This window comes from Opisthocomus hoazin, chromosome 1, assembly GCF_030867145.1.
Source record: "Opisthocomus hoazin isolate bOpiHoa1 chromosome 1, bOpiHoa1.hap1, whole genome shotgun sequence".
Classification (NCBI taxonomy): Eukaryota; Metazoa; Chordata; class Aves; order Opisthocomiformes; family Opisthocomidae; genus Opisthocomus; species Opisthocomus hoazin.
Window position 1 is genome coordinate 102,958,367 of NC_134414.1, and position 68,627 is coordinate 103,026,993.

At 42.6% G+C, this 68,627-nt stretch overlaps 1 protein-coding gene across 1 annotated transcript; it reads right to left on the bottom strand.

The window, feature by feature from the left end:
• Positions 1 to 7,332: 7,332 nt before the first annotated feature.
• PDXK (pyridoxal kinase) lies at positions 7,333 to 60,449 on the bottom strand. Its single transcript, XM_075431230.1, has 11 exons — positions 60,257 to 60,449; positions 39,195 to 39,249; positions 31,738 to 31,842; positions 28,686 to 28,769; positions 26,684 to 26,730; positions 24,457 to 24,542; positions 23,598 to 23,643; positions 20,840 to 20,951; positions 19,342 to 19,478; positions 18,716 to 18,782; positions 7,333 to 17,962 (listed from the first exon to the last, which is right to left on the bottom strand). Exons 1-11 carry the CDS (start codon positions 60,347 to 60,349, stop codon positions 17,850 to 17,852), a joined length of 945 nt encoding a protein of 314 aa, XP_075287345.1. The 5' UTR covers positions 60,350 to 60,449; the 3' UTR covers positions 7,333 to 17,849.
• Positions 60,450 to 68,627: the final 8,178 nt, after the last annotated feature.

Sequence of the window (68,627 nt, forward strand, 5' to 3'; positions counted from 1 at the left end):
AGCCACAGTCATTATAACTCAGTTCTACTTATTGGCTCCCCGAGTTCTTTCTGCTATGAATAGTTCTGCCCCACATTTCTTTAAAACTGTGGGGCTTCAGTTTTCCAAGTTCTTGTTTAGCCCGTTCCTGGCTCCTGGCTCAAGCATGGGACTAAACACCTCCATCACGTCAGAGTCCACGAGAGCTCAGCAAGGGTGGAGAGCCTTTGCTCCCGTCCCAAGGTCGGTATGAAACAGCATCTGAACCACTTGCATGTGTCTGAGTGGGCAGTGGAAGAACGGCAGAGATTCCTGTTCACCAGGCATCATCTAGGCAGCATTGTTGTGGCACCTGAGCAGAACTTGCAAGCTGCAGCTGCAACGCTCCTGAGAGGCAGCACCGGAGGTGCCTTTCACCTGTGTGCATAGGCGTTGGCAAGATGATGCACACTGCGACAGTTTCTGCCTACTCCATCTTTCCTCCCTGAGGCTTAGAAATGATTTCCCCAGGCTGATCCCATGGCTCTGAGGTGGAGTAAGAGCCTTCAAGAAAAAGATCAAGAAAACCCCTAGTCATTCAATAATGAATTAAGAGCAAAATCAATTTGTAATTGTTGAGGTCATGAGTTAATGCCTTGAATTATGAATCACTCGATTTTCAGATGGAAACCACCTTACACTTCTTCTCTGTCAGCCTTTCCTTGGCCTTTCTCAAGCCCAAGCAGTCTGTGTGGCAGCTAATTAAAATGGCACTTTGGGATGCAAAATGTATAAAAGGACTTCCTAAAAGCCAGCTTCTGTCTTGCTCCCCAGTACCCTCATGCTACGCTCTGCAGCTCCTGTGGTCAGGGCAGCACACAGGACCGTACTGTGTCCTCAAAGTCAGCGCTTTAGGATAAGGTCTGTTAATTGCTGAACCACAACCTGAACTTGACTACACAGCACCCTTGAGATGCACGTTCCTGGGCAGCCACAGCAGGCACCGCCAAGTATTGAGGGTTCCCGTTGTCATGGTTTAACCCAGCAGCCAGGACCCGACAGCCACTCGCTCACCCCGCTCCTTCCCCCCAGCGGGATGGGGAGGAGAATGGACAAAAGGTAGAACTCATGGGTTGACATTGAGAGTTTAATAAAACAACAAAGAAAAATACTACTAATACTACTAATAATAATGAATATGCAAACCAAACAGTATGCAATACAATTTTTTTTCCCACCGCCTGATGACCTGTTGCATAGCCAGTCGCCAAGCAGCGATCGCTGAATCACAGAATTTGCAAATTTCATGGAACTCCCAAAAAGTCAGAGTCCTTTGGTATTTTTCCCTTCTCTGCTCTCTAGGACTGGCAGGAGACCTCCAAAAGACAGGAAGAGTTTATGAGTGTCAGATCGACACAATTACCCTGTTCTTCTAATGGTAACTCCGGAGGGTAAACTCTGGGCCCAATCAGTAACGATTCTCCTACAAGCACTAAAATGTAAGGCATTTAATTTATCACTTGCATATGTTCCCTTAAAATGTGCATTCACCATAGATTAACAAAAGTTAAACAATAAACAAATTGCAGTAAGAGTATCCAAACTGGTCTACAGCCAAACTCTTTTTCTTCTGAGACTCAAGGACCTCCAGGGCCTTAAAGAAATTTGCTGAATATGGTGTGAAGGAGAAAATGCCTACATCTGCATGAATAAACACGCACATTATTGAGGTACCTGAGCATCCCAGGATCATTAGTACAGTTATGAGAGGCAACGAGTACTCATCTTACAGAAAATCCAGTGTTACAGAGTTGTTACGGTAGAGCAAGAGATGGTTCAAATACAAACCTCCTTTAGCCACGAGTAGTGGTAGTAACAGGAAGATGAGCACAGCCGCACAGAGCAGTCCTTGCCGGTGAGCTAGTCCAGCCTGGCCCAAAACCCGTGCCAGCACAGCTGGCCTTAGTTTGCCTTTCAGGTGAGGTAGATCAATATCTGTGGAGGTGGGCATCCCAGCCCTGACAGACCCGAGGGGGACATCGCGGAGCTGACCGGCTCTGGTTCCTGCTCCATATCCCAGAGAAATCCTCCCTTGGACTTCATCAGGCCCAGGGGACACCTCAGGAGCACTTTAATGATGGCAGCAGGACTCAGCCTTGCGTGGGAGAAACCAAACCTGGGCCACAGATCTGCAATGCTCAGAGGGAGGCAGCTGGCAGCCCATTTGCTCTTTCCCTCTCTCTTCTGGCAGGGGAGCGCTGCCACTGTCTATCTGTCTGTCCTGTCTCCGGACTGCGGGGTCTGAGCCCTGCACAGATGCAGTGAGGTGCCTGTCCGGTCGGTGGCTCAGCTGAAGCCTCTCTCCACATCACTGCTGGGTTGAACTCACCTTCCCATGGCTTTTTCTCATCCGCTTCCTCTTCCAGAGCATGACTAACGCCCCCCAAACTGCTGCCCGCTGACAGACACCTCAATCAACAGGAATCAAGCAGAGGGTCCTCATCTGCCTTTTCAGCAGTCAAGCAGAAAAGCAAACTAAACCTCGAGAGCTGCCTGAGCTCCCGGTGGAGGGTGCTGTCCTGCCAGCAAGGGCAGGTGGACCTGCACTGGGTGGGTCTATGGAGACCCTAGGCCCCCCGCCAGTGCAGACAGACATGGCCCAGAGCAGGGAAGGGTGGGAGAGGGGTGCAGCTTGGGCACAGCCCCCCGACACGTCGTGCAGCATGCACAGAGCAGCCGGGAGGACAGGGCAGGCAGCCCCAGCCCAAGGGCTTGCGGTGAACCTGCACAGCCGTGCCACCAGCCCCGAAGGGCGGGGACCTGCTCGGCACCGCCTGTCCCACAGCGGGCAGCGAGCACCCACCCAGCTCCATCCTGCCTGCCTGAGGAACCATCATGGACCCTTCCCAGGCCCCCAGCGTGACTTTTTTCTCCACTGCATTTTTTCCTGGTTAACACTGTGGAGATTTTCTTTCGTATTTCCAGTGCGCCATGCCCCTGTTTCAGAAGGTTATTCCCACCCACCCCAACAACTCTGGGTTTCCAGGTAGGCACCCCTCTTGGGGTTACCCACGAACCTCCACCTCAGGCAACGAGGAGCACCCATCACCTCGAGGAGGGCCAGTGCTGAGCAACGTCATATTTGAGGGGCTCCTGGGGGAGAAGGGAGGGAGGGAGAAGTTCCTCAGGCTCTCTCTGGGGCACCAGGACCAAACCAGGGAATCCCTTCGCCTGCCGGAGGGCTTGGCAGGGGCTGGTTAACCCAGGTTTGGCAACCACCAGCAGGCTTTGCCATGGCAAAGGTTCAGTCAAACGTTTCCTACCCAGCTAATAAATCAGCAGCTGCATTATTTCTTAGCTATTACAGCATTATTATCTCGTGCCTTACTCTGCTCTGCAGGAAGCCATTGAACAGGCAATAAGACAGTCCCTGGGGAGCATGGGGTGAGGGGGTAAATCAGCTCCACCCAGGCTCTCCCACAATATTCCCCAAAAGCAGGGCCTGGGGGACAAGTCACCTCCCTCCTCCAGGGTCACCCCAAAATCACCACATCCCTGGTCCCAAGGGAAAGGCAGTAGCAAACCACTTCTTCACCTCATTTTTCTGCCTGTATGAAGCAAGGGTCTGTCAGTGTTTGTGTGAAATGCCAGGATTACTGCAGCAGGAGTCTTTATGCAGGGAGTTGACTCCCCTGGCCTGAGGCCTCCCAGTGAACTAATGAGTTGTTAAGGGCTCAGCCAGGTGTTAAGAATAGTCTTTATCCACCAGGTGAGCCTGCTTGGGCACAGCCCAAGAAATGCTAGCTGCTTTGGGGAGCTCTGGGCAGGCTCCCTGCTGCTAAGGTTGGGCTGGGGAAGGACTTGGAGGAAGCTCTGGCTCTACCCCACAAGCAGCTGGAGGGTAAGGGGCAGACGTTCTGCTGGGCATTCTCCTGGGCACCTCCCAAGCTCTCAGCTTGCTCCAGAGGAGGAAAACAAGACCCTTGGAGATGCTTTGAGGATAAGGTCCCAAGCAATTTCTGGCAGGAAATCAGGTACCAGGTTCCACAGCTATTTGGCACTGCTCTGGCTCAAGCCTGGGGCACGCGGTGTGATGTGTTGGTCCCCACCAGCATGGGGATGCTGCAGTCAGTCCCACCTTGCTCCCCTTCCACCCCCTTACCCCTGCCCTTCCGTGCCTCTGCTGTTCCTGGCAGTGTGGTGGCTCAGGGACCTGATCCAGCTTGAAAGCATTCCTGTTCTTCGGTAGCTGTGGTTTCCAGTTTCCAGCAGGGTCAGCTCCTTGAAACAGCTCACCATGGACTTGTCAGCTGAAGGCAGGGCTCTGGGGACAAGGGGCAGGTGTTGACGGGGCCACAGCAGCCCTGCACTGGATCCACCTTTGCTGCCATTAAATAGATATGTAGAACTATATCTATTTAACCAGCAGAGAGCTTGGAAAATTCACCACGCACCTGAAAACCTTCTCTCTCGCTGCCCACACAACCACAACCCCTCCGAGGGTCGTACAGCCGGTGCTGTTGAACCGGCCGCTTGCTCAGAGGCTGCATTGTGCCAGTGGGGTAAAAAAAGCTGAAGTCTTGAGAATTATTCAGTTCCGGGGAATAACACTGGTGACCTCTAAAAGTGGGCCTTAGATTGTTTTGACATGTTTGCTCTTACTGACAAGGGCACTTGTTCTCTTGTAGTGGTAATTTAGCCAAACTTTGCTTAAATATTAAACACAGAACAACCTTTACCGCCATTAGTAGTGGGTTTTTTTGACTCAGGCAGGCTTGCTGGATCAATGGCACGTCCTAAAACAAACCCAGCTATAGGAGCCCAGGCTGAAGATGCCCCAGTGGGTTGGTGCTGGATCATCACCTGGAGCACCTGGGACCCAGCCGTGAAAAGCTGGATGCTGGGTACTAGTGAAGGAGAGTGTTAAATCCCTCCCTGGCTTCCCGGCAGTTGAGGTACTGCTGAAAGCAGGAGATTTAATTGCCTTTGTCTTAGTAGGTGCAGCTAACGAGCATTATGAATAATGCCACAGCTTTCCAGCCCTCCTGAAGCCATTCACTGGACCTGACTCATAATTTAGTTCAATTTGCAAGGCTGCCAGTGCTGTGTATTACCCTTCTGTTCATTTTTACACATCTTTGCTTATTATCCAAGCTAGTCTTTGTAATAAAAGGGGGGTGAAGGGGTGCGGAGGTGGTGGCAGCTTTTATTATTTCCTTGTCATCTGATGTTCCTCTTGGTTATGTGGCCTGCAACACTCTTCTGTTCTGTTTGAAACAAATCTTTACTTACCAGAGGAAAAAGAAAAAAAAAAAATCCAGTGTGTTTCTATGGCAGGGCAAATCAGCCTGCTCTGTGGAGAGGGCTCGGCTTTGGGCAGCCGCCGTCCATGGCTGGGACAGGAATGTGAGGGCTCCAGCCCCTTGTATCTGCAGCAGGGTTCCTGAGGCACAAATAGGATGAGGAGAGCTCAAAGGCAGAATGTGGCCTTTCTGTAGTAATTAAGCTCCCTCTTCAGAAGCTGAGTTACATCCAAAAAGACTCCTCTGTCTCCTGTTGGAGTCACACCTACCTCCTATGGCTTTTCCCACTTTCATTTTGTTCCTCCTCTGGTCCTGTCACAGCTCCCGTGTCCTGCCAGCTTCACTGCCGTCCCCCCGATTCTGACCACTCAGGTGATGAGCAACGCGATGGCTAGCTCTGTGCCAAGATGGCAGCATCCACACTCGCAAAGGAGGGAGCAAGAACAGGGTTTTCCACCCAACTCTCAGCCTGCTGGGCTGCTGGCTGGTTCAGGGACAGACCTGGCTGCCCTGGTGACCTCCTGTGCACACATGAGATGCTCCTTTTTCCAGGACACTCCTTTTTCGGGGAGCTGCGTGTCTCATCTCGCCCACACAGATTCCCCAGAGGCCAGCGTGCCCCCACGGACCCCCAGACCGTGTTGCTGGCATGGGGGGCAGATGGGACCGAACCAGGGACACAGCACGTGGCAGCCCCTGCTGCTGCAGAGGGACCTGCTGGAGGCTCTGCTGGATCTCCCCCAGAGGAGGCACTGCTCTTCCAAAGTCTCTCCTTACTTTGCACATGCTCCAACTCTTCATTGCCCAGAGAGGCTGTGGAGTCTCCTTCTCTGGAGATATTCAAGACCCGCCTGGACAAGGTCCTGTGCAGCCTGCTGTAGGTGACCCTGCTTTGGCAGGGGGGCTGGACTAGGTGATCCCCAGAGGTCCCTTCCAACCCCGACCATTCTGTGATTCTCTCAAGCAAATTGCAAAGGACATGAAGAATATGGCAGGGCCACTGATCATGACAGGAGAGAGACCCAGCTGGTGCGGCGCCCCATCTTGGAGCACAACAGGGCTATAAAGAGGACAGCAGCGTCAGCACATCCCCCTAAACATCTGCCCAAATCGCCTTTTCCACCCCTTCCGCCCTGTCTCCGCTCTCTGGAGCCAACGGCTGCCAGGGAAGATTGGAGAAGGCAGCCAGGCTGGCTCAGCACATCTCTCTTCCAGAGGCTGTGGCGAGACCAGGCAGGGGCTGGAGCGCAGCCTGGCAGCGTAGAGCATCGTCACCGCGCTGTCAGGCAGCACCCGCAGGGCCGGCACCCGCTTTGGAGAGGGAGCGTTTCAGGAGGACCTGGGGAGTTAGGAAGGGTGAAGTTCTCTGGCTGAGTCTGACTGATAAAAGTATCAACAATTAATCCATAGAATGATGGATTTCTAGTGTTTTGTTCTCTCCCATGATGATAGAAGTAGTCAGGCCATCAGCAGGGAGACACCTTGATCACTCAAGGATGCACCTACGCTCGGGATTAGCATTCACAAAGTGTCTGGATTAGCCACATAAATCAAATGGAATAAATCAAGGCTCACCAGATGGGCTCAGGCAGGCGTGTTGCTGCCACCGTCCCTCTCCTCCTGGCCTGCCCTTCAGGAGACCCAACCCCGCCGCAGCCAGCAGCCCTGCAGGCACTGCCCTCAGATTTACTGCCCTTTCTTACCACATAATTTACAACTGGTTTATTCATCGCAGCAAGGTTTCTAAAGGTCCTGGCACAAGCAGGATTAAATACTTTCCTTCCGGGGCTTAGGCATTCGTCACAATAATTATATGAAATCACTCCAGAGCCACAGGAACTGGAGGGGGCTAATTAGCAGTTAATAGCAACGCGCTGCATCGAGGGGTGAGATTCCTTGTGCGGGATTCCCGGGAGGCAAGCGCAAAGCTCAGCTCCGGGTAACTCACGGGAGGCATTGGCGAGAGGGGGAAAATGCCAGCACGCGAATCCCATGGTTCTGGTAAAGCTGGGCACTCCCAGTTGACTGGGGAAAGAGAAACATCACCAAGGAAAGAAAAAAAAAGGTAACATTTAGGAAAGGAGATGTATTTTATTGAAAAAAAAAAATTACATTTCACTTCTACACCATGAAAATATTGAGTTGTGTGTTATTTTCATAGAAGAGGTTAAGACTTCCACAAGAAAACCACATTCTTTATTACAGCATTACTCCACGAGATGAGGCTCTGGTGGCATCTGCACCGGGCGTTTTCACTGAACAGCAGAGCAGGACTAAATGTGCTTTGGGCAAAAACCCTAAATATTGGCCTCTTCCAGGTGCTACTCCCCACTGAAGACATGACACTCGTTTGGTCGATAGTGAATTATTTCTCAATTAGAGACAAATCTCAGATTTTCTCCCCTCACTTAGCTCTTAGCCAAATTCACAGCTATTCCTCCCCTCCATTTTTAACAATCTGGATTGGCATTTCCCATTCAGCCAGCTAAAAGCATATTAAAACAGCGTATCGGCTGCCACCCTTACACCTTCCAGGAAGAAAACCACACTGCGAGGGATACGTTGCACTAACAATCACTAACAGCAAAGCACAAGACTGGGGACGGTGCTACGTTCTCCAGCGTCTCCTTCCACCATCGCATCTCCAGCAACAAGCCCTGCAGTTTTCTTCCCCAGCGAGGCGCGTGTCAGGCACGTGAACGCACGCGCCGTACCGAGCGCAGCCCACAGGAGAGCAGTGCCTGTCTGCAGGTGGCTTCCCAGCGCCATTCGTCACGGGTACACCGCGAGGAGCCTGCTGTGCTCCACACCAGCTGCGACAGGCTGGACCACACCGCGTGGCCACGCGTCTTCCGAAAACCCCTCATGAACTACAGACCTTTGGCGTGGTGAGGTTTAAAAAAATCTGTAGGCAAAAATAAGTATTGATGCCCCTTAAATTCCCAGGTAACGTCCCTTATTTATTTACGTATTAATTTATTTGCGTGATTCCTTCCTTACTTAACGGGGACGGGCAGGAAAAGAGCCAGACCTGGACAATTCTGACACCATGCAAATGCTGTGAAAGTGGACTTGAAACTTTCTCCACTTGGACCTTCCTACTATGTTCCCTAGTTAAATAACTGCTTTATTCTGTGCTGTTTTCTGCTCTGCTAGGCACAAGCATAACACAGCTCTTCAAGCACAGTCACACACAATCTTCTAGTACCATAATGTTTCTGCGACACGAGGGATGGGCTGGGACGAGAACTCCAAACTCGGATTACTAGATCTGCAGCTCTTCTTTCAAGCGCTTCGCTGGCAAAGACTTCTCTTCGCTACCACTAACAGCACAGCTTTGCAGTTAGGTTCTGCTTAGCCAGCATCTCACTGCCATGCAAAGAGCAACACCATTCTCTCCCATTTTGTCCGGCCGCATCTTCCCAACCCCTCCCTAGCAGCAGCACAAGAGTTTTGCTGTTCCCAGGATGAGAAAGTGAACAGAACTGAAGGAGATTAAAACTTCAGGGGTCTTGGCTGCATAAATTCCCCATTGCTTTTAGCTCCTTCACTCCACCCATTACGGGGACCGGCAAGTACCAGGGCCAGGCACAAGTGATGGGAGAGGAAGGTTAGGGCGCAGTTTTATGGTGTAGCTGAGCTGGACAAGTTAGAGCTATCACAGCAGCTGATAATTACCTGCTTTTCTTTTCCAAACAACAGCCTAGCCTGAATCATCTGAATAATTCACTTTTAGAGTCTCCATGGCCTATAGATGAAGTCTAGGGAAATGACACGGCTAAATTAGGTTCCCAAGACAGGGAGGAGAATTAATACCCTGCTGCTTACAGTGCAGCCCCGAGAGCAGCGTGCTGTTCACCACGTGCTCCACAGCCCATACAGAGCGGTGCTAAACCAGAGCTTTGGCAGAGCACTGCGAAACCAACAGCCCATCAACTTCACACGGACCTCATCTCCCGCTTGCTCAGGACTCCTCTGCGTTTCCCCCAAGGGAGGGTGCAGGCGAAACAGCCACCCCGCCACCACCTCGAGTACGTGGCACCCACAGATCCCCAGGGGAGGAACAGCCGGGCAGAGCGAAGCACGCAAAACACAGCTGTCCCCTCCCATAGCCTCCCTCCTCGACATTATTAATGTGGGTGATGTTATTCTTGCTAACTCAGCAAAGCAGAAGTAGCTCTAGTTTAGCACATCCAGAACTTGGGAACTCTTGAGAGAAAAACTTCTGATAAATTCTCCTCTACTTTTTGCAGTAGTGATTTATTCAGAAGCGTGGAGAGGATGCTTCCATGTTTCTTACAAGAGACATAATAAACGATGCTCAGTTTTTCCACATCGCCAACTGTTGCAGTAGGAGCACAATGTTCAGCAGAGGGCCATATGCCACAAACTGATTTATGATCATAGAATCATCAAGGTTGGAAAAGACGTCTTAAGACCATCAAGTCCAACCGTCAACGCATCACCACCATGCCTGCTAAGATGATGATGTGGATCCCTGCACTTTCTAGAGAGCCCCCAAGTGACAACTGAAAAAATAAACACATATAGATGGTTGTGCTTTGGCCCTGGTCTCCCAGCCATAAGAAACAAGGACTGAAGTAAGCACAGCAAGGTGAAGAAATCATGCTCTGCTTCTCAAATACACTAAGAGCTTGCCTTTTGACTGAATGGGATTTTGTTGGTACCTCAACTCTTCTGAAAGCTAACATATCTATGAATTTAAATTCAGATCACCCTTCTTCACATTATCACAACTGACAAACTACAGCGGGAAAAAAAATAAAAATCTTTACTTTCTCTCATTTAGCCTACTCATCTACCTGTTGCATGCATTCAGCACAAGCTGTGAAGTTAGCTCGGCCACGTTCATAAAATGGGAACGAGCTGTTTTTTGTTCCAGTCTCTTGGCTTGTCCGTTTGTCTGTCGCTGTTAAGTGCTTGTATGATCCCCCAGTGTTATTTAATTAAATAAACAAATCTCTTACCTATTTCTAACCTGCTCTAGATGTATTTGATATTTTATTCCAATGGAAAATCTACGTTTCAGGCTTATACCACAGCTTACCTGTTTTTACAATGGATAAGGTAGCAATATTTAGGGTTTTCTTTTTAAACAATGGTATCTACCATCCTATTGCCTCTCTCTACAATCCAGCATACAAGCCTTACTGCAGAAAGAATATAACTCATAACCGCCAACCAGAAAAATACACAAACACTACAAAAGCCTACGAATTCATTAGAAATTAAATAATTCGTTATTACACAGAACTCCACTGTTTTTCTGGCAGAAAAGTCATTGCATTACTACATATGCCTCAAGGACAATCATTAAGATGTGTAAACATATAACAGGTCCACCTAGTCAGTACAAAGCACCACACAAACTTTAAGTACATAGAAAGTTTGCTCATAAATATTTCTTTGTTTAACAATTCAGCACTAAAAAAATATTACTTAAAAAGGCATCTTTTATTAAGTTATTCAGTTTGTCCAGGGCTGGTGGGGTTGTACTATCCCTACTGTATTACAGCCACCTGACTCACTTTCCAAACCATTTTACTTTTCTGGAAGAAAAGGCTGTATGTGGCTGGGACCCAAAGCTTCAACACAATCTATAAAAATATAATTCTTTAAGACCTTCTGCTCACATCCTGAAGGCCTACACAGCCAGCCCCCAAATTCTGTTTCCCACCCCCATCACATTGCAAATAAAGCTTCAACATACACACACGCACGGACACACACAGAGAACATGTATTACACTCTTCTACACACAGATTTTTTTTCTAAATAGCAATGCAACCACGAGGGCAACAAGTAAGGAGTACACGTGATTTCAGTGGTAACACATGGCACAGCCTTCTCGTATTGCTGGTTTTCTCTGTCTGAACAATGTGCTGCCTTATTCACTGCACTGCAAATTGTGGATTTCTTACTGTTATTTGCAATGCGGAGGCACAAAGTCAGGAGTGCGTATTTATTTAGGAGCATACTTGGGAGCATCCCATTTGCTTCGAGGTCCATTGCTGCTGGAGCAGTACAGGCAGCAAACCGGTGGCTGGTGGTGCTGGGGCTGTCACCGGGCACTGGTTTCCTGGTGAAGCAGACGGGAGCTGTCCTAGGCTGCTGAAAGCCAAACCGCATTCCTCCCTTCTGGAAAACGTGAGAACTAGCTTGGGCTCTCCTGAAAAAGCGTGCTGACAGTAGCAGCTTCCTTGCATTCTGCATTCAACACCCTTCACTGGGCGCTTGGGGTACAGATTCTGATTGAACCTCATGGATTTACCTTAAATCTGCTCCTGCATGCATGTATAAACTTGCTGTTTTACTCATTTATTTAAAAGAGCTCTTTTCAGGGCTGCAATTGAGCACCTCAAAGCTTATTTTCCATGGTCGATATGTGTTTTAGAAAGCTACAAAACTGTTCAGCAACTGGCTCTCACTTACCAGAAGCTCATGAAGAACAGCTCTCTGAACAATCTCATCCCGTGATTCTAACAGGAGTTGAATGACTAGTCAATGAGCCGATAAGGCTGCAAGGGGGTGTAAAAGAAGGGGTTGCGTTTCCATTTATGAAGAAATATTTTGGTATCCAAAATTTGTAACACATCTCAGCTTCTGAAAGTACTCTTTAAATGAGCAATTACCTTTACTCAGGAGAGGTGATTTTCTTTAGCATAAATGTAAGCCAGACTTCTCCGGGGGGCATAAGGATAACGACGTAGCACCTTTGTCAATAACCAGTGCTCTCATTAAACTGGATAGCTGCTCTCTTCCTCCTGCAAAACACTGCCATAGCAGAGACCCTGCAGAGTGCTGACACAAGCACTTGTCCTGACATGCAGCAACAATTCTTTCCTACTGTACAGTCTTTTACACCCTAACCTATGCAGTAAGACAAAAATTCTGTGACGGGGAGTGCAGCTAAACGCTGCACAAGAAACAAACCTCAAAATGAGTTGTGGTTCTTATTCCAAGCCCCTCTTCTCACCTTGTAGGAAGGAATTGAGAGCACAACACAGAGAGGTCCTACACATGCAAGTAAGAGGCATATGCGTGCACTGGCGCAGAATGCCAGCAGTTGCCTTCCCACGAAACTTCTTAAAAAAAAAAAAAAATTAAGAATGTTACTCACTTCCACATACCTGCTATCTTACAATGAGATGATTACAGTGCACAAATACGTGCTCCTCCATTAACTACTCTTTCTCTATACTAGGATATAACTAAGGAAACCTTTAACTACATCCACTTTATTCAGCAAGACTATCAAACTGTTCTTGCTCTGTTTAATTCTGAAATGACTAACATATTCAAAAACAGGATCTAACAATTTGTGTGTGCACAGTATATTAAATGTAGATGCTTTTATTACAATCTTCCTTGCCACATATTTTAAAATAAAATAAATCAATACAATCACCATAACAGTCTCAGACAACAAATTAACACCACCTAATCAAGACACAATTAATATACTCAAAAAGGCAGTATGAGTAGCTGGAAATCTTGGTCCTCTGATTCTTTTGCATAACACATTGATTACAGATTTCTCCCGCTTATGATAAAAATCAGCAAACAAACATTAATGTTAATAATTCATACTGCAGATTTTTTAAATGTTTATATCAAGCGTGAACAGCACTGATTTTAGCACAATGTCTTTACGCACGTCTCCCAAAGAGGTACACAGGAATTTGAAGCATGTAGAAGCTAATCCGGGCCCAGAATAGGGTACATCATTTGTAAACAACTTTCGGTCTCTCCTGCATGATGGCTCCGCAGATGAGTACACTTGCAGTAATCAAAATGGCTGACCACATACACTGCAAAGTTCATTCCAGAAAAAAGGGATCCAACACAAATTACTTCCAGCAAGTGAAAAGAAAGCATGGTGGGGACACAAACACAAAGCATTCACCACTCCCATGTGGACACATGCTTCAGCACTAGAAGCGTTCTTTGCTGCCAAATTCACACGTACACATGGGAGTACAGGTGGCAGCAAAGCCAGCGGTCCCTAATTGGTGAATGCTGGACTGGTGGGTTACAGACACCTTTCATAGTGTTAGGATGGGCATGGAAGATTAACCATTAGTTATTGACTCCACTCTCTCAGCTAAAGTGCTTGTTCTTCTGTAATCAGTTCGGACATAAACTACTTTAGACTAACCATTTTTCTTTTTCTAAGACCTGCGAGTGGATCAGACAACCCTGGTAAACCTCCTCCAAGCCCTTAAATAAATAGTAGGCAGCTGTCTAATACCAAGACACTTTCCAGCTGCACCAGAAAGACAGTAGGAACTCAGAAACATATACAGGTATTATACGCAGGAGGAGGGAATAGAAGACTGGACAGGATTGTGCTGAGACTTGGAATTTCATTCTGCAAACATTATGAAAAAGCACTGTGTAACTGAACAAATAGAAATGCATCCAAGTATTAAGTATGTATACCTTGACATTTAAAAATACCTGTTAGCCTGTTGCGACTACAAAATGCTTGCTGCAGAATATATTTACAGATAATTTCTGATGTTTGTTCCTGGCAAGAGATGGTAAGCCAAATTCTTCACTGAAGACATAAACCTGACCTAATTTAGATCAGGTTAGTGTGAGTTTAAAACAAATATCACATGAGCAGCTCCCAGGGACTTAAGCAGAAGCTAGCAGCCCATTGCCACAGAATCTAGCTACTGCAAAATACAAACTTTTGCAAACTGAGCACATTAGTATCGTTATTTTTTTTTTTAACATTGATGTGTCACAGATTCTAAGGAAGGTGTGAATTACTGAACTTATCCATGCTTTGAAGCAGTGGGAAAAGATCACACCTGACAGGTATAAGCTGCTCCAATAAACATATGACTTTCTCTTTTATGACAAGATCTCAGTTCATCGTGGTTTACAGATGAACCTTGTTTGCAAGGTAGCTTTAAGTTTCCTAAATTCCAAGCTTCTCTATTTCAGAGGAAACCAACCCTTGCCTTTTTCTCATTTCCCTTATGAAAGTCTATTTTTTTTCAGTGACAAGAAAAAAAAATCCTGCTGTCTCACGCTTACTAAAAGGGCTTTTCTGTAGTACATGCTTACAACAGGTAGGGTTTATCTGACAGTAAATTTTGACAGTGCATGCCTATTGCTGCTTAAAAAAAAATAAAATTAAAAGGCCAGTTTTGAGCTTCTCTCTCCTCTTGATCCCCTGATGTGAAGAACTGAAGAACCTCAATTTTGCACTGCACAGTGCAGGGATGGCCACCATAGAGCTCTCAATTCTCAATGCAGCTCTCATAGAATCACAGAATCACAGAATAGTAGGGGTTGGAAGGGACCTCTGTGGGTCATCTAGTCCAACCCCCCTGCCGAAGCAGGGTCACCTACAGCAGGCTGCACAGGACCTTGTCCAGGCGGGTCTTGAATATCTCCAGAGAAGGAGACTTCACGCCAGGCCGTGCTACATGACCGGCAATGAAGCTGATGCTGGTGCAGGGGGTGCTGGTCAATGCACAGCCCTGGCTGTAGGAGACAGCGCACCAGGAGCCACTTCCAGACCCAGATAAGATTTGTGCTGGAGCCATGGTACCATAGGAATAAGATGTAATTTACTGCATGTGAACTGCTCCTGGGATTCATCTAATCCTTGGCAATCTGAGGGACACAGAGGTCTTACCGCTTGGCCATCTGAAGATTTCTGTATGTGACCCACAGGGGATGCAAAACTGGATACAGCTGGGTGAGGGTGTCAAGCATAATGCCACATGATACTGCATTGACCATGATAGGTACAGGCAGGGAAGTTCAGTATGTTGATCCCTTCTTCCCAAGAGGATGGTAGGGATCATATGCTTCCACGTGAAATAGTCTAATTTTAAAAGATAAATAAACTCATAGTTTAATCAATGCTAGAAACAGTTAAAATCCTTCTGTGTTCAACTGTTGGAATGTATCACAAGCTACAGTATTTAAATATCTTTGCTGAAAGCAACTATCTCAAAAAAGGCAATTGTATGTCCGGCGCAACTGCCCAAGCAAAAAGCAGCTTATCTAAAAAGGGGGCAAATTATTAATACTGAGCTATTTCCTAGCCTATCTGGAAGTCTGTGTCTCAGGAAGAAAACAATACTTGCATCAATTTAAAAATACAGTGCCGCAAACAAAAGAAATTCGTTGTACTTCACAGAATCACAGAAGGGTTGAGGTTAGCAGGGACCTCTAAAGATCGTCTAGTCCAACCCCACCACACAAGCAGGGTCAAGTACAGCAGGCTGCTCAGGGCCATGTTCAGTTAGGTTTTTAGCATCTCCCAGGACTAAGAATCCACAACTTCTCTGCACAACCTGTGCCAGTGTTTGATCACCCTCACAGTGAATTATACTTTTTTAATGTTTAAATGGAATTTCCTGTATTTCAATTTGAGCCCACTGCCTGTTATCTTTTTCTTGGGCACCACTGAGAAGAGCCTGGCTCCATCTTCTTCACTGCTTCCCATCAGATATTTATACACACTGTTAATATAGTTCACGTCTTTTGACACGTTGGATATCAGCCATGAGCTCGTCTCCGTTACTGACTGCTAATTTTAGCAGCTGTTCACATCACAAAAATTTTTATTGCTAGAAAGTTATTTCATGGCAGTGGTTACTAAAAATCACGGCAGTAGTGTCACGTTTTGTAGGTCATTTCTGTTTGGGCTTTTTCCCCTTGAAATTCTCAAGTCATGTGATTTTTTTTTTTTCATTTTTAATGCCAATGCATGAGAGGAAATAAAATTATTATTAGTTGCTGGGAGTGAAAGCCTGAAGTTTGCCTCTCACATTTGCTGCAAAAAATGTTCATCTCTCAAATTTCATTTGCTTCAGAAATAGTGAAAATGAGGGATTTCGGAAATGTATTAATTACTAAATCCTACTCTATGAAAAAAAAATTCTATTCAGCTAAAAATTCACATTAAGGATAAATTACTCTTCTACTAGGTGAAATCAATCAATATTTACAATGTCAGAAAATCCACAAAAATGGTGGGATAAGTGAAGGCTTCAGTGGCCAAAGCAATCTCCAAACCAGCTCTTCTGGGGACTCCCAAGCTATGTAGGTGACACTATCAGTTAGGCAGGTGTGATGAGGAGATGCAGGAATCTTATCTGGGAGACAGCCAAGAGTGATTTTCCTGACCATACTCAGGTAATCAAGAAAAACTTAGCCCTTTCCTCTAACACAAATGAGCTTCATATCACTGGAAGCAGAAATGCAATTTTAATTTCCCTATGCCTTTTATGACAAATAAAGCTTATCAACTGAATCTGGATTTAAGAACACACTAGACCTCATCTTGGGAAAAGCAAGATACATAAATTATATGGAAGTACAAGTGGTCAGTACCTGTCAGCATATCTGCCCTACTGGTATAATATGTGGCTGTGATATAAAGGACGCTGAAATTATTAAGAATCCCTTTTTGAAGCGTTATGAAGCAGAGGTTTGAAATAAAGATGCGCTAATAATGATGCATTTCTGTCATCTCTAATCAGCATAGGCTGCAGAGACTTACATTATGAACAAATTAATTTTGCATGTTTCACTGCATTTGGTAAACATATGTAACTTACTAAACCTTACTAAACTAAAAATATTACTTTTACCACATTGCTTCATTGATAAGCCTCCCAGTAGTGCTCACTATTGTTAAGTGGCAGTACCCTAAGTAGTTTGGTATCGTTTGTACATCCACCCATCAAGAACAACCTAGGGTAGCCAGCTTTCAGGGTAAGAGCTGCTTTCTCTTTTGTCCTTACAGAATGTTTGTCCTTAGTTAAAAACTAAAAAAAAAGAATCAAATCTGGCCTCAGAGGTAGAACTACAAACTTCTAATAAGTGCTACTGAATAAAGATATTATCTTATTAACGAAGATGTTTCTGGAGCAGCTTTTGGAAGAAAATCATGTGGGCACCCACAGACATTAGAAAAAAGCAGCCGGTACCTCCAAAAACTGAAACTATGCAGCTGTTCATAGACAAGAAACAGGAGCAGTTATCAGTAACACGAATGACACCTCAAGGTCACTTCAGAGCACTTAAACGCCAAACATCTTCAAAGTACTCCTACACACAACCAGAAGTTAGTGTGTAGTTTTAACCCTGCTTAGTTTCATAGCAGCTGAGATACTGAATACCAGAGTAGGTAACCAGGTATCTCCTGGAAAAGGGAGCATGGAGCCAGCTCCATTGGCACTAGATGCCATCTTGAAATATATTTTCCAGTCAGTCAAGCATTCCATTAGCAAATTCACATCAAAAGTCTTTGGCAAGGCAGGAACACTGTACTCTCTTGCTGTGGGTAGTTACACAGACTAAGTGAATTTGACAGCCATTTTGATACCTGGTAATATGCTTCAATGCACACTAACTGTTCTGTTTTTAAAACTGAGCAAGGCCAGCACATATGTTTGAGAGTGGATATCTGTCTATGCTGGGCACTATTTCATGAAAGTCAGGTTTCTGTCACAGATCTAAGGCAAATATTACAATTTACAGGAAAGAAATGAGGACATCAATACATTGTGCGTTATTGGAGACGTACAGCCTTTATAACACGGTGGCTTTCACTATGATCTCCGGGTTTTCTATGTCCTTTTTGCTTTGGACCATTCTCAGTTCCAGTTGGGCTGAGTTTGGTTTGTTTCCTTCTCCAGCTTGTGCTAAAAAGATGACATCAGAATGTCATTAGAAACAGCAGTATAAAAAGAAATAACCTACATGGTTCTGTTGACTCACTATTTTTTCAACCCTTTTCCCCTCCCCTGTCTGCCTTGCTACCCCCTGCTAAAGGCTTCCAAGGTGGAAGATCCAGGTCACCACTGTGATTTCTTATCACCCCTGTTCTGCACCTCTCTCCAGGAGAGGAATATAGCTCTGCTGTTATTAGAAGGACATGCTCCGAGAACCCACAGACCCCATCTGGATCTCCTTAGGAATTGAAAGGCATGGGAACTCCAGGAGGAGATAAACTGAAAAAAAATTGCTCCTCACATGGCCAACACAGCACACAGACAGTTTATTTTAGTTGATAAACCCCTCTCAATACGAAACACGTGGACCCAAGGGGAAAGTGAGCGAGCTACACTTAAAACAGAAGTTCTCTTGCACGTCAAACTTGGAATCTTCCTACATTCTTCTGCCACTGTTTTGCAAAGCAGTCAAGCACAGTCAGCATGACTGTGATCCCACTACAAGCTGAATAGTGACATCTTCAGTCGGGTGTTGTCAAAAATAGGCTTGGAGGACACAGCAAAGAACATGCATGGAGAAGACTACCAAGCTCTCATTCTGTAAATTCTCTGGCTGCTTTTACACTGAGGGCTGCCTTTAGTCAGGAAACCCAGAAAGTTCTTTGAATGTTTCTTCTGATGCAAATCCAAACAGAACAAGGGAATAAGGTTTGAATGAATTACCTTTTGCACTCTTAATGGTTCTTTGCAGAACATGTTGCATGGCTGACACAGTCTTTTCACATGCCACCTGCATTAACATAACATATTCAGGCTTTAGTAAAATTTCAGCTGCCTAGTTTAATATTATTATTTCAAAAACACTGCTATTAAGAGGCAAACATAACTGACAAGACACCAACAGCATGACAACTACGTAATGCAGAGCTTAGGGAAAAAAAATTTTAGACTCTCTTAATTCTCCCTAAACAGGTATTAGAAACCACACACCTGTATCAAACACTCTATGTGCTTAAGGGAAAGAAACAGAAAAATAGACCTGATTTTCAGTGCTTATTATGAAGTGAGGGTAAAAAATATAATTACAAACACACATGCAGTCTCTGTCTCTAGAGAGAACAACATCTTATTTGGCAGAATTACAAAATCCATGTAACTGTAATGTGACCGTCCAAAGTTATACAAGCTAAAATGTTTTAGCTAAAGGGAAATTCTGCTTTTTTTTTCCTCTGAGGTTAGGAAAAAAAGCCAAAACAGAAGAGAATCTTTAAATAATATCACTGATAAAAAGTAATTAAAAAAAAGAAACATAGTCTAAACTTGCAGAGAGACGAGAAACTTCTCCACACCTTCAGATTGTTTGGATGCTTATGTGTCCATGCCAAAAGCATAGCAGCGAACAAGTCTCCTGTTCCAACAAAGACAGCATCCACTTTAGGAGACTCCACTCGAATTCTTTGTGTCACCTTGGTACCATCTGCTTTAGCTACAACACAGATAGACAGGGAAGTAACAGACTCAGCAATTAACACAATAGCATTTACTATAATTTAAAAGCAATCACCAGGTTTTAATTCCTTTGTTGTTTGAACGTAAAGATGCTAAGGAGTATTGCAAACTTTGTACCAGCTTTTAAAAGGTGCAACCTTTCAAAGTTTTGCCAAATTGGGATAGCATTTACAACTTCTATACTGTACATATGGCACTTAAGATGGAGCAGGTAGCTAGCACCTTCCTTTCATGAGGGATTGAGAGCAGCATCAGTCTGTTCAGGAAGCCGCGTATTTATGGAGACTGCTGAATGAGGAGGCATCCCAAACCATAATCTAGAGTACCTCTGGGTTGTATGGAGGCACAAGAGCAGCTGTAGACATCCGCAGAGAATATCTGATCCATGTGCCATAGTGTAATCACCATTGGAATGACCAGACATTCCAGATGTGGCATGTACTGAGTGGTAAGACCCACCAAATGATACTTAGTGGAATCTGTGTTAAATATCAAGACTTTTTCAGTCTCTCAGCAGTCCAGAATGTGATGCCCACATTTAAATCCCTTAGATGAACACGAAAATGAGATCATAAACCATCCCACATAACTATACCCTTCTCAGGTAAATACATCCTGCGACAGTCCAAATACACAGCGAATCTTGGTGATGGTATAGAAGGGGATATATATGAATAAGCAGAAAGACATTTTACAGCCTATCAGGGGAGGAACAATCTGCTAACAGGACAGTGTGGCTCTTCCTAAAAGCATTCAAAACATTCAAGGTTCCTGCTTTATACCACTAGTAAATGTCAGGGCCACTACTAGGGGTTTTAATAGCCCTGATCAACCTCACCTAGAGCATCGTCCACCCGTGGACCCTCTGCCCACTTGCCCAGGAGCTGCACGGAAGTTCAGGCCTGGATACAAGCATCCTTACCTGAGCTATGTTGTAGGTGTAGCTGTGTACAGCCCTGCTGTCCTGACTTACTGATGGGATCTTCCAGATTAATCTTAACCTTTCTCCAATGACCACTGGACTGTCAATGGGACCTGCCCGCCACCACCACCCCTGTTCTGCTCACCTTATTCATATACTGTGGGCCTGTGCCCTGTTGGTGAGGGCAGTGCTCTGCCTGTGCTATGACCACGCTCAGCTCCCAGCTTGTCTTCCCTCATGGAGCAGCCCCACTCTTACCGCTCTCTGATACTACTCTAGTAGAAGTTCACTTAGGGATCCAGGCTCCTTCCACACACTACAGATGGGTCTGACGAAACTACTTGCTAAAAAAAGTAACTGAAAGCACAGCACAGGTTAAAAGAAAGCACAGTTTAACAAAGGAGTTCATGACTTACTTTTTCTGTGGCTTCCCAGAGCAATTAGGTAGTCGTTTCCTAGAGGCGCCTGTAGATCTGAGCTTGTGATCACCACAGTCTCCGGTCCCATGGCGTGGAGCATATCCATGACCTTTCCATGTGCAAAAAGGCAGGAATCAATGATGGCAATGTATGTTCATTAAACCTTGCATCATTCATACCACTGAAGATTTTTGACAAGCACCCTATTTTGGCATGTTTGTAAAGAGAAAAAACAGTTTCTACTCAAAGCATTCACTTGATATAGGGGAATTAATTTGAAATAGGGGAATCAAAACATAAATTTTTAAATATATATGGTTGCTAGAATATATCAGCATCTCTGTATTATCTTTGGATGCTCCTCTGAAAAGAATACTCTGTTTCGGCTGTGATCAGAATTTTTGTCTGCATCATGCTTTCAGAACATTTATTATCAAAAGAATAAGACAAACAGATACATGCACCTGAGCTGGCATCTTGAAACACTTGCTTGAAAGCCAATAACTATAGATCATAAAGTCTTACCTAGCTACTACTACAAGAGTTAGCAAAAATGAAGAGTTAAAGAGCTAAATCAGAGGCACAAGTGTGTCTGCCTCAATCGTCTTTCCTCATTCTGTTTCAAACCCCAAATTACACCTGTAAATTGTGTACCTTTGCAGGTGTATTGCCACTCTGTGTGTTCCTCACCTAAACTCATTAATACTCTACTTGTGACATCACAGTTGGTTGCTTCAGAAGTGATTTCAATTTCACAGAAGAAAGAATTACTTCAATAATGAGTTTAGCATAAAACACTGATAAAATATTAATTCTCCCAGAATATCTTAACTAAAAATCCTCTCAGACTAGCTATGACTCATGAGCAGCTCAATGATAAGGATTTATTTCTGCTATTTTTTTAATTCTCTATTGCTTTTCTTTCTTGTCTAAGCCTCCAAGTTTCTTCAACTGTGAGACCTCTTTGCACAGACATTGGTTGGGTTTTAAAGAAGCAGTAAATCCACCAGCATATGCTGACATAATCAACCTGCGAAGTAACATTAAACTCAATTTCTCAGTAACAATTCACCAAGAACCTAATCACCAGGATTTCTAGTTGTAGGTCTTAGCACCTTCTACATTAATATTATGTCATATTTAATATTATATTAGAACACTATACTGTCATCACTAGTCTTTCTAAAGAAACGAACGAAAGCATGTCACCATGGAAATCAATGCCAGAATTCCTACTGCCTCCAAAGGGGACAAATTCTAGCATGGATTATTACTCAGAAAGGTATACATATGACATGCAGCTGGGGAGACACAGATTAAAATATATCATCTTGCAAGCAACTGTTTTTAAAATGTTTCTGTTCCTAAGTATAATTTCATCTCTTTAGAAGAGGTTTTTTAAAAACCCTTCACAAATAAGAGCTATCATATGAATCAGACAGTCAGAAAACTAATTTTTAAAATTGTTCAGCACATGCGTCTTGTGTTTGCAGCTGCAATTTGCAAACCTACAACTAATGGCTGCTCAGGTAACAGTGTTGTTCTCAAGACTGTGGTTCCACTGGTGAGGATGAGAATAGAATAACTGAGTTGTGGTCAGCAGCTAGCGGCATGAAGCACAGTTCATCACCCTTACCCAGCACAGTGGGGTAATGTAAAACTGGGGGGCGGGACGAATTAAAAAAGCCGAGATCTTTGGAGCTGCTTCCTGCTGTGAAGAGATGGTAACCAACCCATGTTGCATGAGGTTGCTGCAGCAAAAAAAACAACAAACATTTGGGCTGACAGACCCCAGCTACTCTCCAGGGTGCCACTGCAGCTACCATTTGTTTAAAGATTTTGTGTTCCTTTGAAGTTCAAAACCAAACGGAAGAAATAACATCAGTCCATTACGAAAGCACTTGACTAGTCAACAAAACAAAGAGTTCAGCCTTTCTCAAGACACTGGTAAAATCATGTTCCTATTTTGTCCTTCATCACCAAGCCCTGCAGCTTTTTATTTTCTTCAGTTTGTATAAAAGGGTAAATGCTTACACCCCACTGCAGTATATTTGCAGACCACCTACAATCTCTGTGTGGTGATGACAGCAGCTATCAATGCTGCAGATTTGTCTGTCTTTCACCAGGAAGTACCCGAAGGCCATCACTCCCAGTCTGGTTTCTCATCTATGCCATCTATCCTTTTGCAACCCAGGTCTCATCCCCTTTGAGTCAATTTAAGGAAGAGAAAAAGCACCAGCAAACACTACCAGGAAAAGATTCAGGGAGCATTCAGTCAAACCTTGTAAGAGTTTGCTAGTAAGCTCTCCTCCTTGCAAACAGCCTGTGTGGGAGCAGGAGCAGTGGCTGTGCCAACGCTCAGCGCTGCTGTTGCACGCCTCGCATGGGGACAGCAGAGGGAGCGGCTCACGCAGGTTTCTAACGCCCAGGGCCACCAGTGCATCTCCACAGCGCTGACAGCCTGTGGTGACCTGCCGCTGTGCTGCTGCTACCCTGATCACACTGCAGGAGAATCAGCTCACAGAGATCTACTCAGCGCTGCTGTAATGCCTCCTTCTGTAGTTCTGTCGGGAAGTTTCCTCAGAAGGCTGACGCTAGAACAGAAAGTGCTCTGCGCCTGGAGTGCGCAAACTTTAATGATCAATGGCGAGAAAGGATAGAGGCCAGAGTGACTTCAGGGTTAAAGACAAATGGCACACTGCAGCACTGCACACATACAGCAAGAGACCTTATGCCATATACCTTGCCTACTTACCTCTAAGGCTTCTTTTTCTGTGTGAATCTTCCGGCCCGTCAGTAACCTGAGAATGAAACAGAAATCTTAGAAGAGCAAGAGTTCTCCAGGCAACGGTTGCCCTGCTTACTCTTTGAAAGGAGAAAAGCTTGGACTGCACCATACAGGCCTCAATGGTTTGTAGCTACATGCTCTGCTGCACCAGACCTCTGTCTTTAAAAGTTTTGTGCGCAGACACACAGTGCTTCTGACGCAGACTCACACCAGTCTTAACTTGTCTCCTGTAGATATCCCTGTATCATAAAATTCCCTCACAAGTGTCTTCTCTCCATCTCCCACGCAGCTAATGGGTCCCCTTAGGGGGACGGCCTGTGATGTATCACAACAGACAATCTCCTGACCAAACAGTCACAGCTATGTCAACAGGACAGGCAAGGGGTGTTCAAATTCTCAACTCCTGTGAGATGTTGCCATGGTGGTATTTCTGAATCTAATTTGGGGGGTCTGAGTCAAGCTATTACAGTTTTGATATTGCGACACATAATATAAATTTTCCCAGGAATGGGTAAGGATGGGGAAGGGAAGAAAGGTATTTTTTCAACCTGCCCTAGATACAGGCTTCTGGAGACGGCAAGAAGTAATCATGAAAACGAGAGACTGGAGAAAACAAGAGAAATATTTTCCTCACATAACTCCCAGATTTCAATATGGAACAGCTGGAGGTTTGCTGAAAAGCACCACTTGAAAGTAGCAGCTAAAACCCAAAACCAAACATATACATACGTATGGCACTGTATTGAAAGAAACAAAAGAATGGGTATCAGTCTCCTCTGCTTTTATCCCCAGGTTTATTTGGCTATAAAAGGAAATAAGTACTCACTCAGCTTCAAACTGGTTAGGAGTAATTATATCAGCAACAGGTACAACTTTGTCCCTGTAGACTGGGAGGAGATCCTTGGGCACATACTAGGGGAGAAGAAACAGTATCAAATGTTGTCAGTGGCATCTGAGATGTGGGACTGAAGCTCTCCTTCCCTCAGCTATCGTTCAAGCTGTCATTGAGTAACCTGACAGCTCCCAGTGTACTGTTAGGCAGCAGTAACTAAAGTGGCTGCACATCCTCCAGCTGGTGACAGTACAACCAACAGCCCTTCTTTCACTGGAGGCAACGGGAAGCACTGCTAATCGGACAGGCATAAACTGGCAGCATTAAGTGAATATTAATGGCTATTAACGTCACCAGCGTTGACGCAGCAGCATGGGGAACCCTTTCTCATGTCCTTACCTTCAAAAGAAACTACTTTGTTGTCATACGGACAGTACACAGGCCCTTTGCTGTGGCAGCGTGTGCCCATATTGATAGTGTTGCATCGTGGGGCTCAGGAATGAGTAACATCCATGCAATGCATTATTTTGCCTCCTTCTTTCAGTGAAGTATTTCTGGGGTGGTGCTGTACATCAGTATGTGTGAACGGGAATCAGATTTGTAACTTGTTTAACTTAATTTATAAAGCAGTTCTCTACATTAAAAATATTTTCCTTGCGTTGCACCCAAGTCTAATAAAACGCTAGCTAGCTGACTTTGCTACTTGCAGAATCAGCTCCTCAAGTAAAGAGGGCCAGTGTTCCTGTCTGCCTGTCTGTTCCATTTCTATCCCATCTTTATTAGCTAAATACAGCCCATCAGCAAAGGGAGAATCAGTGTCTAAGTAGGTGACATACACTAAGATGTAACAGAAGCCCACCAGCCTGTGTGCTCTTCAGACTCCAACTTGAAAAGCATCAGCTGTTTGGCACACACTGGAGCTCAGCTAGGAGTTCGGGTTAGATGAGTGTACCTTCCTGTGTCCTGCTGTAACTCAATTTAACAACACCTTTAACAAAGTTCATTGTTTACTAGTAGCTGATATTCTTCGGCAGAACCCCATTTGCTAAATCAGGATTAATGCCCGCTTTGTCCATGTTTTATTTCTCTGTTAGTCTTACAAGCTGCACATGGCATGGTGCATGTATACATGTGCCCACGTGTTACTGTCTTCCATTCCAATCGTACCAGCGACAGACACAACCCCACCACACTGCTGACCACTAGGAACACCCATCATACCGATCCTGAGCTCACTTCCACAGTCACGGGAAGTGATGGTGTCACAGGGACTCTGCATTTAGACAGAAATGCAAGACTAGGTCATGTCCAAACCATGGTGTTTTAATTAATGACTTTATTACTTTTTATGGCAGGAATGAGTTGGTAAGTTGTGTGTTAAATTTTCTCTCCTCTTCTTCCATCTACCCTGTCTTCCACCCAGAAGACACAGGTAGGCCCCTGGTTATGACTTCTTCCAAGAGCTAAGGTTTTACAAGGTGACTCTACAGCTATTAGATCTCTACCTTGTTAGAAAAAGCCAAGGGCAATAAACATTGCAATAGACATAAAATGAAAGAATAGAACACAAAAGTAATGGCAAATTTATTACTAAGTGCTATTTCACGTGATATTTTATGAACAGGTAAATTGTGAAAGAGGAATTCATAGTCCATGACTAGCTAAGGCAGAAGAGAACATAAAATGTCATTATTGCTGTTGTCTTCCCACTTCGCATTTTTACTGAAATTATTTGCTAGTTTTGATCAAAAAGGGATGTTTCTTTGTCAGTATGCAGTCTGGTATTGGCACACAGAACCTTTCTGTCACTAATCACAGCCCAACGCCTAACAGCTGTTGGATCTCACACGAAATAAATCATACTCATTTAGGTTCAAGTGGTATGTCAATTCACACAGTCACTGACAATGCCAGCCAGGCTACCAGCCAAAACAGAGCTCTTGACAGAAGATGAGGGAACTCCAGTGAGACAAGGAGGGGGAGTAGGGGGATATTTTCCTACGGACAGGGTTTGCATTCCACTTGTTGTCTCAGCAGAGAATTAGAAATAATCCCAGGGCTATGCAGTCATCGTTCTTCCCAGATACTAAACTCCTTCAAATACAAGAAATTAAAGTACAAACTTACTTGACACTGGGATCCAAAGGCACACTTACAGTAGCTTAGTTTTGGTGTTTAAAAATTAATATATTTTTATATAGCAGATATTCCCTGTACTAACCATAGAGCCTTCTCCATTCCATTTGTCACCCATCACTGGATCGCATACTGTAACAGAATAAATCTAGCTTTAGAAATGAGGGACAGTCACAGAGACCTTGGTGGGAGGGAAAAGTTTTAGGTAACAGTAGTTGCTATGTAACAGTATTGAGCACCTGATAGCTCATACAGTCATTCAGCTCTTGCAACACACTCAACCAGAAATTTATAACCAGTGGCTGCCAATTCTGAAATTGTAGGCAATGTGTCTTAAACAATTGTCAGAGGGTTGTAGCCACCTTCTCTTACCTGCTTGCATGTTGTTATGTCTGAAGGTGATGAGTATGAGAGCGTCTGACTGCTGGGAGTGAAGGGGCTTTTGTTACGGGAAATGCAGAGTCCTCCCCTTCACTCCCCAACCCAAAAGCCTGGAATAGTAGTATGATGGGGAAGAAATGTGGGAGAAGCTAATAGAATCGCTCTGTGAAGAAAGTCCTAGTTTTACTTCAGTGTAAAAAGAAACACGCCAAACATACACACCAAAATGCTGTGTGTACACATAAAAAAACCCCTATATGTATTGTAATGAAACAAGAAGAAAATCCATACCAAAGTACATAAACTCGTACTCGGCACAACAGTATTAACGCACATTTGGCACAGGCTCTGAATCATCAGCAGCATTAACAACATATTCCAAGTGCCCTCAGTTTCAAAGTGAGAATGAAAACAGCCTAACCTTGTTCTTTAACAAGGAACATTGTTCATTGTATTAAAAGAGCTTCTAGCACGATAAAAAAGAAATACAAATCCAAATGTATCAATGTCCAATCACTATTTAAGGAAGTTTCTGTGAGTAAAAAGAGGGTAATTCTGTTCACATTTTAAAAGTATTTTCCTTACATTATCATATATTTGTTAAATATAAAGCATCTTAGAAATCTAGCTGTGTTCACACCATCTGACCACTTCCTTCCTGTTCTATACAGCTAGATGTCTCTTTCTGCTCACGCTCCAACAGAGTTTTTAGCTTTCACTTACTAGTACAAGGCTCTGAAGAACCTGACAATACAACAGTGTTAATAAAGGCTAATATGCAACAAAATCCAAGCTCGTTAAGAAATATCTGCTACATTTTTCTACATGAGAACTGTGCTTTGTTAATTTTAAGCGAAATATCACACTCCACAATATTACACATTGCAAATCCTGCGAACCGTTCTAGATGTTTCCTGACCACACAGTTTACTGAATCTGAAGACGACAGGCTCAACCCATCATTCACAGCTTTTTATCCCACTAAATCCCCACTGACTTCACCCTGTCACTCTAAACCTTTTGCTTAATTCAAGCCTATGCTGATTATGTTCAGAAGTCCTGGAAACACTCAGAGAGTCAGGAAGGAAAAAGGAGAATTTCTTCTCACAGGTTGAAGCCTGACATGACACATTAATGGCAACAGTTGCTAGAGTCTGTTGCTCTCTGAGTGGTCCTAGGTAATCTTAGCAGAGGCCACCAGAGTTAACAAAGCCTTGGAGTTTAAGTTCAGTTATGACACTTATAAGGCACAGTAAGACACTTCTCAGATGTAACATCAAACCATGGTAGGGCAACATGGTAGAGTCTATCCTGCTTTTGACTGACTTGGATATCGAGAAGATGCTTCAGCTATCAGCACTTACAGCCTGTGCCTCTGAACTATGAACAGCAGCAGCTGGCTGGGATTTTACAAGCGTTTCTTTGATACAGAAGATCAGTCCTCAAGGCACATTCTCCTTGGGATAGCATAATAGGAGAAACATACTGAAAGGCATAAAATCAGAAAGATAAACACCCATATCCCTCAACACTTTAGCAACGCTGAAACGAAACTTCACTAGAGCCTCAGCGGGTCCCAGGCAGATCAGAGCACAAGATGGTTGTGACATGTTGGGCAACATCATAGCAGTGTTTTCATCCTAAAACATGAAAATGATGGGCACATACAATGATGAAGCAGAAAGGATTATAATATACATCCTTACCATATACTAGGTTAGAATTCTGTTGCTTCAACTCCTGGACAATATCCACCACCATTGCAAGAAACGATGTGTCTCTTGTATACCCTTTGGGAAAAAAAAACACTTTTGAAGTCTATTTTCATGAACGCTTTTTTTTTTTGTTTAAATTTTGGACAGGAATGCTGCATACTTCTCATTCATTGGAACAATGCATTTTTAGAACAAAGGCGTTCTAGTATTTCATTGAAGAATAATAGGTGGAAGACAAATTCAGCCAGTGCTTGCACAACTACAAACACAACCTTAAAATTCCATTTACTAAGTGCTTTACATATGCAGGGCTCATGCAACCTCAAAATGCATGAACATGTATACAAAAAGGTCAGGCTGAAAGGAAAAAACATTCCTTTTCTTCAAAACAGCAGTTCAAATCAGTACTATTTATCACGTAGTAAATAAGAAATATTTTAAATTCCATCTACTTTTCTCGTATTCTAGTTTGAAGCAGCTATTTTTATTATTGTTAATGTTGGTGCTGATACAGTCCAACACATTAATGCAATGGAGAACTAATCTTGAGTATTTTAGAGCAATGGCCAACATAACCATAAAAGTCCTATTTTTAGGCTTGACAGTGAAATAAACTGGAAATAAGTCGTCTTATATCTCAAGGCCCTAATAACAATGCCATCACCACAATATTCTTACTTAATCATTAATTTATGTTATAGATGTTTATTTATATCTTTATTTTACGTATTAACTTTATTTACAAAATTTATTAATTATTTGATTTTAATTTATTTTAGTTCATTCAATAGTATTATTTTTAGCAAGGTAGCTTCTTCAAACCTTCAGCTTGGAAATGTCCATTCTACTAAAATGTTTAAAAATACATTTTGGAGTTTTTGGAGTTTTTTACTTGCAAAATTGATCAATTCTTAGATGTTGCAGAGAAATGGAAAAAGCTTCCAAGATTTTTGGCCAAAATGCATTGTCTGATGTCTATGAAATGTTGATAATCAGTCAAAAAAGCCAAGCGAAGATTTTTGTTTAAAATGACCTGTGATGGTAGGCTGGCTGAAAAAAAAAATTACAGAGTTTGATTAACATTACTGACAGAGGTATTTCAAGAAATTTAAACTGAATTGGATTTTATCTCTTACCTTAAACGTTTTACTGTAAATTAAACAAATATATTAAGATCTACAAGGAATTAACAGTCACAAAAGTGAACGAAGTGTTATTTTGTATAATGAGCCCAAAGATAATAATTTCCATCTCAGCCAAGATATCTACAGTCATCAGACATACATTTACAGCCAAATCCCATCTGCCAACAAATTAATTTATTTTCAGTGTTTGAATAATCATATCTAGGTTGTCGGAGGTACAAAGTACAGTTGTGCATTATAGTGAATGACTGTTCCTGTTTGAAGAGAAAAATCTGTCTTTTGGCCCTGAAAGAAAAAAACTGAATTTTAAGTTCAGCCGCAGGGCAACTGAACACTAAAACACTGAGAGTGTTATTAGATCTTAAGAAATGAGTGCCATTCTTTTTGTCCATACTGAAAATGGCTAAACCGAATGGGAGTTTTAAACAAACATGAATATCACATTGACCCATCTATCCACAAATCCTATTTTTAAAAGGATATAAATAAGTATTCATTTTTTTTTCTCCAAAATGTCTTTTTGCTGAAGGTTTCTATTTTTCCTGCTACTATTTTATATCTTTTACATCCATTTTGCCAGTACAAGACAGTGACAGGAACGGAGCTGGGGTCTCGTCCAAAAGTTAAAGGTAAAATAAAAAAGGAACATTTCAGCTAAAAGAATACTCTAACATTATTTACAAATTTTGCGTACTAACATCTCCTGAAAACTCCTATAATACAGTGCGCTTTTCCTGGAAATGTCCTCTGTGTGAGTTCTTTCAAGGCAAGAAAGGGTGTTTGTCTATTTTTCAATCACAAAGAACCCATTCATGCTGAAATTAATTTCTTAACCTTAGTTCATTCTATTTTCTATTTGGTCTCCTTTACTTTGGAGATATTCCCTGAAAACGAACTGACAGTAACTCTTCAGACGTGCCACACCCTTCAAAGCCAGAATGACTGCTTTGGGGTTATAATCCGTACACTTAGAGTTTCCAGGTTTCCCTGTGTATTAAGCACTGTCCTACATACGGATGCCAGGAAATCAATCAAATCTGGCGATAGCTTTCTGTTTACCTTTAAAAAGTGACTGTTCACTGCTATAAAAAATTGATACTGTAATCTAAACCAGATGTATAGCTCTTACTGAGGTGAAACCTGATCAGTCATCTGCATTTGACAAGCAGGAACTGGACGAGAAGCAGCTTTTAATAAAAAACTGCATACAGAATCTCTCCTTTCTATAAACCATTCTACAAGAAGTTCTCTTTGCCTGTATTTATAAACATTTTGCACCTAGTGGCAAGCAAAGGAAAACACTGCACAGTCATTATGTCCTGCAGAACTGTATCCACTCGGAGAACCTATGCAGTAACAAGAGCAAAAAATCAAGCAACATGACGGAGTCAAAACCAAAATCCAACCCTGCTTACACTTTGCTCTGTATCCGAAGCACTATCCCTTAAAGATCAAGTAGAAAAAACAAGGACAGACAACTGTGTATAAAATCCTGCTATAGTACCACAGAGTGCCAGTACTGCAAATTTACGAGAAAGGGTTAAACTTATGGCTTCATAATAAATTTAAATATAATACTCTGACATTCCTCATCCTTTTTCCAGCAGAGGCACTCCCAAAACATTAATTAAGCCTGTACATGACTGGCCTGTACAAGTCTGTAAACTGTAAAAGGGGATAAATCTACCCATCCAGTTACAACCTTTAGGCTGGAGAACACTGGCTGTTTCAAATTAAACAGTATGAGCAGTTGAGACCATAAAATACAGATGAAATTGCAGGAGGAATCAAAGGAGGGAAAATGTAATTGCTTGGTTTGGAATAAGAAGGGATATGGTTTATATTTCTTTACTTTTGTTTACATCTCATGAGAACTCCAAGGAACAAGCTCTTCTTACCTGTGAGTACATAATCATACCGGTTGACCTTGTTCAGCTTAAGTCCTTCATACAGTTCATGAAGTTCATCTGAATTTAACACCTGACCCTTCCAATGGGCATAACCTGCAAAGTAAATGCAAGTTCATTTTTCAAGAGCTAGATTTTCTATTTACCATCACACAGATTATACACTTGGAGGAACCGTGTCAGGTATTAGCACCAGAAAGCATTTCCACCTCCTCTTCTGTAAAACGCTGTTGCCAAACTAAAGCTGTTGTCAGCAGAACAGTTAATGTGCTCAACTTCTTCTTAGCACCTCTGTTTCCCAGAGGAACTAGAGTGACTAAACTGGAATTTGAGACTGTCCATTTATCAGCAAATCGAGCAGAGCACACATAAGCTGCTGCAGGTTTTCCCATGGAGCCTACACAACTATTCCTTTCCCATGTAGAGGGGGACAAACGTATGTTTTAGACTTCACTGAAGGACAGTATCAGTATAATCTATTTTTATTATTGAATACTACAAAAAAAGAGAAAGAGATTGACAGCTACACAACAAGCTTAAACTGTCTTGTGGATCTGTCTGGACACAGGCATGCAGCACTGCTGCACCCATCAGACACAGCATTCTCTGGGACCTGCATGTAACGAACAGAGTGACCACAGTAGAACAGTCCTGGATGCCTTTTAAAAATACAATGTCATCTGACAGACTTTCTTCTAAAATTAGCACAGTTTCAATGCTGAGGATCCTGGAGGAGGCAAATGAGTATCAGAAAGACACTATAAACAGACAAATAATATCCTTACACTCCTATCCTTGAATGGACTCTTGAGAATTACAAGCTGATATTCTTGGCTGAGAAGTGGATGGAAGATGAATCTACTTGGGAAAAGCTGAACTGATTTCAGCCAACCATGGACCAAGGTCCACCGCAGGCAATTTCAAGGGGGGGTGAGGGGGGGAAATCTACCTGGACAGGCTCTAAACATGTATTGAGGCATGAATGCACCTTGCACCTTTGCATCAAAGCCTACCCATCTAGATGACAGCCATCATTGCCTTGTATATAAGAACAGGCCTTCCTCCAGGATATTAGATGAATGAAGCACCCACAATTTAAGTCTTCCAACCTCCATAAACTCAGAGTTTATTAAAAAGCTTATCTTTTTATTAACTGAAATTAGGATAAGTGAAGTGTTAAATGAGGTATCTTCTTCCACACCACCCGCACGTGAAGACAACGGTATTTTGTTTAAGTTCTGCTCTTGGAGTTAGAAAATTCTGTGATAAAAACTGCTGGCTTTGATTATCACTCTAAACTGTGTTATTAGAGAAACTGCCAAAAGGTGCCTAGAGCCTAGGATAAGCACATTTTTCAGTTTTCCTTCTTAAGAATGCACATACACCCACAGTCGGGTGAGCAGATGGATCATATTGTTCTCTTCAACTCACGAAGGCCTAGCCTCTAAAACACGACTCACTGCCAGCTGGTTGACTCACATCAGCCACGACAATCCCTTCCCCAGCAAACGCTTTCTCAAAAGTCTTTGTGAAGAAAGGGACAAGTGAGGGATTCCCGTATGGCAGGGTTCTAGTCGCATTGTGGAACAGTGATATCCAAAATGGCAACGCTTAACACCTCAGCACACGTCTAGCCCCAAGTATATGGGAAACCCTTGACTACAACTAACTGAAGTATTCGGCTTCTTTAACACATATGCGGATGTTTGTTCTGTCACATCTGCAGCTTCAGAGAGAATTACCTGCCCTCTCCTCCTCCCCTAATCTCTACTTCTATTAGCACTGCAAAGCCAGACTGCACAGGGACACAACACAGCCCCTTTTACTTCATTGTGCCCATCAATGGAACCAAGTGCAGTTTTCACCCAGAGTCAAGGTCAGCTGGCAAGAACAGTCATTCCTCTTACACATGGCCATAAAAACAACTACGATAGATTGTCCATACAATCTAGATACTCTTGGGAGCCATTTCTATAAACGGACCCTGCACATTCACTATTTAACTAAGAGTTCATCTTCTTATGTCAAGCCATCTTAAACAGTCAACACACAGGGTCCGTGCCACACATCCTCCACCAAGGGAGGGAAATAAATATGGAAACAAAATGTTAGGTAGCAGCCCAGCTTAGCTCAGAAACTGGTAAGTTACCCACATGGGGCAGGGACATTGTCCCAACTCTGTAGCAATGATTTCCAAGGGTATCTACAGGATCCTTTTTACCCCCTGGTAACACATGCAATACAACCTGAAGTCTAATCACACGATAGCTGGAGGAGAAAAAAGCTTTAGGGAAGCCCCAGCTATTCAGACAGAAGAAAAAGGGCGATGCCTTCACTGGATCCGCAGAGAACTGTGATCTCACTAGGAGATGAATTACGTTCGAGTAAGAAGAAACAAACAAAATCAAAACTGGCAGCAAGGTGGAAACCACCCTAAGCCCTTCCCCCAGGGCAACTTCATGTAACTTGACGAACAAGGGGCAAAACCCACGACTCTGCATTTATCCTACTCTCCTGGTGGAATAACAAGCAAAAAGCAGCTTCTGTAGTGGACAGAAGAAAAAGCCAGTTACTGATGTTCAAAAAGGGTTTCACTAACTTAAGAATGGATACCCTGTGGTCCCAGGAAAAGGGAGAGGGACTGTCTTGAAAGGGGAAAGGCATGAGGGTAAGGTCCAGCAAAAATCCAGACAGATACTGTGTGGTCAAAAAACCACTGCATAGCCCTGAACCCAAAGCTAGTTAGCAGGGAATGCCAACAGCAAGGTTAAACATGTGAGGTCCAATGGGCTTTAGGGAAAAGTATGAGAGTAGAGTTAAGGATGTTAACGAGGAATCACTGTCTTCCTTGGCTAGGCATGAGAACTCAGCTGGCAATGAGCACATTTGAAGGCACAGAGTTGCCTTGCAAGACCTAAAATAAAGTCAGCTTCCTAGAAATGTTACCCCTGTGCCTACACCACTTCATATGAATATCTGAAAAACAGCAACTGAAAACACACAATCTTCTGCTTAACTGTCCGCTTACTGTAACTCCTACTCTGCAATAGTATTTCCACTGTGGCACTCCTCATCAATACAGAAGTTCAGTCTCACAGTACCTGGCTCTTTGCACACGTCATACAAGAACCACAGCCAAGAAAACTAAGAATGAATTTCAAGTTTGCACTTTGCAAAACAACTGCATCCCATTAGGACACTACAGAGCTGATGAGGCATAGCAGCTAGATCAAATGATGACTCTCTTATCTTAGATATGAAGGTGAGATCTTGGCTTGTATCTTCCACAGAGGAAGAAAGCCGAGTCTCAGTGCTGGGCTGAGAGAGCAGAGAGAATCATGATGCAGCTCTCCAAAACTGCACTTGGCTCGGACTGACTGCATTAGTCTCCCAGATTAGTAATAATTTTAACCATACGGATGAACATTTAAACATCTTTATACCTCTTATGCATATCGGTGTTATGGCCTTTTATTGCAATTAAATGTTATATATTTGCTTTTAAGCAGACAATGGAATGTAAAACAGTTAAGATAGGATGCCTCTTTCACTTATCCCTCTAAAATGATAAACGTATTCATTAGTCACCAAGGAAATATCTTGGTTCATCTGTATGAAAAATAAAAAAAGAACACAACTAAGAGAGGCAGATAATACCACACCCAAGATGAATTTACGTACTTTTCTTTCCTGCCTTCCTCCACTGGTACATGTTTTTCTCCTTTGGAATGTATTTATAAGCCCCTTAATTACTTCCAAACACAAGGAAAAAAGAAAAGATAAAATAATCCCAGGCATACCAGAAAAAAAAAACAACCCACACCACAAACCAAAAAAACCAAACAAACCAAAAAAACCAAGCTACCACTTAAGTACAAGCAAGGCATGTAAGATTTCTGTTTTCCAACCCAGAACATTCTGTTCTGAGGTGTGAGTTCCTCCTGTGGTGCTCCCTGAAAAACTATTCCAAGCAGCTTCAGTAACCAAGTACTTCACATGGGAACAAGGAAGAAAGACCTAGTGTTTAAGGCACACGATGGGAAGGTAATCTGGTCCCAGCTGTGTCACAAAATTCACATGCAAAATCTGGCAGACAACCTGGTCCAAACACGACTTAATCTTCAGCTACCAGCAGGCCTTCAACACAACCAAATTCTCCACTGGATTTTTCACAGTTAGTCAGTGTGGGAGTGAAATGCTACCAGTGCATGCACAAGAGGAGATCTTTTCCTTTTGTCCCGCACTACACAGGTGTGAATGACTGTCTATGGGCGGCAGACTGTGAAGAATCACAACAATGAGATGTAATTATAATTTCTCATGTATTAGACCCACCAGCCAACCCAACTACCCACTACATACCCACCAAGTGGAAGTCAAAAGTGCTTTGCTTAAAAAGAAAATGCAAAGGAACAGAAAAAAAACTAGGCTATTTGTTCTGGAGCAGTTTCAAAGGTAGGATCTGGATGGCAAAATAAGCACATTATATGCTACCATTAGCTTAAAAACAAAAATGCAAAGCATTGAAGAATTAAAAATGCACCCCCAAAAAAATCAACAATACAAAAAAAAAAATCTAGATTTTTATTTTTGCACAGCAGACAATGAGATGCTTCTGCAAACAATACAGTAAAACAGAATAAAAAGCACAGAATCTTTGTAAGTTGCATGACAGCTTCTTTTATTTGTACATGAAGCATGATGCCATTCAAGGGTGAGTCATTCTAATCATAAAAGCTCCTCACCAAGCAACATGACAAACTGTGCTCCCAGGGGGACTGATTCAAAGCACATTTTCTGAATTTCAGGATTATCAGAGACTTAAGAAAGCTGAATTTTCTGAGCAGCAGTCAGCAGAAATAGGCCCATGGTATCTTACTAATTCAAAAACTGGGCAAAAGAAAAAGCAATGATTCACCAAAGAAAGTCTGTTAGTCATAAATTCTCTCTGCATTTTATCTTTTGCTGACAAGACCAGGTTTAAAGACAGGGATGGGGAAAGAAAGAACGCCATGTCCGAAACCTCACACACTTTGCTACCTGTGCCCCCTCTGGTATGCCACATTCTTTTAGAAACTGGAGTTCACAGATTTTGAAGCAAATATTTGCCCTTCAGCATTAATGCTGACCACAGAAAGGGTTCTCGTACAATCTTGTTCTTGTAGGAAAAGCAAGTTATCTTTGCCAGTTCATCCAGCACATGATTCCTGTGTACTGCGGCACTGCTCCAGAAACAAGCCACAGCCCACAGGCAGTCTCTGTTCATTAATCCTGCAGTGACACAGACAGCACGTATGTTGATTTGCAGGTACCAGTGCAAATTTGTGCGCAGGAACGCGTAAATGTTCAAGCTTGGAAAAGTCTTCGTATAAGCACATGACATGTTCCTACATGCTTCTCTCCAAGAGGAGGTGCAAAGCCACTGGGCTTAGAACCTATCCTTCAATTTAAGAAAGGGTAGAAAGGATTTAATGGAAAAAATGCTGTGTTAGAAAACCAGACCTGCCATAAAAGGGAATGTGTACCCTTCCTTTCTTTTCCATTCCTTCCCCTTTCAGTCAAATGACCAATACTTCTAAATATCATCTCCTCTAACTCATGCTTGGCAAGTGCCAAACACTTACCATATTGTGACTTCTTTTTTTCTGAAAGCTCTGCCTCACAAAGTCAGGAGATTGTGCACCAACTGTTTTTGTTTCTTTTTTAAATATAATAACGTGATTCCTAAAGACAAGGAGAAAAAATAAAAGCTCCAAAGATTTTCGACTTGTGATCGTTGAGACATTTTTGGTTTTGGGATGTCCATTCAGGCCTTCTTGATGGGAGGGAATCACTACTTTGTTGTTCCTTCTACTATCTTCACTGTCTGCCAAACCTTGAATGAAGCACTGGTAATCTTTCTCCAGCTATGATACTAACAAAAATCTCCCTTCTCTTCTGTTTTAAGAACCTCATCATCCTATTGATAATGTAATTTTCCTACTTTCAGACACATTCAGTTAATGGTCCAATAAAACCTCTATTAAGCTCTTTTAATGGCCTAGAAAGCCGATTTAATCTTGAAACTGAAAGCCAATAAATGACAGGTGCTCATCCTTTTTGAGCGCTGAGTTATTCCATGTGAAAAAACTGCTTCATTTCTAGAAGATTACAACTGTTTAACCCAGCTATCAAAAACTAAAAAACAAAAAATCCCAAACTCCAAAACTAAACATATTAAAGAAACGTAAGTCAAATCTAAGTATCTCGTAAAAACACGAGACAACCTTTGTACTGTGCCAAAGGATACAAGCGAAATAAGCAGCTTTTTGCCTGAGCCAGGAAGACTCCCACCTCTTGTTTAATTATTACCTCTTTTGTGCCTTTCCTCAACCAGCATAGATGGCTTTCTAGCTACCTTTGAAACACTCATTTCTTCTTCCCAGGGTGACACTAAATTCCTTCCATGATAGGAACATCTTATAACCTTTTGAAAGCTGCATGGAGCTCAACATAGTAAGAGAGGACAGAGGCTTCCTTGTCTGCTCTCTGTTCCAAAAAATGAGCAGTTTATTAATAGATCTGGACCTGTAAAACACTAGAAAAATCTCAAACTTTGCCTTTTTTTTTCGTTGAGAAACAATTTTTGCTCTTTTCCAACATGTTAAAGTCAGAATTTGTTCCTGTTTTTTTAAGACACCCTTAGACTTTCTTTATCTAGAGTAGATGTCTCCTCAAACAACCTGCTAGCACCATGACAGTAGATGCGTCTTGATCCAAAAATAGCAAGTCACTTGGAGAGCCTTTATGGGTGAAAGGTATTGCTAAAATAAACATACATTTCAGCTTTCTGTTGAAGAAATAAAGTCCGCTACCACTATGAGAGTTAGGAAGTCCAAAAGCATTATGCGAGTGCATCACGATCAGGCTTAGAACCCAAGTGAAAAATACAATCAAAAGTATTAACACCCCACCCTCTTCCTCCCTTCAGAATGTAATTTTAGGATACTTGCTAGCCACCTGGGTGAGCACACAGAGAGAGAAAACATCGCATCTAGCTCAGTATTCTTCTGATGTTTGGGTTGGTAACATGGTTATGAGTGTCATAAGGCCATAATGCACAGAAAACAGCACTGAAGACTCCTCCGTTCACAGGCCTGCCTGCGCAGATGGCCGTATTTGTGTTATTTCACTGTCTGAGTTAATTAGATTACTGCCTAACAAAAGAAACCTGCACTATGAAGTATCAGAGCAGGACATTACCACGTCATATCATGCCCTAATTCCAAATCCAGACTTATGTGACACTGAATCAAAACATAAAAACTACATTTCTGTCTTATATCCTGAAAATGTGAGTGAAAACATTAGACCGATCTCCTTTCCACTGTCATGCGATAAGGTGAGCCACATGTTGAGTAGAGCTGAGTGATTGTGAAGTGGTATCTGTAAGACATGTAAAATTTTACCTGTGTGGTTTGAAAACTGGACAGAGTTCACTGTATCGACTTCAAATCCCAAAACCTGTAACAGAACACAGGGGTATTTCTTTTACTAACACAGCTTTGTCCATATGTTATCAATATCACAAAACAGAAGAAAGGATTTATTTCCCAGTGCGTATTTAGAAATCTTGAGCACTGTTGTACAGCAAAAGCTGAGTCAACATACATGCAACATAAACAAACAATGCAGTACTCTACTACAGCAGTGGACATGGAACAAACGTGACATTAGCAACAGCCAAGAAAAACAGAGCTCTGGATCCTCAGGCTAGAGTTCATCTGGGGATAAGGATGGAGAGGCTGGTCCAGCAGCAACCACTGAAGCCCTGAAGAAAGCCTTGGCTACTCTTTCTTGGCAAGAAAAACAGTCTAAATTTCAAGGTACTAAACCAACGCAAAATATGGAGGGAGGATGCTGCTAGTATTCCAGAAAGGCAATCTTTCTAAAAGGAGGATAGAAGAATCTTAAAAGGGATCAATGTCATGAGCCATCCTTGGATTTCACAATTCAATACCAAGAGAATAGAAAGACATCAGAGAACTAATTTCAGGAATGATGAGGCAATCAAAGAGAGAGAGCTTTTAAAAACACAAACTAAAAAAAAAGCTAAAGCATGCTCTAGGAGCCACCTGCTACCTTGCATTACCAGCAATCCAAATATTGAAATATGTAAGAATTTGCTAGTGCGATCAACAAACACATTCTTGCTGCCCCAAAGAGATAAACCTCATGAAAAGAAGAACATCAATTCAGAAGAAAACTAATGAAGATTTTTAACCTGTTTAATACACGCAGGCACTGCTGTTCAAGCCTCTTTTAGACATTTGTATCTGCCATGAAACAAATTCTAATGCAATAGTGACATAACAGTCTGACATTTAATATTTCTTTCCACAACCTACTTGCTCTGAGTAAGAATTCCCCTCAAAAGATAAGCTGCTATATATGGCTTAGTGAGTCATACCGGGAGATAATAGTAATGATGCATCGCTGTTTTCAGGCAATTTGCTGGGGAGGGGGCGTGAACAAATGAAGCTTTCGCCAGTCACGTTTTTCACTGAGACGCACGCCTCTCCTTTTTCATCTCAAAGGCAACCCCTTCACATATATTAAAAATCTCTGGGTGTATCGTGCCAGACATTAGGTTTTCCCTGTGCATGTACTTTCTCTCACACATGAAAGCTGTTAAGTGATAAGCCCCTTATCTCAAACCCTGGGCCATTACAAGATGGAGGTACGTGCTGCAACCGGTAGTTCCTTCTGCTTGCAGGTGCTGCATTTCTGTCATTTCACAGCTCCGAGTCCACACAGGTCTTCACAGAACAAGTCTCTTCCTTCAGTACATAATAAAGCTTTCTGTTCATTCCGAACCAGAAAAAAAGTAATCTTACGTTAATGACAAACAGACTGGTGGGTTGTCTCAGCATGATCAAGTTAAAATTAACCTCAGCTTCTACTCTCACCCCAGTTTCTTGTTTCACCTTGGTGGATTTTATTCTAAAGACCCAGCGATGAAAGGGGTGAGAACATGGCAATACTGTTATGACCTTAACCTTGATGTTTGCACATGCTCTTCAAAGAAATAAATGAGAATACTGCTTCTAATGAGACTGTAATCCCATATTCAATTCCCGTCCCTGTAATGAACAGACCTAAAGATTTCTAATTTAATTCAAACATTGTGGCAACAATTGTGAATTAATCCATTTCTGTGCAATATTTAGATCACATCTCTCCAACCATTAAACACCTGACACTACAGAACACACTTACTATGATTTACTAGCTAATCAGGTTTACACCTAGTGCTTTAGGGAAGAGCATACACAACTGTTCATAGGGAGGGCTATTTTATAATACGGATAAGCACCGTACCAGCTGATGGTCACCAGAAACTGCAGTCCTTCTTTGTCGTCTCCACCAGCACTAGTTACCATTTGATTTCTCTACAAGTTTTTTTGTAGGATCAGGGATTTTTGGTTTACTTTAGCCAGTTTATCTGGTTCAATAAGCAGAAGGGAAAATACAAGGGCGGTCACCACTAACCTGACACCTAGCTGTCTCCAAGAGGCTCAGCTGTACACTTGGTAACAGGGAGTTAAAGAAAGTGCTTTTGAATAGTTGAGGAGAAGTCACAGACAGCTCAAATTCAGCAAAGGACCTTTCTCGCCAGTGCAAAACAGGCTAAAAAACCTTTAAAGGTCTCCCTAACAATCACTTAATGGTGATAGTCAGTTTCTAATTTGCCCTAAAGTTTAGTTTTGAATAAACCTATATGACCATAACCTAACACACCCAATTCAGCAGTTCTCTAGTTCTGATTCAGCCCTCAAAATAAGCCACGGTTACTGTACTTCAAGGAATTTCCTTTTACAAAGATTCTTATCAAAACAAAGACTAATTTAAAGACATAAAATGTCACTTAAAAAAAATCAAAGTACAATTCAACACCCTAATTAATACTACCTTCAAAGCGAGAGCAACAGACGCAGAGGTCCACGCTTAGTATAAAGTATTAAAATAAAAAGAATGTTGAAGTCATGCTAAACCACCATGTGTTTGCTACCAAGTCAAACTGAATTGAAAAGTCTCATGGAATTGACTCATCAGAAGACAACCTGAAGACACAGTATGTTGAACTGCTAAAAGCAGCTTTTGACAGCAATCATCTCTTCTATGGCTAGAGAGAAAATTGTCTTAATTTTAGTTTGTGTAGTTCATTTTAACAACCTGATCATTTAAAGTGGATAAGGAAATGTTATCTTCTTCCTTCTACCAACAAGTAAAAAATAGTACTAGTAGCTAGCATCCTAGCATATCTAAAGGACCATACATATCAGGAACAGGTTCTGTTTCACTGAATGAGGAATACTTTCCCTGCGTACAGAGGCAGCTGTCTTCAAAAAGAGGTCTTGTTAAATGCTTTTAACATTTATTCATGTATTTAAATTCTTGGGCAGAGCTAACTAAAAGAACTGATTTTGAGGTGTTGGTTTTTTTTAATTAAAATGTCTACCCAAAACAGATGTTAAATAAATCTTAAATGAAAGTTAACTACATGATTAGAAATACACTATTTTCGTATGTACAAACCTAGAAAACTGAGATAAGAGCAAACATATTGAATCAGATACAACATACAAAAAGAAAAGTCTGCCTCTCACATTTACACACAAGAGTGCCAAATATCACCCCAAATTAGGCATTTAGTTGGATATCAATAATTTTTGCAATGACATAAAACCAGTAAGAATCAACCTTTCCTTTGGAAAATAACTAGAAAGTACAAACTCAAAACACGACTAAATTCAATTATATCAAGTTTCTTGGTTGTTGATATGAAACATTTAAATTACTTATTTTAATTCATGCATTTAAAATCAGTGCACCCTAGTTACTGGTGGTTTTTTCTACACAGAGAAACAAGCCTCTCTATGATTGTGAAGTAAGTACATATATATATATATGCGCCAGTTAAATTGTCACCTCACCTCCTTTCCGTATTTTGTGAGCAATCAAAATGCTGTAATTCAGCAAAGACTGCAAGTGAAACAGTAAATAAATATAAAGTTAGATCTGTACAGTAGTTTTGGGGCGTTCAGTCAATGGAAAACATATTCAAGCTGGTAATGATTTATCAGGGTCCACTGAAATCTACAGCTGTCTCTACACTTCACTCAAAAAATACAGTAGGAGGCACAAGTACGACTCTGCCAGGTCCACCTGTGTGAAAAATGCCTTTACACTGACAGTTTCACCCTACTCTCTCTGATGTACCACTTCCCCTTTGCTTCCTGAATTTCTTTGCATATCAGGCCGTGATGTTTGCAAAATGACCCAACTTTGGGTGTTAAACTGTCATTTTTCCATGTGTGTAGGCACGTATGTGTTCTTTGCACCTCTGTGTAAATAAACTGAAGGAACTCATTTCACTTGGATTTTGCCTGTGTCAGAACTAACACCTTCAGACCGTATTTGATTAGTGTGAGGACTGAGCTTACTAAGAAATGCACAATAACAATTTAATGCTTCTCTGTATCAGCTTGTAGACAGTCTATACCTGTGTTACTTCCCCTGCTCCCTGTAGAAATGGTTCTGTGGTGATACTGCTGCCTCTGGTTTTGGAAACATAGGTTATGGCAATTACTTTGCAAGCGTCCAGGGCTCCAGCTGCCAGGGACATATATCATCTACGTTACCATTCTCCTCGGTTTTGGATGACCTGGTCTCTTACAGGCCCTCCAGTACAGAATAATTCCTGTTTTCCACTCTCTCCCTCTGCTGTCATTCTGTATAAGTATCATTTGCCCACAGAACTGCAAATCCTGGGCAAATCTAAACCCATAGCCAGTTTGGGTAAGGATGATAAGCACTCTTCAAACGAAGAGATAACTGAGTTCACCCTAAATCTCTCAGCCTCCAGCCTAAACACACGTCAAACAATGTTTTTTCTTAAGACCCAAACTAAGGTTGCCTATATCACATCATAAAGTGACATTTACACTGATTGAAGTCTCAGAGGAAAATGGATGATTGCAACATATTTTTTAAGTATCTTCAAGCAAAGGAGGCAGAACTGTTACATTTCTAAAAATAAATTACAAAACTTCAAAACCAGAGAAGTTTTGTACTTGGAAGGGCCAGTTGGCAGATCTGAATGACACAGTTCAGAAAAATATTTGGAACATTAAATCAAAATACACACACAGGAGCAGAACGCATTTGAAGAAACAGCTAGCATGAAACACATACTCCAACATTATGCATGAGACCAAACTGGGCTTAGCTCTTCCTCACAAATACCTGAAGGGACAAACATAATCCAGTTCTTCTCATGCTGTAGAAAGGGCTATCCCAGCCCTGCAAAGAGAAGGTGCATCACCCATGCAGGCACCTAGTCTACAGAACTATCAGAACGTACTAACAAGTGCTCAACAGGAAAAAATCAACACATGAGAAAGGAAAAGACTTCAAAATACATGGACAACCTCTGAAAGTGTTGGCTCTTTTTACAAAACTGGACCAACAGCCTAGTTTTCCTCAAAGAACATAAGTATTTTAAATTTATATCCACCCACCAAGCCACAAATTAAAAGACAAAAAAATGGATCTCCTTCAGGATTCAAATTTTACAAATGATACCAACAACAACCCAAAGACCTACACAGACAGAAAGTGTCTTAAGTTACATACGTTATACATATAGCTAGATCTCAGTTCTGGTTCACCTCTAAAAATGCAACCTTTTGGACTTTGCCACTGTGTTTATGCATGAATTAGCACTTTCTTTAAAATTTACAGCCTCTCTTCCTCTCCCTTCTAGAAAACATTTCAATCATACATATGCTGAAACATGCTATTTTGTCACTGCAGAGAACTAGTACCTAAGATTGTTAGAAATGAAAGATCACAAACATACATTTCCTGCAAGAGGACAGCCTAAGTTGTGCCTGTTATGTGGGGGGGGGAAGGGGGACTGTAAAACAACAAGAGAAAGAAAACTGTTCCACATTATGGAAAATTGTGAGCGTAGGAACAGAGAAATTAACAGGAAGATTTTGAAGCAAATGCAACATCTCAAATTCAGTTTTAATGATTGCTAAGCTTTATGTTTATATTGGTATAATCTACATTATGTACCAGTGGTCTGCAGACAAATAAACGTACTCATTTTTACCTCCTAGTCCTATTTGGTATTTGACTGTTAACACCACCTGAGATGAAAAACTGTTCACTTCAAAGATTAACTCTGCCTCAGAGTAAATATTAATATAAGTTCTCATTTAGTAATTTTATTTACCCTGATAAATGCTTAGAGAAATGTGAAAAGCCGGTACTGAACTGCTTCTGTTTAAAATTTGTATTGCAGATTTACTATGATTCTGCAAGGAAAAAAGTAAATTTTCAAAAGCATCACACACTTTGTAGTACTGAAGAAGTTCTCCTTTTCCTTGTCTGTATTCAGTTTTGGGGGGTGGGGGGGGGTGTTAAACCCCCCCCCCCGAGATATAAAAATCTTAGTTCTCCAAAATGTGCAAGAAAAAGTGTCACTTGCTTTACATGAACTTCTGAACTGAACTACATTTTATTTCTTTCCTGGGTACTAAACATTAGGAACAAACAATTTCCAAGGCACTATATTACATATGTATAGAAACAGAGGTTTAGAGGGGGCTGAGACAGATGCTGAGGAATGGCTGTCTTTGGAGGTTTCCACAACCCAAGGGGACAAAGCCCTGAGCAACCTGGTCTGAACTCCGTGCTGACCCAGCTTTGAGCAGGAGCCTGGACTGGGGACCTCCTGACGTCCCTTCCAGCCTGCGTCACTCCGTCATTCCATGATACCGCTACACACGAAAAGCTCAGCTTTACCTGCTGTAGAACTCCATGTGTAAAATCACACAAAATATCATCACCTGCTACCCATCCTAAAGTTCTGGTTACAAGGATAAAAACCAGTGGTATGGTATATTTACACTATCACCTATGCCAGCTTTGTCAGTAAAGATAACATGTTCTTTGCTGTTAAACGATCAGTGGACCAATTTAACTAGAATTTTTTACTTTGTACTTAATTTAGACAACCTTAGAGAACAATGACCTACTTCTGCAAAAATGAAATTCAGCTAAAAATACCTCTCTATTCTGCAACACGGTCAGTACATATTTCCCTCTTTGGGCACTGGGTTTATGCCTCCAGTTGCATTTCATTTTAAGGTCTGAAACTAAAACCACAAAGCAGCACTGCAGCTCAAGTCTGAGGAAAAATCTGGAACAGTGAGTGAAAGGCGGGGGGGGAGGGAGGAAGCAGTGTGAGTAAGAAAAAAAAAAAGATTGTATAAAACCAGACTGCATACATGTTTCTTCCATAGTATTTATGCACCCTGATACACGCTTACAGGTTGCTATCTATATTTCATGAAACAAAGCTGAGACCTCCATCCAAAGCCTCCAGTTCCTTCAAAGTTCTTAATTTTGGAAAACGTTAGCTTTATGGTTTATGGAAAAAGGATGATTCTGTTTTAATTAATACTCAAATAATAAACCATCCAAGCCAGGTATGTCCTGTCCTTAGCGTCAATGGATGGTCAGAGGCTGATTAATTAGAGCAAAGTAGCAGTAAATATTAAGAATAGTGAGAAGAAGGTTAGCACAGGCTATACAAGTGAACCAAAACCATCCAGTTAGAGCCTAAAAAGGCAGCACAGTGAACTGTGCGCAGGATTCCAAATCAAGGATTCAGATATGTAAACTCAACTGTGCTACTGATTAATTTTTCTTTACCAGGCAAGATCAAGACACAGGTATATTTTCAGAAACAACCACTAATTTCAGCTGCTTTCCTAATCGATGACTAAATTGTGATGCCTAGGAATGATTCATGAAGTCATAAAACCCAGGCAGATCTCACTGCTTTCATTTACAAGTGATGCTCAGGTTTTCTTTATTGCAACCTGGCTCAGACTCTGATCTTAGCTCCACTAAAATCTCTTTTGGTAAGAACAAGTCCTCTGTTTCAAGAGGTCAAGCTTTCCAAGTCATGGGGAAGTGCTTTGACTTATACAAATTAAAGCACACAGTAGCATTTTAAAAATCAGAAGTGAGTATTTAAGAGCAAATCCTACATCTCCAATATATACACACAAAATACAAATAAACACACAATTTTTTTATTAAGCTTAAGAACATGTGAAGTTTATCCCAATACAAACATCTTAACTGTGACTATGAATTTTAATTAACATACTTAATAATTGCCTAATTACAGACTTGCTTCTCTACCTTCACAGACACCGTTAACACAAGGAAATTCAAGAACAAGCTGAGTTGGCATAATGCACTTGAATAAATGGTTCTGAACCAAAAAAAGACACTAAAAGCAGACAGGTATACTAAGAGAGCATGTTTGGTGCCCCAGGCAAGGGGAAAGCATCTCAAAAGTATTAATGAGTAGCCCACCAGAACCATGATGTGTGTACTGAAAGCAAAACGGTTGGCCTGAGCAGGACTGCACAAAGCACACTGATTAACTTCAGAGGGCCTTTATCTGAGAGTATGCCACAGCAACACAAGACCAATCAAAGGCTTGAAGTGTCCCACTATAAGACCGTATTTTCTTCCAGAGGACCTCCCTCCTCATCCACACTGCAATCGTAGCTGGCTGTATTGCTGTTAACAGGACACATGTACGGTAGGCCCTCCATCAACGGGAAAATCACACTTGTAGCAATGTAACACTGACAGATGCATCAGTTAAAGGGCAAGTTTTATAGCATAAAGACACACATTAATGAAGAGGGTTACAGAGATTTAAATACACAGTATTTAGGAAGAATTTTGAAGAAATCTTGTGGCAAGTCCCCAAACTGCTGACTTTTAACAGAACGCGTATATAATCCAAACACAGAATTAGCCAGTAATACCTGTATTTGTCTACAAAATCACTGTATCACATAAACCAAAACCATCCCTTCCAGTTTTTTTAGATACGTTAAAAATGAGCTTAATTGAAAGTCATTAACAGAATTAACTTTAATGCCACAGTTAAAATTACTCTGTCAAACAAGGTAATTGAGTTTTGGGGTTTTTTTTGCTAAGCAATGGCAGCGATACTTTCCAGTAAGAAAGCCTGTGTATCAGGCCATGAAGCCATCCATGTATCTGTTGTATTACAGGTGATTTGCATGTGTGAACTTCACCTTACCCAGCCACTACTGTAGTTCCAGTGAATATCATTGCTCCATTATCTTCCTCTGGACATGGAACAGATACATATTTTGAAAGGCTGAATTTCTGTAATCAAATTAATTTGGAAGAGAAGAAAGAGAAAGGATTTCCCAGTTGCAGCTTGCACTTCTCACTGTGTGCCAGCTCTTTCACTTAATTGCATCTCCTTCCATTGGATATGCAATCAAAAAAACACACATTGTACTGGGTGTAGAAAATTAGAACACAAATTTAGTTTGAGAAAAGGAACTTGGGAAAAAGAAAAGGCATGTCCCAGCAATTAGTGAAGCAGGCACAATTGCTAGCGTGGGTTGATAAACTGAACTGAAACTGCTATTGACTAACCCAATCCTTTTTTTCTCTTTCTGAGCTTTTAATAAACCATACCAAGCACAAAATGAGAACTCTGTACCTATAATATAGCTGTATTTTAGTGCAGCATTTGACAAAGCATTGCAAAGAAAAATCGTTAAGATACCAGAGATACTGTACTAGGATAAAAACACAAGAGCAAATGAGCTAGCTTAGGAACAGGGATGCTGGAGGTATTGTTGGTGATTCATTAACCCAGAGCCAGGTAACAAATAGGCCACTTCAGATTCTGGGGTTAGATACAGACCATTACAAAACTGACAATAAAAAACATAGCAGATGACCTTGAGGAAAAAAAAAGTTGTTTCACCAGTGACAAAGGGTTTAAAAAAAGCCTACAAAATACACTATACAAAGACTATGCAAACAATGCACACACATACACAAAAAAATCACGAACACACATCAAACTATCTGGTTAGAACTGTTCACCCTCACACTAAAGAAAAAATCCCTGAAAAACCACAAACCACCATGCCTCCAAGTCTTTACCTACCTGAACCTATCTTTCACCTCATCTTCTTGTACTCTCAAGTCAAACTCCATGCATCTCAAACTGTTTTCATTTCCTCCCCAAGTTAGCTTTCCAGTTACCAAAGAATACATGAGAGGAAGCTAGGTGTGAAGGAGTCTGGGATATTTTATATACACTGTAGCCACATTTATTTGATGTTTCATTATTGCTCTATGGCCAAAAGTTCTACAACACCTAGCCCTACATCAGCAAAAACAAGACAAGATGATCACCTCAGGTAGCCTAATGCCTGTTTCTTCAGTGACACTCCGTCTTCACCTCTGATCAACTGCTCACCAGTTTTCAGGATTTACAAGCTGACTTCAGCACTGGACACCACAGAGTACACACTACAGACTGGAGCCGAAAACAAATGCCTCTCTCTTCTGCCAGAGCTGACTGCAATCTTTGTCAAAGTGCTCTGGTAAAATCGGTACTTATTGAGAATTTGCAGATGGGCTGATGTAGCTGTAACATCATGACCATCTGAACAGAAAAGACTAGAACAGGCTGAGACTGCAGTGAACTTGTTCTACAAAAGTTTATATCTTGATTTTTCTGAAAAGGCTTGCAACGTAAGTACATATCAGGCAAAATTTACAATAAGGATAATAGTGCCTTAAAGATGCTCCTCGAAATAAGCCGTAGAGACACAGGAATGCTTCAAAGCAAGTACCATCAGGTCACTCAGTTTCACTTTCCACCCTGACAAACTGATGGGTATGCTTTGCTAACTATTCAATGCAAGATACTAAGAAGACATAAAATACATTCCTTTATCAAAAATCCCTCTAAGCTCTTTTGTTCAGCACTAAGAAATTCCTTGTTCTACATCATCAGCATTTTTTCATAGGCTACTCAAACAAATAGCCTCTGTGGCTGCAAGATGCACATGCTTATTACTGTTACTCCATGCATGACACCAGTTCAGGATCAGCCCAACTGCAGTCAAAAGATTTATGGTATAGCTGCTCTATTAACCTTCCCACAGGCAGGAAGTCATTCCTTCCATCTGGGGTGGGACCAAGTGATGGATCTGCAAGACACTGATTTATAAGGGCTAAGGTAGTGAAAGACAAGGAAATAACAGCTTCTGCTTCCCCCTTCACTCCTCCCACTAAAGGACAAACACAAAAAGGAGAATGAGGTGGTGCTGTGGGTGTATGACTGCCTTCAACCCAAGAAATACATTTTTCCTCCCATCATGAGATTCTGTTTACTGCTGGATAACAATGACTTTACATACGGATTTCAAATGGAGAAGTTGCAGCTCACATATTCTTCTGAAAAACTGTAAAATCTGCAGGTTCACTGCAAATTTCAGATTCATCATCTTCATGCTGCTTCCTTCTACATTTGGATGTAATTTGACAAAAACACCATACTTGTCACTGCAGACTCCTGCCAACTGGAATCATGCACAGTGCTACACAAGGAAGTTTACAAACACTGATTAGGAGAGGCAGACACACAGAGCAACAACAGGTCCAACAGGCATAGACTTAACCTCTTGTTAATTTTCATGAATGAAATTGTAGATGAGAGGGGAAAAAATATTCAACAACACATTATATTCTCCTGATTTTTATTTTAGTTTTCTTTTTAATCCCGCTGTTCACATTTTGGATAGCTAGCTCTTCCACCACCAGTCCAGCAAGGCGTGCCAAGCACATTATGTATGTCTAAGCAGGAGTCATCCTACAAGAAAGACATTTGTTTTATCCAGCACATATGCTTTATTTTGCCTTCTTAGGTAAACTACAAATGGATCCCACTCTCCTATCAAAGCTTTAGATGTTAAACTGCAAGATAACAGATGCTTGAAAAAATGGAACAGGAAACAACTTCCTGAAAGAGGCACCACATTATGTAAACATCACACCAAGGCCACCACAGAGAAAGACTGAAGCTTCTAGAGAACAGTTAAATGTCTCATCAGTTCCTTCAGAGCAAGCAGATGTCTTGGACAAGAGCGTACTTTGAGCAATGTTTCATTCAGTGGATGCCAGGTGCAGGCGCCTGGGCCTTGCTCCTGCCTCTGGCACCGCGGTTGCACCAAAAGAGCTGTCTGTGGGGCTATGTAGGGAACTGGATCAGGAAACTGACTCACAAGACAAACAAACATTTTCTTCTTTTCCATCTTCATCAAGTTATTTATAACCTGGATGACTTCTCAGAGCAGTTTACCACATGACCTCACAAAATGACCTTCCTTGAAGGTTGAAATGGACAGCAAAATAGTGCAGGTGGAAAAACCAGCTGCTGATGGTAAGCAGAGAGCAAGAGTTTCTGAGGCTGCCTCTGCTACTGAAGCCAGCAGATCGTGAAACTATATCCTACAGGACAGGTAACAATACAAAACCTCTGAAATTTAAACACTAAGTTGCCATGTATTTGGTTCTTGTATGGATGAGCAGAGGCACAATGTTACTTCCACTAACTACAGTGAGAACAGAAACAACCATCCTCAATATAAAGCTACCAGCAATATTTGACTACAAAAGGAATGAGCTGGCACAGAGATGGTAGCTTGTGCTGGTCCACAAACAGCAACAACAAATAATTGATGCGCCACAGGAAATACTACCCCTGCTGGCCTCAGTTTTAACCATTTTTTAAACATTTTTTTCCATTTCTGTTAGGTGCTCAGAGTGTCTGGTGGCTTCCACAGGCAACATGATGTCCACCCTTATGAGACAGGGGCTGTATTCTGCGAGAAAAGTGAAAGTAGAATCACAGAATCATAGGTTGGAAAAGACCTCTAAGTCAACAAGTCCAGCCGTCACCCCAACACCACCATGCCTACTAAACCATATCCCAAAGTGCCATGTCTACAAGTATTTTGAACACCTCCAGGGATGGTGACTCCACCACTGCCCTGGGCAGCCTGTTCCAATGTCTGACTGCTCCTTCAGTATAGAAATGTTTCCTAATATCTAATCTAAACCTCCCCTGACGCAACTTGAGGCCATTGCCTCTCGTCCTATCGCTAGTCACCTGGGAGAAGAGACCAACACGCACCTCCCTACAACCTCCTCTCAGGTAGTTGTAGAGAACGATAAGGTCCCCCCTCAGCCTCCTCTTCTCCAGACTAAACAGCCCCAGCTCCCTCAGCTGCTCCTCATAAGACTTGTTCTCCTGACCCCCCACCAGCCTTGTTGCCCTTCTCTGGACATGCTCCAGCACCTCAGTGTCCTTCTTGTAGTGAGGGGCCCAAAACTGAACACAGTACGCAAGATGCGGCCTCACCAGTGCCAAGTACAGGGGCACAATCACCTCCTTACTCCTGCTGGCCACAGGTGGAAACAGAGTTTTCCTTCAGCCTAAACTTCTTCAGAAGTACTCATCACACAAAACAAATGCTGTAAAATACATCAATATATACAGATTTATAAAAAACACAAATATATTTTAATTGATTAGACTGAGGCCAAACTTTCCTAAATACATCACCATGAGCTCCAGCATATAATTCTGCAAAAACAGTACTGAATTTTGATAATTTAGCCAACATTTTTTTCTGTTACAACTTTTTTTCTTTCCTCTTCCAGAAGAGGAGGACAGAATAGCCATGTACAGGAGCTGCGAACAAACACAGTAAAATTCAGGAAGGAAACAAATAATTTAGTGTTAGCAATAAATAGACAACTATTAAGGGGAGTATGAAAAAAAACAATATTCAGCTTTATTAGCTAGCAATCTGCAAGTTAAGTAAGAGAAAAAAATGTTACCTTATTCTGATATTGTGGGATAGACCAACTTCATACTTCGGCAGTTTCAAGTATGATGACCTAACAAATGCTATTCTTGAAGACTTCCATGGATTCCTCCCTTCAACTTCTCAACGCCATCAATAGCTGTGCCATCCTTGCTTGGGATTTCCACACAGATCCTCTTCTGAGAGGTAAAACATGACTGGACCCCACAGTGGGGTGAAGGGGAACAGTTGTGATCAGACTGGAAAGGTTTTGCTAGTCAGGAAACTATTTACTTCTTTTTTCAGAAACAACTGCATCTACAGATTAGAAAATGGCTCTCCAGCTTTTGCTTTGCCACAAGGAAGACTCTTAGCATTTTTCAGTATGTGCTTTAGCACCTCCTCGATCACACATTTATAGAATCATTAAGGCTGGAAAAGACCTCTAAGATCATCCAGTCCAACCATCAACGCATCACCACTATGTATGCTGAACCATGTCCTGAAGTGCCGTATGTACATGTTTTGAATGCCTCCAGGGATGGTGACTCCACCACTTCCCTGGGCAGCCTGTTCCAATGCCTGACCACTCTTTCAGTAAAGAAATTTTTCCCAATATCCAATCTAAACCTCCCATGACGCAACTGGCCCCTGGGGCCATTCCACCCATCCTTCTAGCAGGAGGTGCTCTGCATTCTCAACAGAGTGAAGTTAAATCACCATGGAAGGACTTCTACTCAGCCCAAACTAGTCCACATGCTTAAAATTTACATAGGATGACAGAAGGTGAAGTGAGATGTTTTGTTTTGCCTTTTTTTTTTTTTTTTTTTTAAATGAACCACATTAGAGGTTTCAGTGTCATAGCTCACCCTCCTGCTCTATGGATAATTGTTCCAGATGTTCAGGGAACTGGAGCTTAGAGGGGTCACAGATGAATTCGCATCAACAAATAAGAGTCCTGAAGAAAGGTTTGAAAAAAATTCAGGTATTTCAGCATAGCCAAATTTCAGTTCGGTAATATTTTTTTGATATGACAAGTTACCCCACTGCTGCCAAGCCACAAGATGATGAACTATTCTGGCTTCTGTTGGGGCACATATGATCTATCAACATGGATCTGCTTGGCATGTTTCAAACTTTCTGCTCACCTTTTTTTTTTTTTTGTTTTCCCCCTCTGTAGGTTACTATACAGCTGCATACTCTATCACACATAGCAATTTCAGAAGAATGGACATTTTATGTACCAGGACTAATGTCCAACTCTTCACATTAACCATGCCTCACCAACTCAAGTCTCTTTTCCACACAACACAAGCAACTGAAGTGGACCTTCCACTTGCACCTTTTCAGCCTGAAGAGGCTAAAAATACCTGTCTGGCGTGTGTTCAGTCACCATGGATAATGCTGTATCCCTTATCTAAAATGACTAAATATGCTCTCCAAGGAAAGGTGACTATCACTTTGGATATAAATAGAAAAAAAATGAAAAGTAAGAGACAACACTTTACTAAAAGGGAGATTTTAGAGAAATATCAATAGCTTTGTATGGTCACCTATTTTTCTCCAGTGTATCTTTGCACCATCCTCACATATACAGTTAAAGAGTCATTTTATTATTTCAAATTATATTTTTAAATTTATTTCAGTACATTTTAATATATAGATTAACTTTCTCTTGAGGCTCACTTTTTTTCAGAAATCTGACCAATATTGATTCTATTGTCTGTCCTTGTTTATATAGGAAAAAAATATGCTCTCAACTGTCATTTGGAGCACAAATAAGCCATAACAAATGCAAGAATCCAAACAATCAAAAAAACCTAAGGCTTAAAGATAGAACATAAGGCCGTTTCCTAATTAAAAAAATGCCTTAAGCAAGTAAACACTTGCTACTGAGTCTCTGAGTATATAACATTCTCCATACAAACCATGCAAATCCATCTTCAGGCAAGGTTTTCCAGTCCTTTAATAAGATTTGCAATTTCTTGACGACTCAACTTTTTTTCCAAAGAAAGTGGGTGAATCAGGGCAAGGCAGTTTTGCTGCTCTGCTGTCAAATATTTGCATGTGCTTGTAGATACCAAGTGTGATCCTCCTTAATCTTTCTGCTTTGCTTTGTTGTGTTAGATCAAAAGACTAATTTATGTCCACAAAAGTTACTATTTCTTCACTACAGCACACTCTTGTGTAAACATTATGTCAAATATCAGCCTTTGCATCTGCAGAGTCCAAATTTTCACAACGTACCATAAAAAAGCAAATTATAATAATAATCAATCACTGTAAATATTTATCATCTCCTTTTTAAAACGTTTAAAATGGCAGCTGGTCAACTGGCCCCACACACATAATGCATCTTAAAATGCTTTTTCCAGCTTTTCAGTGGTAATATATAATGAAGCTGTGGGAACATCCCTCAGCATTTCTGTATCTTCATGACAATAGCTTAATTAAAAAGTTGCCACAATTAAGTGATTTCTAGGAACAGTTATGGATACTACTGTCACACACTTTGACACTCGACCTCAGATGATGACCGCTCAATCATCCTCACTCTGTTTATTAGAGACTCTGCTCAGCCCTGTCATTTAGAGTCCATACCACATCCACAGTCCCAGCTGCACCTCTTTTAAGCAGGCTGAAATTACTCTAATTTTTCAAATTTATTATTTTGCATTAGTAGCTGAAAATACTTCTGTAAAAAGTTTGTAAAGAAATTTGGGATCTCTTAGTTAACAGTGCTACACAAACGTAAACTACTACTGTCAAGTGAGATCCCAGTATTTTTGCCAGTTCTCTGCCTCAGTCTAGTCTGTCTTCAAGCAATGTTATAAGCTGAAAGAGTGACGATCCCCACCACCACCTCTATTTTTTTGTTGTTGTTTCAAGGAATTTTCCACTTTCATGTCCTCTCTCAGACATGTCCTACTCCCCTTCCAGCTCATCATACAGGTCGAAAGTCCACCTCCTACAATCTTCTCAAAAGTTCAAAGCTCTCACAGTACATCACAGCTCCTAGAGGGCCAGAGCTATCCTTTCTTCAAAGGTGGGTTAATCTGGACAAGCACTTCTGGAAGGTTGTGGTAAAGTCTTCTCCTAGAAATCCAGACTGCCAGGAACCACCTTGTTGGGTCCTTTTGGATTACGAGTCATTTTCAGGGCCTTACCTTGCACATAGTATTCACTGGACTTCTGTAACTACATATACTGACATCCACATAACAAGAAAATGCTGTTTACACAGCTATGAACAAGCCTTCCCAGAGGGGTCCGGAGTTTGTTTGGGTTTTTTTTAAACCTCATCTGTCCCTTGTTTACCTTTCTTACAAGAACAAAAAACAAAGTCAAGAAGAAAATCATGCTTCCGCAAGCTTCATTTGAAGTATGAATCTAGAGTCACAATTCTTGTTTCAGATCTCTAATTTAGGACAATCTTTGGGTATTACAAAGAGAAAATACATTCTTTCATCTTTGTATTTATTTTCTTGTTTAAGGGTAAGGCTTTTTCAGCCTTTGATCTGTAACAAAAATAAGGGCTAGCCAGCAGGAACATTTCTTACTGTTCTTCTGTAAAGACTTTTGATTAATTCACCCTTCTTCTGACTCATAATTAACACAATAGAAGTAGGTTTTGAAAAACAGAACAAGCAGTCATCTTAAATAAGAGACACTCTTTACCTACCTCTCTTTCTGTACAATACTTCATCCATTTGTAGTTTGTAGTTTGTAGTGTAGTTTGACTACACTATTCAACAAAAGAAAGAAAGAAAGAAAAAGGCTTAAACTTTTTTGCTAGGGCAGCAGATAATCATTAAAGATAGGTTGATACTGATTTTGGTCTCAGTATATGAAAGCAAATTATACCCTCAGCCTTGAAAAATGCAATTAAAGACTACCCTTAACTATCAAGGAAATTACCGTCTGTGCTGACCAAAGTTGTTTTCCCATTTTTTTTTTTACAATTAAGAAGGAGCTAAAAATGTAGACTTCGTGTTTCTTTTGCAAGAGAGAATCACTGAGGACTAGCGTAAAAATGAGAATCATCTGTCCTTATTAATACCTGAACAGACAACTATTTCCGTTCAGCAGGGAAAAAAGAAAAAAAAAAAGGAAAGAAAATTATTGAACAGATTTCAAAAGGCCATCTTATTCTGTACTGTAGAAGCTACTTATGGTGGTGCCCTACAATTCAGAACAGCCGATTTCATTCTCCAGACCCAAATAATTAATGGTAATTGTCCATGCTTTTAGCTCCATCTTCAAGGCAAGCAGATATAACAGGAAGTCAAGAATTAAATGCTCAAAAGAGAGATAAGATTTTCTCAAATTCTATGAGTGTTAGGGCAGACAAAATAAAACCAAAACCATTATCATGTTCTATCAGCATTATCAAGCAAGCTAAGAACAGAAAGTACAAAACTCTCTGGATTTCACTGTTACCTGTACATAAGCAAAGATTAACAGCTTCTGGCTTGCAGACAGTAGTATAACCTAGTCCAGTGGGAACCAAACGCTAACGTCCAGCACCCGGGTGAAATCCGCTGGGACTTTCTTCTGTCCCTTTCTTGTACTTTCAAATCTCTTTCTTGGAAACTCACAGAGGCCCAAAGGACTGAACATACAGACCGAAATACTCCTTCATAAGAGCTGATATTATGATGGGCGTACTATATATATACTATTTTCCTGATGGTCAGAATTAAGTACCTCTGCAGAACAGAAATGAGCTCGCCCTTGTGCATTCACTCCGTGGTTTGAGGAGGACTGTAACTCTCTGCATGCCAGTACTGCACCTTGTACTTACTGCCACAGTCTACCTACCTAGAAAGTGGGGTAGGAAAGGTAAGTTAAAATGATATTTAAAATTATCAAGTAAGAGATCCCTCTAAGGAAGAAAACACACACACTAAAAGTAATAGTCGAATGCCACGGTGAAAAAGTACATTTTTATTTTATATCATAAAAACTATGAAAACTCTTAATCGAGTAGGAGAAACATTCTTTGGTGTTTTAAAATAAGCGGCAACTCCCTAAGTTAATGTACACCCTAACGCTCTTCCTCTCTTAAACGCTGGACAATCCTAAACCATTTCCTGATACCAAAAGCTTCTCAGGTTACCCGATTGTGAAATAACTTATGACTATTTAAAAAATAATTCAGAACTACCTTCAGAACTTTTAAACAGATAGTAAAACCATGCAAGTAAAACCTATCTCAACTCTCGACAAGGCAGAATTCAAAGCACAGCTGAGGACAGTTCACTTCCTGGCATTTTACTACTTCAAAAATCCAGGTGTGCGTTTCCTCTAAGACCTATCAGTTAAACTAGAGTCTCAGACTACTAATGTATTTTATTCTGAAATGGCGGCAAGGGTTCTAGCATTTCTCACTCAGCTATATTACTTTCATTATCATAACTGCTCCAATAAATGGCTTAACTCTTTCGCTGTGTTTGCTATACAGAAAGTATTTACTACATACTTCACAGAGAAAGTATTTCCACACATGTACTTTTAAAATACTTTTAAAATACTTTAGCTTTTAGTGTAATAGAAGCCTGACAAAGCAAAACCAACTTATCAAAAAAGGCACTAAACAGTTCTCTGCTGTGCACAGTGCTACACTGGCTACTGCTAATAAATAATAATGTCATAGTCTTCCAAAGATCAAGCCATTCAAACATGACTGATGTTTTTGCAGAAGTCTGCAAACAGCAACTGAAAAGCACATCTGGTTTTCTACTCGGATGCTGCTGTCCAAATGCAGATTCCTGAACTGTTCTGTCAGGATTTCAGCCCATCACACCTCACATGCACACACACATCCGTATCTACATATGCCTTGCCTTGCAATCTCAATACTGATGAGCTCAGAAGGAAGCCTCATTGGTTCAGAAGACCAAAGTAAAAAAGAGAATAGGAAATAGCAGAAGCATGCCAGATTTGCACCCACCCTCAAGACTAGCATCAGGTTTCATTTACATATATATATATATATATATATATATAAAACCAAAGCAACTGGGGTTTGTAATTCCTTTCCTTGCTTCAAGAAAACATAAAAAAGGAAGGTTTCACTTGGCGGCAACTTGCTACGTCTGCTGTCCTGGCAAAAACAGGGTTTTAACTAACTTTCTATCCAGCACAGCTTCATTAAGGGTTGCCTACACAGGATTTTCAAGCGCAGCCTGTAGTGATAGGAGTTCAGTTGTTCCCCAACCATCTTTCTTCCCCCTATTCCAGCAACTTCTTGTTAAGCTATACACTGAGGAACATTACACAGTGTGAGTGTGACAGCCTCCTAAACAGAACCCACCTACAACATCAACAGTACTTTTAAAGTGCAGTAGTATTTTAAAGTGTCATAGTCAAGGAACTAACGACACTTCACAGGAACTGATTTGCCAGGTCATACAAGACACCTATACAGAGGCTCATATGCCACAGAAAGGTTGAGTTACAGAAGAGTAAAGAGAACCTTTGACACAGAGTTAAAAACGAAGACAACTGTTTAAGAAACTGGAGATTTCTGGAATAAGTACAACTGTGTGATCACGGCAGCCTTTCAGGCATGGGTCTCCACGTACACGGATTTTTCCACAATACACGGATTTCACACCCACGCCACCCTTCACCACACAGTAATTTTCAAGAGACTTGGCTATGTTGTAACTGGATGGTGATAAGGGTTAGCTTGTCACAGGCCTGGTCTCAAGTGCATCATTTATCAGAGCACACCATCTCCGGTGTCTAGTCAAGCGAGATTACACCATCGTTCGTTAAGCATGTGCCAAGATAACCCATGTCACAACACACCGTGCTCTGGCCATGAGATTCTTAGACAGCAAGCTTCACAGAGCCACACATGTGTCAAGGAACAAAGACCTCTTGATGGTAAGGCACCAGATTGGCTCCTTACGATACAGACACTTCACAAGAGGGAAGGGTGAGATGTACAGCGGCACACCCCAAAGGACACCGATGTTCACCCATCATCAGCTAGACCTTAGCAAGCGACCCCGAAGCCAGCACAGGACAGCCACGAAGGCCAAGTCCCAACTCTACCCTCACGCCCCGGTCCGTGCGAGCTGGTTTCTGCGGCCCGGCCTTGCACAGCCACTCCGCGGCCCCGGCGCCCTCCTACAGCTCCCCTAGACCCCCAGAAACCCACGCGGGTGGGTCTCACCCACCTCCACCGCCCATCGCGGCCGCAAGGGCTTCGCTTCGCACCGGCCCAAGGCCACCGGTCCGCCAAGCCCCGGCTGAAGGCCGGACGCCCCCGCCCAAGCGGCGCGGGCTTGGACACCCTCCGGCGGGAGCCCGGCCGGTGCCGCCGCACACGCCCCGGCGACAGGCACGGGGGCCCGCCGGGGCCCGCAGTACGACGCCGAGCACACCCACCACCAGGACCCCCCCCACCCCCCCGTCCTCCTGAGCCCGCTCGCCGTACCACAGCCCGAAGCCGGCAGCGAGGAGACATCACCTCAACGGCAGCCGCGGGGACCCGGGACAGCCGCTGCCCCCCGCACACCCCGCCTCAGCCCCGAGAGGGCGGGGAGGGCGCCCGGCCGGACTGCTCTCGGCCTGCCCCCTGCCCTCACCCCCGGCTTGGCAGAGGAGCCGCCGGAGCCCGGCGGGCAGCCCCGCCGTCACACCACCTGCCCGGCTCCCCCTCGGCGGGGCGGGAGGCGAAGGGCCCGCCGGCGGCCGCTCACCTGCAGGGGGAAGGTGGCCGCCTTGTTGCCCACGTAGCCGCGGACGACGTGGCTCTGGATGGAGAGCACCCGGCATTCACGCTCCGGCTCCATGGCTGCTGTGCCGCCCGCTCGCCCGCCCGCGCCGGGCCGACCCTGGTGGCGCCGGGAGCGGCGGCGAGGACGGGGAGGGGGGGGCGGAGCGCGGAGGAGCGTCACGCGCTCGCCCTCCCCTCCTGTCACACACACACACACCCCGCCCCCCAGCGCGCGGGAGGCGGGCACCGCCGCCGCTTCCGCCTCTCCCCGCCTTCCCCCCCCCGGCCGCCACACGCCTCGGCGGCCGCTCAACGGCCGCACCTCACACCTAGCGCCGCCTGCCCCGCACGCCGCCTCCGGCCGCCACCGTCGCCTCTGCCCTGCCCTCACCGCACGCCGCCATGGCACCCCATACCTCACGCACACCTCCGGCGCCCGTAGGTGTGCCCAAACGGTGGCCGGTGTGGGCGGCATCGGCCACCCAGGCCTCCCGCGGCACCCACGCTGTGGGGTAACCGCCATTTGCTGTCCACGCTCCCCGGCGCCACGGCGCTCGCCGCACCGGCCCACCCGCGTGCTGGAAAGCCCAGAGCGGCGCGCGCATCCCGATGGCGCTACGGCTTCCCGCCCTCGAGCGTCCAGAAAGCCCTGCGGAGCTGCCACAGGCAGCCCCGACGCAATGCCCTGCGGTGGCACGACGGCCCGAGCCGGGGGCACCCTGACAGAGCACCACCCTCGCAGGCGGGTGCTGAAGTGAGTGCGGTTGTACAGTATTGACATAAACACTGCCGCTTCAGAGGGCTGCCGAAGAGTAAAAGGAGATGTGTTGGCTGGCAAGTGCTGCAATACATCAAGACTCTGCTGAAACAGGACTTCATAACGTGTTGGGGAACTTCATCTTCCTCTGGCCGTTTGTCATTATTGACCGTCACGGGTTGAGTCAAAGATGCTTTCACAACCAGAAATCACACCCAACGTCTCCGGTTCTTCTTAGTGGATAGCTTTAAATTGACTCTTGAAATAGCGTGATTATTTCGCAGCAGCATGAAAGCATGTTTTCCTCATCATAAGTAATCTGTTGGAAAACGAGGGAACATACTGTTCTCTTTTCTGTCATCACTCCAGTCGCAAAACTTAGGGCTTGTTCTAGGCTGGCCTTACTGCTGACAGTTTCTCCACCACCTTTAAATGCAGGTAGTTTCTTGAGTTGTAGAAATGGGTGCATCTCCATGGAGTACTGATAGAGTCAGAACAATGAACGGCCTACACGGCGTGTGTGGGGAATGGTCTGCACCATGTCTGTGGCCAATGATCTGCACCATGTATGCTCCAGATCCAGCAGTCTGGGAAAAGGTAACAAAACATCTTTTCACATATGGAGGTTGTCTCGAGGGACACAGGTCTGGACGTCAGGGCAAGCCAGAAGAATTAGAGACAAGAGGTGTATATTGGGATGTGATCTTCCTCGGTTTCTGGTCACCCATCTCCATTCTCCACCTCCAGGCTCCTTAGCTGCTTTCCTCCACACAGTCACTCTCCATATCCTTAAGGCTGCACAGTCTCAAGTCCTAATTTTCTTCCTCTCATCATCTTAGTATTCTTAGAGCCGAAGCTGCTTGCCGGGTCTGTTACCTCTTCCACGTTTTCTTCCCTCACATCTCTAACTTTTTGTGCCAGTCTTCCCTCTTCTTTTTCCTCTGATTTGGGTAGTCTGCCCCCTGCCAATAACTCCACTATCTCCAGCAACTCCACCATTTTTTCCTTCTTTCTTTGCATATTTCCCAAGTCCGTGTCCTTGACTGTCTAGTCTCAGTTTCCAGTGATCACTCAACCTAGTGTCATTTTGTCCCACCCTCCTCTCCTGCTTCAAACTCCTTGACCCATTCCCACTCATGCTCTCCCCACCAACACATGTCTTGCTCTGGTCCAAACCAGGCAGCTGACTGAGTTCAACATTTTCTGAACTCACAAGAGAGGAAAAGGGAAGGCTCCATTTGCAGTGCCAAACCAAGACAGGATACTTAAGAGTCCAGACTGGCAGCTGCAGGTCAAATCTGCTTTAAAGAAGACAAAACTTTGAAGAAATTAAAGTACTAGCCAATATTTAACATAGATACTTCCCCCCCCCCCGCCAAAGGCTAACATAACTGGCTTACATTTAGGGCTGCTTTTCATAAGTTGAGCAAAATGCATATTCTTGACAGGAAAGCATCGTCTTCCCCCAAATAAGAAATCCAGGGTTACAGAGCATAAGAAGTCATAATCTTTTAAAAGAAAGATTGCCAAAAATATGTGTGTGTGGGGGGGGTATCCTGTATTTTCTGCAAGACTGATTTCCAGGCATGACTTAATTGTTCTAGCTAATGTTCATTCCCTCTGTCCTCTTTCCTTCTCTCACCCCAAAATGAGGCTGAAAATTTCTATGAAAACACTCAAGGGCTGGCAAATTTATAAACAGCTAAAAGTAAGGTCTCACATGCAAAAGGCTCAGCAAGCATAAGAGGAGTTTGCAGCCCTGCTTATGCTTGACACTCGGCATAGAGGAGTACGGAATGCACACGCTATAAAGATAGACATCTACGTGCAGTGAGCTGTGTGCCACATACGTTGCCTCTCCCGTGATGCACATCCAAAGGACACGGTCTGTTCTGTGACACGTATCTGCACAGGATACATGCTGCAAGCAGTTAAAATGAAACCTAATTACAACTTCTTCATTCACCCTGAAGTCCAACCACTGATTTTCATTTAATAGCAATTGCTGCATGTGTCCATTGCTTTTCAAGGGAGTAGCTACTGCATATCTGTTGGAACACAAGGCATCTGTGCCTCCATTTTGGTGTTCTTAAGGCCTCCACAAACATGCAACAAGTTCTGAAGTTCTATTATCCTGCGTTTTTCTGTATCTCTTGATGCACTAAAGAATAAAGTTTCTTTGGCCTTCCTCTAGCTTGGAGAGCAAGTGTTGGGATACAGATGCTGTCCCTTTTCCTGCTTTTCCTTCCTGCCCCAGCAATAGGTCTTAATGCTCCACTTTGACCTTGTAAGGATATGATACGTACATACTGGCGTATGTTCCTTTTAGGGATGGCTCAAGAAGATCTATCTATCTCGTGGGTTCCACAGCACTGTCAGGTGAGACTGGGCCTCTAGTAAGACAGTTGTGCAGTGACATTAATGGTTTGTCTCTGTAGTGCCTGCACCAGCTGTGTGTTTCCCTTCTGACGCTGATATACTGTCCAGAGAATATGGCAGGGAGCTTTCTGGCATTTACAGCTGTTCTTTCTAAAAACTGCCCAAGCATATCTGACATTCTCACTGGAGCAAGTTCCTCCCCCAAGAAGGAAAGCGCACCTCGTACATTTATTAATGCCCTTAGGTTCTGTACAGCCACTACTCCTGCACCTGGTAGACCACATAGGCAAAGCAAGGTGTAGGCTCAAGGAAATCTCATACTGCAGAGCACAGCTGGTACCAGGCTGCTCGTACACCTGAGCAAAGAAACTACAGCATGGGTAGCAATGCTGAGGCCTTCGCAGGAAGGCAGGGAGGGTCCAAATGCAGAGCTGTGCCTTCCTCTGCAGCTGCTGGCAGTGAGAGTATTTGTTCCAGGGGAACACGTGCTGTTTCTCCAAACAAGTGGAGAAGTCCATTCTGTGCTGGATTGCTACCTTCTTACTCCTACCAATCCTTATGCTTACCTCAGAGGAAGATCTGAAGCCTCCCTTTATACTCTAACCTGTAAAAATTGAAGTGTTTTTCACGGATTAAGGAGTACAACCTGCATATACAACCAGATGTAAGCAAGGGGTGACTAAACATTATTGAGTCCCAAGATTTTTCAAAATATGGGGGAACCTGTGTGTCTATACACTAAAAAAGTTGCCACAAGCAAAACAAAGACAACAGAACAATTCTCCTTCCCTTCCAGAAAGCAGTTAATCTAAATGTGAGCACCCAGTTTCTGAGCAGTGTCTTTTTTCACAGGCTTTGCCCTATTTATAAGAAGTCAGGCCCCTTGCTCATAAATGTGAATGTTGTGACAAAGGAAAAAGTAAAACTAGACTTCAACTCCATAGTCATCATGCATTCTGCTATGCTGTCCTTCTCAATCTTATTCTGTTTGAAAAAATTAACTCTCAGGTACTCCTCCAAATATGGGGATTACTAGGACTATTCAAAGAGCAAACAACGATTCTGTGTGTGACAAATGGCTTCATTAGGAAAAAGAAAAAGGCAGGCCAGGGTAGATCAAATGTAGGTGATAGAGAAGCTGTCCTAGGCTTCCTACTACAGCTGCTGCTGTAGTACTACTGGGATGGTACTTTCTCAAGCTCCTGACCTTGTCACTGGACCATGCGGAGTTTTGTGGTTTATTTTTTAATGTAACCTGACTTCTCAAACCAGTTCTCCTTGGTCAGAGCACAATATTTCTGGAAATCATGAATTTTGAGTGGAAGATTATCTTAATTTCATCAAGAGAGAGGACAGTCAGAAAGACCACAGTTTATCAACAACTGGCAATGTTTCTTCTACAAATGTTCTGTGTTCCTCCTGCGCTCTCTTTCTACAAATCCCCTAAATCCTACTGACATCTCCCTCAGCTGCCTGTTCAGCCTGGCAATGCAGCAAAAAGCAATGCAGCCCGTGGCAGACCTGAGGCAACACACATGACAGTTGGCCAGCCAGCAGCCCAGACAGATACACGTGATTACCTTTGCTGCTGGGCAGGCAGGACAAACATCTTTACAGGACACTTGTTCCACAGGCTGCTGCATTCCTAGGTCTGTGTTGCTAGCCTTTGGAATTTGAGCTCACTGTGTGTGAAGAAACTGTGAGATTACAGTGAATAACAAGCTTAACATGAGTCAACAGTGTCACAATATCGCAATGAAGGTAATCACCTTTCGGACTGCATAAACAGCAATCTGGTCTGCAAGACATATGAAGTAATCCTCGCAGTATATTCAGCACTGGTAGGGTCTTTGGTGGAGTGCTGGCAAGTTTTTGGAGCAGCTTTTCACGAAAAAACAATGCAAGAGGCTGTAAGAAGGATCCAAGGCTCAGGACGCACAACCGAAGTGGAAATGGTTTCTTTAGCTTAATGAAAGCTCAACTCCAACAACAGCTGGCAAAGACAAGTGACAGAGCTATGAAGGAACAGAAGGGAGTAAACTGATGTCCGTGATGGAGGGTTTACCGCCATTATGCAAAGGATTATGAAAAGCATAGGAAGAGATTGCTTTGGAAGATTGCTGAGTTTTTATCTTCAGTTTGCTTGTTTTTCATAACTAGTGGAACAAATATTTTTGTAAATATTGATAGCTGTATTTAAGTTTGTCTTGGAACAGGAGGACAGACTACATTAACTACCAAGGTCTCCTGAAGCCCAGATTTTCTGCATAAGCACAACAGAAAAGACAGGGGGCTGCCAAGAATACAACACAGTTGGCTTGACAAAAGACGCATAATGAGAGGATCTTAGATCAGATTTTGTACATTGTATATGTATTCTCTAAATCATCAAAGGCTTAGACAGAAAATAAAAGGTCAAGATTATGTAAAAGTTGTATCAATAGCCTTTCCTCTTCTCAACAAGCCTTCAAGGGGGCAAAATTGGACCAGCACAGAGTAATAATTGTGCACTCCCCAGTCAGAAGACTATCTGTATTTAAGATACTGATTTTTGCCGGTCAGTTGAATGTTTGCTCAGACATTTAAAGTATCAATTTATGATTCCAATAGTAATAATAAAGTATTAGCAACATCTGACTTCGGAGGGGACTGTTATTCTTATTTCAGACCAAATTTTCACTTGGCCTGTATAAAAATGATTAACTTTGTCACGAATAATGGCAGAGAAGGAGCCATTTTCTCAGCAAAAGAAAGCAGATTATTGAAAACTGGTCTTGCCATCAAAGCTGTTTTGCATGGGGGAATTAGAAGGGCCATTGTAAACCCTTTGTCAGGCAGGTGGGGCTGCTGTCTCTAGTACAAAAAGAACAACCATCAGCGCTGTTTCTCCAAAACCTAGCATAAAATAGAACTGCAAACTAGCAGGGTCGACATACTCTCAGCTTTGGTGAAAAAACAGCCGGCAGAAAGATTGTTGGACTTAAATTCATATTGACTCCACTAGCAATTATAATGCAGAGAATGGTAGTCACAGATGCCCCAACGTCTTTAAACAGAGTTGAGAGAAACAGTCCTCATAATAGGCAGTAAATGACAGAAGTGGTATGTGTAATTCTGTACTCCAGATCCAGCCACGGAAACTGCTGGGCGCTTCCTTCTCTTACGGCCTTTGAAACTTTGCAGAACAAGGATGTGACCAATCTGCCCCATGCCCCAGAGTAGCCTGGTTTTGTCGCCATTTAAAAAAAAGTTGTTTTAAATATGAAGACTTGACATGATCAGAAGCGTGACAGTGGACTAGCCATTCTCTTATACCCGTGACTCTAATCTGTTCTCTATCACTGACTTGCCGAAGCTCCATATATTCTGTGCATTTTTGCAAAATGAGGCCTCAGGGAGGAGGTCATGCAACGTGTCAGCCTCCAAGTGTCAGCACCAGTCTTGCAATCCTCACGTCAACTGTTTTATTGAAGTAAATGGAACTGCTCCTACGAATAACACGCGGGGGGCCAGGTGTCAAGATGAGAGACAGGCCAGTGGTAACAAAGTTATTTTAAAAATGCTGTATTGCTGTCCCAAGTTGTCACAGTTGAACAGCACAGGATCGCATGGCATTCCTGATCCTCATCTGCTTCGGAAACCTAAAAATACTCCTCTTTCTAAAACAATGTGAGACCGCTCTGCTGTGAAATTCTAAGCAGAAACACCCCTTATATTGGTACAATTCCCAGTAAGTGTACACAAATAATTCTGTTGGTGCTGCTGTCTGCACATTTTAGTTGCAGTGTCCATTTAACAGAATGGTTGAAGTTAGTGAAGAGCAAGAAGACGGCCTCCTTTGCTTGGCTCAGAGAGCTACAGTGCTTGGGATCAGCTTGCAGTTTTGTCCTGGAATGCTCATGCGTACGCCCTCAGGATCCAGTCTTATTGCACTCAGTATCTACCTCCTAATACTGGGGAAATGTAGCTCGTTATTATCAGGAGTTTAATCCCAGTTACCCCTTTTTGTCCTTGAATAACCGTTCACCAGCATTAAAGACTTAGCAGAGTAAGTGCAACCAATGTATTTGTAGCAGCAGAGCAAAACCCTGCTCTGGCAAGCAAAGAGGTAGAAGATGCAAGCAGTTACGGTGCAATACAGTACAACGTGGCATGTGGTCACGATAACAGCTTTAGAGAAATGCATACAAATGTTTTTGTTTTACTTTTGCTTCATTTTTAAGGCACTTGGGGGAAAGAGGGAAGAAATCGGTGTTTTTTCATTGCTTTTAATATTTTTACTTCTGTATCTAGCTTTCAATATTTAACCTTGAAAATTGTTTGATATAGAAATCGGATCAGAAATGCCCCACTGTGTATATTTGTTCTATAAAACATGGCAACAGCTGGAAAAGAACAAGGCCTTTCCTGGCAGTGGGAACAAACGTCTCAGTCATGAACTGCATCTCTCAGCAGTTTGTCGTGTGCGTGTCTTGCATCACATGCTGTCGTCTTGCAGTCATGAGTCACTTGCTTCACCTCCCACTGCACAGGGATATCAGCTTGGCAAAGCCGCGTCGCTGCACAGCTCATTCCCTGGGGAAACGTGCACGCAAAGCAGTGGGACGTCAGGCACTGCTGTGCTCGGAACAGAACAGATTTGCATTGAAGTTCAAGCTGCAGGGAGCACATGCTAAGTCGAGTAACACCACATCTATTTCCAGTCCTGTTACCTGGGTAATGGTAATTTCATTTCCTTCTTTTCCTTTAGTGGTTACAAGAAGATTTTCTACTTTAAGTTAACCTTTAAAAATCTGAATGAAATTCAGTAAGTTCAAACTATGTAATTTTTCCAGTTAGCGTCATTTCACTAATTAGCAAAATAGCAATAACAGGACAGATTTCGGAATGCAAGAGGTGTTACTTCTGTTCCAGGCTGGAAATTCCTTTGTAATTTGCTCTTGCTTTTGCCTATGCTATTAGGGGACAGTTCTCCCCACTATGATAGCTTTGACCATTGTGAACAGTAGCAACGGCTAACCTGGGTAGTTCTGAAGGTCTCCTGGTTTTTCCTTCTTAGTACAAAAATATAATGGTGGGATGAAATTAGCAGACATTAGTGGGACCAGGATTTCATATCAAACTTTCAAACTTTCATCAGGAGTTTCAGAATGATCCTAGGTTTGCTATATTTAGCATTTACTAGTACATTGTTGGTTTAGCACCCATAGGTATTAAA

What these genes read in the sequence shown, in the direction of transcription:
- PDXK (XM_075431230.1), bottom strand. Translation starts at nt 60,349, where the DNA reads ATGGAGCCGGAGCGTGAATGCCGGGTGCTCTCCATCCAGAGCCACGTC. An exon ending in CCAGTTTTCAAACCACACAG is followed by an intron (nt 31,843 to 39,194) that starts GTAAAATTTTAC and finishes TTTACTTTGCAG; the next exon opens with GTTATGCCCATTGGAAGGGT. An exon ending in CAGAAAAAGAAGCCTTAGAG is followed by an intron (nt 20,952 to 23,597) that starts GTAAGTAGGCAA and finishes GCACATGGAAAG; the next exon opens with GTCATGGATATGCTCCACGC.